Below are 72,089 nucleotides of genomic sequence, written 5' to 3'. Positions count from 1 at the left end.
AGCATACACAATTTCAAGGTCATTTTAATTTTGGAAGTTAATATGAAATATCAGGAAGCATTCAAGCATTGTAATTTTTTTGTTGTTGAATGTACTTAGTTATTGAGTAATATTCAAATTTTAATCTGCAATGAAATTAAAAATTATAAATGTTTTAATTTGTTGATTTTTAACACTCCGTGTTTATTCATTTTGAGTTTTTTGCCATGACAATATGTCTGTCAAGAAAATTGCTCTGATATTCCTTTTTGTTCAGTTTGACCCTTGACCTTTGACATTGTGACCTCAAAATCTAAAGGGGTCCTCTACTTTTCAAGAAACCAGTGTACTTAATTTCATGTCTGTCTAACAATAGGTCCTCACGTTTTTGAATGATTAAAATCTACATACTGGTATATCGAGAATTATAACCCTTGACCTTTGACCTTGTGAACTCCAAATTAAAAGGGGCCATCTACTTATTAGTAGGTACCAGTGTACTAGGTTTATTATCTATCAAGCAAATGTTGTTTTTTTTTTAAGATAAGAGAGAACACACTTGGTCTACTGATTGACAAACAGGTACTAAGCAGTATGTGAATATCACCCTGCTCAAAGAAAATGTAAAATAATACAATTCTGGTACCCCCCCCCTTAAAACCCCATTAAACCCCCTAAGAAATTATTATTGGTTGAAAACAAAAATGTACAATATACTGGTATTTTTCAACAGCAAAATTTAAATTTTTGAAAATATTTAAATCAGCAAAATAACTCCTTGTTGAAGTTCAGGGATGAGAAAATTTGAAAATTCACAAAAAAATGTCCAACTTTAAGTAAAAAGTACAGCAAAATATTTGAGAGTCCAAAGACAGATTTTTTATATAATGTAGACAGACATGTTGTCTAATAATTGGTATGAGATCGAGTTGATTCTAGGCGTCACTTTCTGAGTTATAGGTTTTTGAAAAGTGAATATTTTCACCAGTTTTCAAAAATCTGGAAATATGCCAGATTTGTGACCTTTTTGCACTTAAACGGGGGCACAGTTTGTGATTATGAAAAAAATTCCGAAACAAGTGTATCTTGTTACTTTCAACCACACATAAATATTGTATATAATTATCAAGTAAAATGCTGAATTTTTAATTATAAAATCTTATAAAATTCCTGTTTTCACCCTGCGTAAGGACCAATAATTCTATTTTTAGTAACAGTGTCGATTTAACCCCTTAAGTGAGACCACACTGAAAAAAAATTTGTGGCAAAATATTTCATATTATGGAAGAAATTTACACACAAAACATGAAGTTGATCTGAGAACCTTGCTCCCATAACCTCTTGCATGGTTTTCTCGTAGACATGCTCTTAAACTATGATAAGATATCTCTTTATGTACTAAGTATTTTTCTATTTCAATATACAGCAGCAATGACCTCTCATTTTTATATAAATTAAAAAACAGCACTTCCTATTCTGCAATGATTATATTTTGCATTAGGTCACTCTAACAGGTTTGATCCATTCATGTATTGTATGAGACTAGACTATTGCCACATAAAATGCAGTTTTTCTTTTGGCATCTGTGGCTACAAATTGAAGACTTTATTTTACAAAAGAAACTTATTTTGATATGGATATGAAAATGTATAAATTGAATGTGAACATACAAGTTATACTTATGTTCGATCGTAGTTGTCGCGTGTTCGAAATTGGGTCCACGTAATTTGTTGGTAAATAAAACAGTTCGCAGGGTTGGGCGTTTAATTATCTAAGCTCGCTCGGTTCTTTGAATATCAAGTTGCTAGGTAGTAAGGTACACCGTGTATAAAGAACATTTTGTGTAAAAAATGGACGATATACAAATTAAATCTTCTGTAGATGATTTAGAATTGGGATTATCTTGAGATTATTTGTATAATATTGAAAATAAAGAGCTAACGAGCAGCATCCTGTTTACGACACATGTGTATGTTGATTATTTAGTTCTTAATAAATTCATATTTGGATGAACGAAGTGAGGGAGAATATAATATATCAAAACTAGCTAGAAACCAAATCTGTCAGAGATGGTAGAATCTTTATGTTTGCAAAGATGAATTATAAACGTGTACCCTTGATGCTATACCAGTAGCTGCATTCAAAACCGTATGTGCATTACAGAATAATCAGAATAAAAAAACATGTAACTGATAACCCCACTAATTTTATTTCGTTTCCATGAATTTTTATTTCGTTCCCACGAATTTTATTTCGTGGCCACAAATTGAAATAAATCTCATACCATGTCCCATACGAGCTACCGTAATTATCTCAGTGGATAGGGGCATTTTAGGGGCTCACACATACATGTAGCAGAAAAAAGAAAGGGGCGTGGTTCTTTTCTCCTATGATTTAAAACTGTTGTATTAAAGATTTTAGATGAATGATAAGTGTCAAACATACGGTGAAAATGATAGCGTGTTTACAAAGGGGCAGCTAATTTTAAGCAGGGGTTTAAAAGGCATTTTAAGGTGTATGCAACCAAAATTCTAGAAAGTTATATGATCTTCCTACTAAGTTCCTAGACAAGTAATACTTAGGTAGTTACTTAGTAATACTATTCAACACACATCAGGGTATTATCATTGTCCCAGCAATACAGGTCCCTTAAACCCAAGGTTTAATCTTGTTAAAAACAAGAAAGTCCCCCAAATTCCGTCAAAGATCATTTAAGCGGAAAAAATGCAAACTTTATTTATAATTCAGCAAGAAAAACCCGCATACAAAAAATTACGCAGCTCAATATTTGCAAATGTTTAGAAAAAACGTGAAGAAAAACAAGTGGCACATGTGAACTGAAAGAGTACACCATCTAGACATAGCTGTAGATCTGTAGCATTACGGTTTTTTATATTTGTCTTTGACCATGGTTATGGTCAAAGACAAATATAAAAAACCATAACGCTACAGATCTGCAGCTAAGCTAGACAGACAGACGGACGGACACAGACAAAATCTACAGCTCCCTCCAGTGTCACCGGTAGGAAACAAATAAGCTGATATTGGATCTACCTGGTAACAAGTAAAAAAATAACCAAAAAAAAAAAAAATAACAAACTGTAAAATACACAATGCATTTTATGTCGCAGACTCCCCTATACATGTAGCTTAATCTATACGTGGAATATTGCAACAAATTTCTTCCCCTTTACTTCACTACATTTTCTTAACAGTGGAAAAACTTATAAGCATACTCGTATATACTTTTTAAAATAGTCTTACATTGTACAGTGTCATGTATGTATGCGGCAAATATTTGCATTTTCATACATCATTAAAGGGTGGGAAGGGGGGGGGGCAATTTATCTGTCCGAATTTACCCAAGCAGACAGCTACAGTCCTTCAGTAACACAAGATCAGCATTGTAATAATTTCGCGAAAACTGTACAAAAAATAATTTTTAAACTTTAACTTGAATCTCATTGTCCGATTTCGTTTCCTGTAGGATACTTTAAACATTATATAGTGACATCCTCCCTTTATTAGTTCATAATTTAACTAGGAAAAAAACTAGATCTACCACAATTTGATCAAAAAGATTTTAGAGTGATAATTCAATTTCACTCAAAGTACACATGTATTGTAGCCTCATGTTACATAATGACAATACCAAAACAAAAATGGATTTTCCATTGTATTTACATGTACGAATGAAAAAAAAAATGGATACAGAAAGTCATATCGGTGAATCAGAATCATTGATTTTCAGTAAGAATTTAAATCAAATATCATTTTATAATATTTCCTTACTATAAGACGACTGATTATTGAGATACTTACGAAATTGGTATTTTATGAGGAAAAATGATTAGGGCCTGTCAATCTACAAGTTCATGAAATATTTGTAACGTACGACAGATTCACCTTTTTTTCACTGTCAAATTATGATTTAAGGTTTTACAAGAGGCTTTAGACCCTTCAGTCCCAGGGTTTCAGTTTCCAATTCTGTAGCTATAAAATGACTTTGAGTTGCAAAAAGGATCTTGGAAGGAAAGTATAGCTTGCACCCCCGGCCATCCTCGATAGAACCTCATTTTTCATAATATTAATTTTGTGTGATCTTTTAAAGAAAAAAAAATTAGAGCAAGTTGTTAAGTGAGAACAGGTACATTGTTTCTGCAAGGATAAATCTAGGATGTGTTTGTACTCTCGTCATCCAGAACTTGTTGTTGTGTTGTTTTTTTTAAATCTCATATTCCCATCAATAAATATTTTTTTTTAATAGTAATAAAATGAAAAATACAAATCCACCTTGTTACGAGGGCTGTTCAATAAATAATGTCCTCGGTGCTCAGAGAGAAGCAAAAGACGCTTTTCAATTTTCAATGATTTAGTCTTCATGATTTTACTAATTAATATCTTTTAAGTAAAATACATGTACGTAACATTTTTTATCCAATTTCTGGTCATTTTTAGAACTCATTTTTGGGTATGACCCTTAGTATACTGGAAATTGGCAGATCCAATGATTTCCCGGACTTGTTTCTTCCTTCTGAAAGGTGTTTTTTCTAAGTTTGGAAATAGAAGCAAGTCAAAAGGTCACAGATCTGGCGAATATTGTTAATGTGAAAAAACATTAACTTTCTGTCTATCCCCATAACCCCTTAACTCTTCAGGGCATGCGGGTTTGGACGCTGTCTTGAAGAAATTTAATGTAGTGGATTCCTGATTCTGGGTCCTTCCTCTAATAAACCTTTTGATTTTTTTGACCAAAAAAGTGCTTTCTATACTTCTTCAGAAATTAAACTGTCTCTCCGAATACGATTTTGAACAACAGTACCACTAATGTTTAAAGAAAATTACATATAAATCTGTCTTTGAGCTTTTGCATACCTGTGCACTTGTCAGACATTTGCCGCTTTTATCAAGTACATCTTATGGTAAATTTTATTTTTAGGGTTTTAAGCAATAGATTCATGTTCCAATATCTGTTTGAAAATAAAACAAATGTGGATAACTACAATTACTGATATCTTAAAATAATTATTAAGAATTTTGTACACGGTGTCGTTTTCACACTTTTTTCAAAATATGGGGTGACCTTTGAGTATCAAGCTTTTTTACCCTCAAACGTTTCTTAAATTTAGTGTTAACTACCCCCGATGTGATGTCTATCAAATTTGCTATGTGTCTTAAAGTCAATCATACATCATTAAATATTCTTTGTTGAAATTTGGCGAACAGTACATAAGTTGTTATAATTTTTGGTGGCAAGGAGGGTACCCATTTTTGATGCCCATTATATAATTTTTTATCATTGAAATCCACCTGCTCTTTTGTCTATAAAACAGGCATTTGTTGCTTTAAATGTCACATATTTCAGTGAATATTTCTTTGGGATTTTTAACAAGTTTTACGGCAGCTTTAATGAACATTTTATTTTCACTCTAGTTTACTGATTCTTTACCATTCAATTATGATGCAGTGTCTCGAAAAGCCCTTGTTTTCCAGCTTCTCACGGTGAAACTGTGAGATGAAAAGTGGTCCAATAAACTGTTTTAAATTCATGAAAGATTCAATAATGAGAGAATGTCAAGTTTAATGTCATATGATATCTATAATGTATGTCATATAGTTCAGGACATTATTTATTGAACAGCCCTCGTATGTTAAGTTTAAAAAGTTGTCCTTATAATTTTGAAGCGATATGAGCAGAAACAAATCGATAAAAATAACCTATTGCAGATTTATTCAAAGCAGGTGCGTGTGGTGGATTTGATCCGCTCCCACTCAAAACAAAAATTGCGTCGTACAGCAGACGCTTCGTACTCATCGTAATTTCGTGAAATACCTCAAGTGGAAATAGTATCGTGGATAATTTAGCTTAGTATCATTGCATGCAGGAAAATATTTATTTGATTTTTTCCCCAAAACATGACTGATCCTATCAGGAAAGTGGAAATGCAGTCGAAATTTCTATGGCATGTCCTGTCAGCAGTGTAGCACGACTGAGCTGGGCCTATTTTGATTTGAAATATCACCGCCACCGGTGAGTTTATTAATTCTAAACAACTTTTTCCTTATCCGAGACGATTGATGGTTTGAAAAACTTGTGAATTATGTTTCTTGCGAAAAAATTACAAATAACTACCGTTTAACAAGGAGCAGCTTGTATAACATAACATACCCGTCACATTTTTAATCCGGAAAAAACAGGTTGATCATTATCAATCGAGTTTTATAAAATTTACACGATTTTTTTCTTGATTTTTTTAATATTTAAACATGAGCGACTAAGAGTACCACGAAGATTTTTTATACAAAGCAAGTACTTATGTATTGCTCTCAAATAACAAAATATCTTAGTGGTACTCTTAGTCGCTCATAGTTTTTAGAGCGTAAGAATGCTGAAAATACTGCATATTCTTACTATTTTTCGTGATCGTGCAGAAACAAAGTCCTTTAAAATTCATTTTATGGACGAATGAGAAGAAATCTAATATGTTTTATGAAAAGTAGGTGTTTCCATCTTTCAAAAGACTGGGGTGTCTTTTTATATACAAGTAATCTATTTTCTGAGAAATTTGGGGGCCATTCGACATTACTTGTCCTATCTTATTCTTTGGGACCAAATCAACGCACTTTGAAAAAAAAATGAAATTTCCTTTCAAAGTGCGTTGATATCGACCATATTAACGCACTTTGAAAACAAGTGCATGGCTTTTTCAATATTCTTGAAAATCTTAGGTATAATAAATGAACCTGTTGCATAACATTTCGGTGATAAGGTCACTTCAGAATGTGAAAGTGAGAGATTTCGATTTTTACATACTTTGAAAATTCTTTCTCAATTAAATGTTTTACTGTACTTAATATTTTCCAGTTTGCATGCATTTAATTTGAATTTATTGAAAGTTTTCAAAGTCATACAAATTATTTAAATGCATATATTTGGGTACCGGAAGGGGGTTGTCACACAAATGTTTGCCAAGATATACATAATGTAGGCATTAAAATTGGGTCTTACTTGGGGGCACTTTCAATTTGCTACCGACGGTTATGTATAAGGAAAAAATAGTTGGGCTGAGAGGCTTTCTATAGATATATACTCGTCTTCTCCTTTTTCTCAATGAGGGTAAACTATATCTATATCTACAAAACCACAATTCAGATTAGAATGAAATTCGGTACACACATAGCCATACACAAGGTCTATAAATAGCATATGCTGAATAAAGTTTTTCTCCTTGTTTGTGACGTCACAATGCGAAAATGACGTCACTATGTAGGTCACTTGTGATGAAAAAATGGTTGTCTCGTTCAACAAACGACTGTACAATTTATTGTATAACTTAAAAATCCCTCTGCAGTATCATATAATAATTTGTAAACAGTTTATTGAGATAAATGAGTTTCTATAAATTCAATTCATGGCTGGATTGATCGTTTTAGTGAAGCAAGGCAGATGGTTAAAAATCTTGCCCAGTGAAAGCAAGTTTGAAAAAATATGTATTTTAATTAAGCAATTTGCTATCAAAGACCTCCAATTAACACTTTGAAAAATAGTTGAATATTTGAACAATGATATAATTATTAAATACCTAAGATATGGTTTACTTTAGATTTTAAACATATTAGATACGATAAAAAGGAGGCACCCATTCTCTATCCACCTTGAATAAAGGTCTCTTCCGAGACAGAAGATTTGTGTTTTAATGGTCGCCTTGCTTATTTTTGGAAAGGATATTCTTATCCACCCATTCAGTTGCCGAGATATGACCATTTCTGACAAATGAACTGTTCTTGTCCTAAAAATTAACTCACATGGAAAGAAATATAAAACTCAGAAAAATCTTTGAACTTTTGTGACAGAACGCTACGGAGCGGCTCACGTGACCGACAATATCACGTGATTCACGCATGCGCAGAACGGTGGTTGATGTGCATTAAAATCGGGGAGGATTAATTTAAAATATAATCAACATTGAAACCAAATATTGTTTCGTTTATGGAAGTTATTCAATTAGTTCGCGAACTTTTTTATCACCCCACGTACATGTAAATTAAAACGTTTTTCGAACGATGTAAGTATTCGAAATTGATTCTTTCAATTACTAAAATATAAGTCTCGAATTTTTAATTTATACATATTTTTTTTCAAAGTGGTTAAATGTTTACATGGCAAAAATGTTAATGTACACTCTTAACGCTTTTTGGAAAAAATTTTCAAAGTACGTTGATTTTGTCATAATTTTAACGTATTTTGAAATTTTTTTTTCAAAGTGCGTTGCCACAGGGCAGATCAATCAATGTTTATACGGAGTAGAAGAAAGCAAAGTATTTTTAGTTGATACAAATACTAGTACTGAGAATAATAACACTGTATTATTCCAATTTTTTCCTGACACGCAAGATAGCCCATAACCTTTTGACGGGGGAGGGGAGGGTTACATGTACTCATTTATTGATAGAAAAAAAACATAAGGAGGGAGGATTTCCACATTAGTGAAAGCATAGCAGTATATATGGTTACAAGACATTTTTTTCTTGATGTTTATTTTCTTTTTATGCACAATTAAATATCCACTAGAAGACTAATTCTTCAAACTAACAAAAACGAAAGGTCTTTACTCGGAAGAGAGAAGGTGGTACTGGTGTGAAAGGGGGATATGGCTTGTCCATCAGTTACACATACACGGAGGACATTGATACGTATATCCAAATCATTACACATCACTCCAAGCACAGGAGTTTGAAGTTTTTATTGTTAAATAAAAATTCCCCATCCTCAACAAATAATACCAGTGTGTTTTTTTTTTTCAGTTAAGGATGGAAATTAATTTCTTTCCGGATTTTTGTTTCGATTAAAACTTCAGACTCCAGTGCTCAGAGACATCAGTGTAATACTAAATGTGAGACCACCCTCTCTCCACACAAACAAGTCTGTAAACACTTACATGACTTATGAATAACTAAATTTAGAAAACAAATTGTTTAAGATATTTCATGTAATTTATTGTTCATATAAATTATAAAGAAGTTAATAAAACGGTCATTAAATCACCGGGAACGTTCTTCTGTGGCAGTATGTTTTTTTTTCTCTTTTTTTTGGATAAATTTCAGATTCTGATATCAAGGACATCATGTGCCGACATCGCCAGGCGCAGTAACTCTACTTGGTCCTCCAGCTGCTTTATACGTTGACGATATTGTTCTACAAATAAAAAACATTATAAATGCAAAGATACAGAGAGAGAGAGAGAGAGAGCTAAAGGGGGGGGTTGAGAGATGTAGTACCTAAATTATTTCTGTTTATTCCATTGGAATTACCTTCGATATCATTCAAGAATCTTGCTAACTCAAAAGCTGTCGGACAACGATCTAAAAAAATAAAAATAAAAAAAGGGTCAGTTCTGCTCAAAGGATAAAGTATTTAAAAGACAATTAATTGTAAACATAATTTTTATACGGGGGTTATTAATGCTAATTGCACAAATACACATGCATCCCAAAACAACCTTATCAAAATAGCTTTATCGATATCCATCCTTCTTCGCTGATCCGTTCTTTCCCTCCGTACAAGATTTCATTGCAAATACTTGCCTCCTCAAATGATTATAGTGAATATGAAAATTCTGTAACTTTGAGTAAACAAAATGCTTTGAAATTTAAAACATCTACATCCAAAAAGGTATGCTAAACCAGCTTATTCAGAGAATATGTGTCCCCCGCTTAGATGAAAAAAAAAGAAAAGCGTGTATCTAAGGGGGATCGCAGGGACACTAAGAAGGGCGGGTAGGACCATAAGGAGTTATGGTAAAAAATTCCATATCAAAACGCGAAAGCTTTTTATGCGCCCGGATCGATAGATCCAGGCGTATATTGTTTTTGTCCTGTCTGTCTGTCTGTCTGTTTGTTTGTTTGTTTGTCTCCGAAATTTAACAACCTTCGCCATAACTTTCGAACCATGAAAGGTAGAAACTTCATATTTGGTGTGCATACTCCACTAATCAAGTTCTTTCAAATGACACCAAGGTCAATGACCTTGTGACCTTGACTGTTACCTAAGCTAGTATGCTAAAAATAGCTTTTTCGATTTTTGTTGCCGCCGGGCGCATAGTGTTTCACAAACACATCTTCTTGATATATATATCGCCCTGTTTTAATTTTATTACACAAGGACAGAATGTAATGAATTTTGATCCTAATTTTTGAACCTCAAAAGATAAAAAGGAGTCTTTCCATATGGGTTGTGGACTTGTGGTATACAAATTTCAATGCTAAAGCTCATTACAAGACCTCGAGATATCGCGCGGAAACAAACTTGGTAAATGCAAACGCTTAAATGTTTCTTAAGATATTTTGATGAAACAAAAGTGTTACAGACAGACAGACGGACAGACAGACTTTCAGTGAAAGCGGGGGGAAAATACTTACTTCCATGACGTGCTTGATACTCGGACAAAGCCCACACTCTGTCTGTCTCCGTTTGACGTTCAATGATGGAGCGTTCTCTTACTCCCAAGTCATCCCAGCCTTGTTAGAATGATAAACAAATGTTCAAAGGGTTTCAATCTTATATTTATGTATGAAATACAGTATGAATTCTAAAATTTAACTCTGTATATTATCATTTACCAGGCATGGCTTCGTGAATGTATGTGAAAGGCCTTGTGTTTCCAAGTGCTACTCTTCTAACCCTTCTTCTAACTGTGGTCGGCAATGAGGAATCTGTTATAAAGGAGGGGACATTGAGCTTAAAAGTAGATATATAAGAATTGAGAATTTTTGACATGTATATAGTAGTAACAAATAATTTACCGATTTGCATTAGACGGTAAGTATAGAATGGTGGTTGGTGGGGGTTAAAGAGGAATAAAGATAATAACATAAAACCACAAAATTCAATGCAATCTTTAAAAATCTTCTTCTTTTCTCGTGGAGATCGAGCTGTCAAACCAATGGCATGAATGTAATAAGCATTGAGTCCTTTACCAACATTGTGAAATTCATGGCAAAGGTTCAGGGGTTCTATTGCTACGGTGGGGCCATATAGGTTATATAGTGAAAATGCCTTATTTCTTTTCCAGAATGTCCCAGGGTCGGGGGTTCTGATGTTTGGGCGGAGCTCCATCAATTATATATTGAAAATACATTAAATATTTAAAAATCTTCCCTGCTTCTGGAAATTGAATAAACTAACTAAGCACAAAGTTATAACAAGAAGACCTCTTCCAAAACTGGGAATTTTATGGCCGCAGGGTCAGGGATTCTGATGTTTGGACGGGGCTCTATTGATTAAATAGTGAAAATGCATTAAGTATTTAAAATATTCTTCTCTGGCAAAAGGATAAAACGTATGCTTAACTAGGACATCGGGTCCCCCGCAAATAGTTCGTTATTTTGTGTAGTAATGAACTATTTTAGGAACTCTTTATGCATTAAAGGCAAAAAAGTAAAATTGATCGATATCAATACAGAGACCTCAGGTCACCTTATATATTAATTGAATTTTATATAATAGACAGTTTTCTTTGTCTTACTCCAAAATAATAATATTAATTTATAACTTTATACAGATCTACTTTCTGATATATATTAACAGAAAAGTGAAAGTAATTCTAATAGGCAGACCAGAAGTCACCTTATGTTATACATTAGTAGGGAGACCAGAGGTCAGATTATATTGTACATCATAAGGGAGACCAGAGGGCACTTTATATTGTATATCAGTAGGGGGACCTTAGTTCAACTTATATTGTACATCAGTAGGGGGACCAGTGGTCACTTTCTAATGTACATCATTATGGGGACCATAGGTCACCTTATATTGTACATCATTAGGGGGTCCAGAGGTTACCTTATATTGTATATCAGTAGAGGGTCCAAAGGTCACATTATATTGTACATCAGTAGGGGGTTCAGAGGTCACCTTAAATTGTACATCAGTAGGTGGTCCAGAGGTCACCTTATATGCTGTACATCATTAGAGGGATCATAGATCACCTCACATTTTAAATACATTTTAAGGGGGATGTACGGCCACTTTTAGTGCAGTGAGAGCAAAATGTAAACATTTCTTCAAATGGCTAAAATACATTATATTTTGATCAAATTTTAAGTCTTTTTGATAAAGATACAATAAATATACATAACCGAATGCATGTTGTGCATATATAATCTATACTTTTGCAGAAAAATGCTTTTGATATGCTCCTTAGAACTGCGCAGCTACAGAATTCAGTAGAGCCTTAAAAAATCCAAAAAAATATGCAAACTGTGCATTAATGTTCTCTCTACAACCATTTGTTGAGAAAATGTATAAATTTTGCACTTTTAAATGATAATTTCGAGTTCAAAACAAGGTACCATTGTCCTCAAAAAAGAGTGTAAAGAACCATGAAAGTAGTTCATGGATAGCAGCACGTGATCTATTTTTAGCACATAATCTTGTTTTCCAGACCTCTTCTTAATATGGAGGGGCATAACAATCTTTAAATGTAGAAGAAAATTACAGTTGCAAAATATTTCAAATGATATGAAAACACTTTTAAAAGAGGAAAGGTGTTAAAGTGTGGCTTGAAGTAATTTATTTAGTATAATAATCGAACAGTTGTTATATAGTTTACGTATTGATATAAAAAAAAATAAACTCTTTGATTCCAGGAAAGGAAAAATGAGCACCATCAAAGTTAAAAATTAAGAGTTTGTAAGTTTGCCACAGATAAATTATATTATCTATTAAAATTTAATTATTTACAATAAAACACAAAGAAATTAGACACATAAAATTGATACGAATGACCTTGTTTTAGTGCCTACTAGTACGAAGCGTTATCAAAAATTTCGCGAAATATCTCTATATCTACAAAACCACAGTTCAGATTAGATAGCCAAACACAAGTTCTATAAATAGCATATGCTGAAGTTTTGATACTTGTTTGTGATGTCACAATCTGAAAATGACGTCATTATTCAGGTACTTTTGACGAAAAATGGTTGTCTCAGTGGAACTCGTGGCACATGTATATCTTAGAAATGCCTTTGAAGTAGCGTATAAGAATTTGTTCATGTGAAGCAGATGATACTTGTTATGTTGCCCGGTGAAAGCAAGTTTGAAAAGGGATGTGTTTTTAATAAAGCAATATGCTATCAAAGACTTTCAATTAAAATTTTACACTTTGAAAAATACTTGAATATTTCAACAATAATATAAATATAAAATACCTAAGATATTGTTTACATTTTGATCACCCCTCGTATACTGTGTCAAATAAACATGCATTTATAATTTTCATTACAGAGGAGCAACAGTTGAAAAGGCATGAAATCATTCAGAGTGGGTTAGGAGATTTAATGAATAATTTTTTTTTCTATTTGCCCATATTTTTAAAATTACAATTGTACAAAGTAAAGAGAAAAAATCAACCTATAAACATCTTTAAAATGATGTTTAGTGGTCCTCCCAACTCAGGGAAAAATTATTGGGTCCATATTTATAGGTGAGAAAAAAATCCTTAAAATTTAAACAGAATTGTTGACGGCCGGATATCGTGTAATGGGATGTTAAAAAAAATGAGTCGGGCCATTTCTAGGCAGTAGATCGGGAGAGAGGGCAACCAAATATTTTTTTAACAAGTGGTATTATAAGGCTAGTACATGTTCCATCACATACTTAGTAATGCATTTTTTTAAATCTATGACACTATTTTGAAAAACAAACATAGGATTTTCGGGGGGGGGGGGGGGTTAGCACTCACTTTTTTGCGATGATAGACATAGCCTATATGCAATGGACCTTTCTTTGCAAACATTGTGCTCGCTTCTAAATTTCATAGAAACAACTCATTATATTTTATCAAGCTTCGTATGTTCAATGAGCAAGAGCTTACAACGTTGTCAACATAATGAGACATGATGCGTTTTTGTGTCCAAACATTACTCCATACAATGTGTGGGTCATTGCAAACATTCTAGCTATTTATGTGAGGTGCCTGAAGGATATCCTATAACTGCCTATTTTTTCTATCTAACTTCTAAACAAAATAGACATATGTACCAACTTTTCGAATGTAAGACATGTAATTACAATTTATTTTTCATGCACTGCATATTGTTTAACATTTTTCAAATTAAATGCTAAGCATCCTCCTTGCAGTGCCCCATTTGAAAATAACTTCTATCGCCACAGAAAAAAGACCCACCGTAAACACATATGTTTAGGACATATTTATCTTTTTTTCTTGAGTTTTAAAGAAACCAACAAATTATCAAGACTTGTTCCATAAAAATTAAATATAATCATGGTAATAAACGGATTTATCCACAGGAGATATCTGCACATGCCAACCATGTGCTTAGTGGAATAATATTAACGAGGAATTTCGAGTTGTTAACAGAACAGTTTTTCCCGATTTGCTGGAGTGAGGTTAAAATCGCGTTTTTTCATTAATCAGACGATGCGATGCAACAAATAAAAGTAGTAAGTAATATAACCTAATGATTATTACTTAGTAATTTCTTGTCTTGATGTTATTATGGTCGCATTTATTCTAAAATCATTGTTATTCGAACTCTGTGTGACAGAGGAATGGCGGACCAAAATAAACACATAGCCTCAGGAAGACACCCATATGAAAAATCAAATTTTCAAGAATTATGGATAATGACAAGAAAAAAACGAAACAAATGGTTGTAGCCATATTATCAATGAATCAAACTAACTCCATTTTCAATGCATTTTTCATCTCATGAATGCTGTAGCTGCGCAGTTCTAACATGATTAATTTTCTTCTAATTAAGACAAAATAAACTTAATTGTTTACTAATTTTGGTCTCTAACAGTAGGTAATTAGTGCATTAGCACGTTGAGTAACTTTGGGCTAGTTTAGTAGAGTATTAAGCACATTCTTGGTATTTCTTAGTTTACACCAGACTAGATCCAATATGGCTTGTACATCCCCCTTAAATTAATAGGGGCATAAGTTATTACCTTTTATGGCGTACCATTAGAGGGGTCTGAGGTCACCATATATTGTACATCAAAAGGGAGACCAGAGGACATCTTATTTTGTACATACATTTAGTAGGGGGACCAGTGGTTACCATAAATTGTACTGTACATCAGCTGGGGGAACAGAGGTAACCTAATATTTAACATCAGTAGGGGGACTAGAGGTAACCTTATATTGTACATCATTAGGGTGACCAGAGGGCACTTTATATTGTACATCTATAGGGGGATCAGACGACACCGTATATTGTAAATCAGTAGGGGTACCAGAGGTCACCTTATATTGTACATCATTAAAACTAATGATCACACTATTTTGAATAAAAATGAAGAAACCGGAAGACATGTTATATTTTACATCAATAAGAAGACCAGAGGTCACCTTATATTGTAAGTCAACTGGGAGACCATAAGACACCTAATATTTTACATAAATATGGAAACCAAAGGACTCCTTATTTGGTCATCTGAATCAACTCATCTGACTTATTGTAATCTGTTTTTTTTTTTTCTGGCGTCGTGCGCTGTGCATTGTGTGTTAATATTTTCAGCTTCTCCGTGCAATCCCTCCTTGTGGCCAGTGGGTTGGGGCGAAACCACTACAATTGATGCAATCTTCAAAAAGCTTCTTTACTCATTGAAATCAAGCCGTAAAACTGTTGGCATAATTATTATAAGCATTGCCTCTACACACATTCTGAAATTCATTGTCCCAGGGTCAGGGGATCAGGAGTTAGGACGTGGCTATAAAATATATACAGTGAAATGCATTGATTCTTTGAAAATCTTCTCCTCTGCTACGAGATATTAAACAAACTAACTACATGCATAGTTATGATGAGGAAGGATGTCTTCTCCAAAGTTCTGAAATTCATGACCCAAGGTATAGTAAATTGTATACTTAAAATACATTAATTTTTTTTAAAAAACTTCTTCTCTACTCCTGGCTATCAATTAAACTACATGTAACTACATTATGTACATATAGTTATTGTTAGCATGGAGTCCCTTCCAGTATTATGAATTTCAAGGCCCCTCTCCTGGCTCTTGGGTACCATTGAGGGGTGACGCTCTAATTAAACCATACTAAGCATGCTAAGTACATAGTTATGATGAGCAACGATTCAAAATATTATTGCGAATGTTGTAAAGAACATGAGGTTCAGATAACTTATAAGACCCATGGGTCTCTTGTCATGTTCTTATAATAGAACCTCTGGTATCTCGTTAATATGCATTTTATATCTGTAACCTCTGGTCCGCCCTTATTTTCGTTTGCGATGTCTCTTAGTTAAGACGAGTCTAAAATCGTTGATGCCTTATCTCTGCATTCGTATAAATTTTATTTTATGTCTGGTTTCCTTAAAAATGGACAACAATGGGGACCGCTGGTCTCCCTATTTATGTACAATACAAAGTGACCTTTGGTTCCCTAATGATGTACCATATAAGTTGACCTTTGGTACCCCTCATAATGTACATATCAGGTGACCTCCGGTACCTTAATGATGTACGATATAGGGTTACCCTGGTCTCTCTATTGATGTATAAATAAGGTGACCTTTACATCTGGTCCCCCTATTGGAGAAAGTGAGATGACCTCTGATCCCCCTATCGATGTTCATAAAAGGTGACTACTGTTACCCCTACTGATGTAAGATGACCTGTGGCAGGCAAGTAGCATCATTTTTGGAAGGGGGGGCTACTAGACATTTTTTTAATTACCTGAAAAGGTTGACAAGCAAAAAAAGATAGGTAATTCAAGGCCAACTTCCTCCTTTCACTTCAATTTTTTTTTGCATACAATACTGTATTTTCCATCATATCATTATACTGTGGGAAGAAGTGGGGGGAACCAACCTTTCTTTCAATGGACATTTTCAATAGTAAAGGTACTGTTGGGAAAAAAGTGGGGGCTGGGCAGCCCCCCCCCCTCCACCTGTTGCGACGTGCCTGTCTGGTCCCCATGATGATGTACAATATAAAGTGACCCCTGGTCAAATAAACTTTTTGTTACCTCTGGTATTCGCATAAAGATTATGGATTATAAAAATTAACACGCAGGGTCTTATATGTACATCAATAGGGATTTCATAGCTTAAATTGTAGTATATGAATCTTATGTTGTACGTTATTACGATGTCACTGAAAGTTTTAAGTAGGCAATAATTTAAAATCATGGTATGCGTAGAACTGTTTTTCAAATCCACTCCAAAAAAAACGTTGCTACCCTAATTTTTTGACGAGGAAAAAAGTGTACAATTTCTCCGGATTTTCTAAATGTATGTAATTGGAATTTTATAGGATGTCAACTTGCTTGTCTTCAAATGCAGTATATGTATCGATCCAAAAGTAAATCACACTAGATGCACTTTTAAAAGTTTTATTTCTTTTTTTAATGTAGTTTAGATTGGTTTATGAATTTGATATGGGTGTACATCTTTTTTGTAAGATAAATAAAATCAGAGGTTTGCTAAATAGTGTTAAAATGATGAGGTCGCCTCTTTAGACATGACCTCATAAGGAAGACAAAGGACACATAGAATGATTTATTAACAAATGATTTTTCCATTATATTAAAGGATCGGTGAAAAGTCCGAGCGAAATGAGGAGGTAGGGGTGGTAGAGGGCAAGATCTTCCTTCTCCCCCTGCTTGTTTGAGATCTGCGAATGCAGAGACTGGATGTCATTTACTCTGAGTCGCTACTAGTAAGGAGATAAGAGGTTAGGCACTGTATCAAATAGAAACTATAACTTTACACGGATTAGTAAAATCATAGAGGAGACCACATGTCACACAACGTAATCCATATATGTTAAACTAATATGCTAGTATATCATATAAATATTATAATATTGCATTTATGTTGCTCAACTCCAACCCCCTATCTTTTCTAATACCCAACAGATGGTAATTCATTTGACAAAAACAAAATTTCTGGGTGTTTTTTTTTTTACACTTTAAAGGCTTCACAGTAGTACGATTTACAGTGGACCCTCATTTATCCGGACGCTTTGGATCCCAGTCAATTTATCCGGATATGTGAAGCATCCGGATATCTGAATCACCAGTTAAACAAGACAAAATAACATTTAAAAATTTCGTTCCGATGAAAAATCGTCCGGATACTGAAGCATCCGGATATATGAGGGTTCACTGAGGGTGTACTTCTATCTTTTTTCACTTTACGTATGCAATACCCTACTTTTTGTTGGAGTAATTACACCCGAAAGTCTAGAGCAGGGGACCAATTTGAGCGTACGTCTTTTCCTTTTCGCAGAGCGGCTCTTGAGTATTAAGCAAACTAACTAAGTAAATAATTATAATGAGCAAAAATGCCTCTTCCAAAATTGTGAATTTAATGGCCCCTGGGTAAAGGGTTCTAGTGTAAGGGTCGGACTTTTGATTTTATAATGAAAATGCAGATATTGTTTGAAAAACTTTTTTCTCTGCTCTTGTTTATTAAACAAACTAAGTGCATATATTTATGATGAGCAATTGAATGCCTCTTCAAAAATTGTGAATGTTATGGCCCCAGGGTCAGGGGTTTGGTGTTAGGCTGGGCTCTATTGATTACATTGTGAAAATACATAAATTCTTAGAAAATTTTCGTCCCTACTCCTGGGTTTTAAATAAATTTATATAAAAATAAAAATACGTGTAGTTATGATGCGCAAGAATGCCTCTACCAAAATTGTGAATTTTTATGGCCTCTGTTGATTATATAGAGAAAATATATACATGTTCATTAATTCTATATATATTAAACAAATGAACTACCTATATAGCTATGATGAGCAAGGGTCCTTCTTCTAAAATTTTTAAATATTAACTTCAAATCTGTGTCCATGCACCTTTATAATTCCCATCACCAATAAATAAGATTTTCGAGTTTTTCATATTTCATTTTCTCCTTTTTGTGCTTTTTTATTTATCCCCCCCCCTCTTTTCATATAAACGATGCTACATGTATGTCCTTTCAGATATCCATACTTTGCGCCGTTTTCATTGTTTATAGAATCTACGAGATTATTGTCATATTTATCCTTAAGCTTTTCATACATATTAAATATATTGTACATGCTCGAATACTATCTAGCGGTATATTTTATTTAAAAATAATACTCAATTCAACACTTTATGAAATTTATAAATTAAAATTGATCGATTTTATTCACCCGTCGTTCTGAAACTTTTTATCTTTGAAAAAAATAAAGAAAAAATGGAAATTAAGATAGAAAAAATCTCCAAAAAATGATTGCTTACCCATTGTGTGATTTCAGTGTAAAATAACGCTTTTCTTTTAACGTATTTTTTGGCTTCAGTCTTTTAAGGAACGCAGTTTGTGACAAAAAAATATGCATGAATCGTCATCCTTATTGTTTAAGTCAAACCAAATTTAAAATGGAGCCTATGTTCTTCTAACACAGAAAAAAGCAATGTAATACATGCAGATCACAAGTGTATTATTAATTTCCGATTCAATATAATGTACTTTTGGCGAAACAAAGAAGTTATCATTAAAGTATCTTAATTAAAACGAAAATGTGAAGATAGAAAATTAGGGGTGAAAACGAAAATCTCAAAGTAATCTTGGGTATCCTGGAGATGTACAATAGGCGCGGATCTAGATATTTTCAAAGGGGGGGGGGGGTGAAGAGAAAAAGCTTTATTTTTGCGTACGTTTTACATATATACATATAGTTAAATAACTCAATAGGATACAGGGTGGAGTGGGGTTTTTATAGCTGGGAGGTTGATGAACCTGGGGAAAAATACTTGTGTGAATTACCTAAAAGTTTTTGAAAAAGAAAGAAAAATAAATTTCTGAACTCGGCCGAAAATTCTCTTTTTGTGTAGAGGGGGTGGGGTTTATTTGTGTATTCAAAAAGAAATTTCTTTATGTATTAAAACATCAGCTTTTCATTGAACATTTTCTATAGTAAAAATACAACAACAATTTGGGACTTTCACTTTCTCTCTAAATATATTATGCAAATCCAAAGGGGAGTTGCAACCCCCGTAAACCCCCCCCTTCCCCTCTGGATCCGCTAGTGTACATGTACATGCTTATAGACATAAATTTACAGTAGATATAATAGTAAATGTATTTTGTATCTTATTCTACCACCTTCATTACATAATTTAGAAAACGATGGCGTCAGAGTATCTTGATATTCAATTCAGATCTATTTGAATACAGGTTTCTTCCATTCATATTTATTTGTCAATAGAAACAATCACATAATTATATACAATTTTGCTAATCCATTAAATTATAAGTGTTAGAATAATTTAATTTGTCTTTTCTGAAAATTCAACATAATATTGTACTAGGTGAATTAAACATCTAACAAACCGACTTGTCTAAAAATTGTGTCTACTTTTCAGATATTATGATGACAATTTTACTGTCCATTTGGGTCTAAACATGCTGGAAATGTAATCTCTAAGGTGATGCTTTTTGTCAAATAATCTTAAACCATCTTCGTTATTAAACTCATTATGACATGACCATGCCACCGTATATTTGTAACAGAGAATGCTACAGTTCCAGTTTGATCAATTGATAACTCGAGAACTTCGTCACAATCCAGGTTGACATTAACAGGTGTTTTCTGATTAATGTGGTTCTTAAAATATACATTGAGAGACATAGGATTATATAAATTATAAAAATCAAATGATAAAAACTTTTTTTTATTTAATTTTATCAATTTTTCACTACATTAAAATCTAAATTAAATGAATAATTTTATTTTACATAAAATTACATATATTTTACTTACTTGCATTAATAAATTAGGAAACAAAGATTATTTTATCAATATAAATAATATTTATGATTAGCAATATGTAAGTTTATGGGAGGTAACTTTAGTTTCGGTTTTGCTTTACCATTACATTCGAGAAAAAAATTGTTTCAAATATTTTTTATGCTAACCCTAATGTTATAAAATTTCATGACTAACTGAATTGTAAGAATACTAAAGTTATTTTTTAACTTGCCAAACTTTGTAAAATTTTACTGTCCATTTGTTGATAGTACTAAAACTACTGTGTAACAAATGTTATAATACATATACTAGTAGTTTTAGTTTGTAAAAGCAGAGACCTTCTATACTTTAATATTTGGACTATACATGTGTATTTTGAATAACATGAGTGTCACTCTTTCTTTCATGCATGCTTGTTTATATGTTAAAATCTTTTATTATTTGTATTCATATACCCCAGATGGGGTCTTTATCTTAAATAAAAACTTGAAACTTGAAGTCGACTCCGCCACCTCCCATGATATGTACAATTTAATTTAACATAGAATGTGATTGGTGAGGGGGAAATGGCATTTCTCCACCAGAACATTTCATATTTCAATCTCTGCAAAAAGTTCACCATAAAAGCTAATTCCTATTACGTCTATTTCTACCCATCCATTGCGAAGATGATTTTATATACCTTGTATAGCGATTACAATTTTCCATTTGTAGTCTTTGAAAGGAAAAATATGGTGTTTGGCGTGACACAAGGTAACTCAAATTTCAAAGGAAAATAATATTTGGAAGAAATTTCGGATTCAGTCCCATAATTGAAAGCAAAAGGGTAGAATACTTTTCAAATGTGCTCTACCCCTTGGTCAGTGTGCGAGCACAAGCCACCCAAGGAGTCCAAGTGTTGCCATTACAGTTAAAATATAGGAATGTACTTGAAATATAATGATATATCAAATTAATTTGAATTTTTCCAGAGAGACTTAAATGTTTGTTGTAGTTTTGATGATTTTTTCCATTTATTTTCACTTTTCAAAAATCAGTTTGGAAAACTTGAGCTATATTTAATGTGGTAATTGGCGGAATACCCGTACAATCAAATAATTATCCGCTTCAATATTACATGTATAGATCAGTGCCCATGTTAAGCAGTCAAATCTTTATATCCATATTAGCAATTTTTTTTATTCAATATACAATTTAGTAATTCTTAAATCCGGGGAAAGGGGAGGAGGGTCGACCCTCACAATCTGAGCATGTTCCTCTTCTTTCCTTCAGCGAGGGACACATATTCCCTGAATTACTTCTTTTAGGGGGTTGTGTTTTTATTCATTTTGGTTGTTGTAAAAACGTTGTTTCGAGAATATTTCATTTTGAGCATCTGCTGTGATGTTTTGAGTTCCCAGGTACAGAGAATGTGTTAAGTTTAATATGAAATATTTTTAAGGATTAAAATTTCAAACACACGACAAGTATATATAGAAACTTATTATTGTGCTTTTCTTATTCTTCACGATTTTTTTTTGTATTACTTCTGGAATATTTTGTGCTCAGATCTATAATAAATAATTAGTTAAAGTCACTAAGAAAACCAGTAAATTTACTGCCCATAAGATCACTATCTTAAAAGTAGTTTTACTAGGTATTGGATATATTTACTATCGTAGATAAGATTAAGAAATCTAAGATTAATAAGTAACTTTCATCTGATATCAAAGTATCTATACGATCACCGCTCGCTCTTCTTTCAGCGACTCCACGAAAAGTTGCAACCCTTTGGTTGTTTTAATTTCATACACAACTTTTTTAAAATATAATTTCCGATAATCAAAATTAAGATTTCTATTTTTAGGTTTTATTACTACATGTAAAGATAGGGCTTTCTTGTAAATTACACTATTCAAATCAACTAAATTTCAAATATATTTGAATTTTAAAACAATTACCGATATAAATAATTCTATATTTACCAACGCCGCAATTAGATAACAATTAAGTTTAAACTTAATTTAACAATAGAACGCGGGGTTATCCAGTTCAAAATCGGTGAAAATATTTATTGTAGCATAAATAGCGTATATCATGTATATGTACACTCAATAAATATTGTATTTTTATTATCTATTGTTTTAGCTAATATACGCTATATGTAGCTTTAAATACGCGAGAGTTATTTGTAAATGGAAACGCGTTTGATCTCCTACTTTTTAAGCTTTTTTTCTTCGTCACAGATATACCTATCACCCCTCCCCCAAGAACCAAGCCTTTTGACCCCCACCCTCATCCCTGGGGAGGCACACATTCAATGTACTTTTTACTTACTTCCTGTTAGATCGAGCACTGGCAAATTTCAGGATTTGGGGAATTATCTTTTGGCAACTGGTCAGATCATTTTTTAAGTTATCACCACTCATTTTTCCCTCGTTGGGAGGGGGTCCCTCCTCCCCACTTTTGAAATTAAAATTCCTTTTTTTAACTTTAATCTTATTTTTCCTAAAATAATTCAATTTCATGTGGAGTAATACTCTTTTGAAGAATATATACTGGTATATACATGTATCTATAAATCTGCTATGTCTCTTTTTTATGTTGCAGCTCTATCCCATGTAAACTCCTAAATGTTTTTTAAAAAGATTTTTCTTGAGATGGTCATTTTTAGATTTAGATTTCCGTATACGGCAGCAGATTATTAGTATTAGTAATTTAGTACATGTACTTACATATACTGCTGGATTCTTCCAACTACATACTGCCAATCGTTCGCTGCCACTACTTTAATTTGGTATTAAGGATTTGCTCAGAAGTGGAAGCATATATACTCAATTCTCATTATATCGCGGGTTCCATTGTATCGCGGTATATTCCAAAAAGTTAAATACATAGCCCATGTGATTTTTGTGGATAAAGCTATCTGTCTGTCACCTGAATGTAAATTTTGTGATGATTAAAATGAATTGAACATGCGTCGGAAAAGTTTGTATTTATATAAAACGTAATTTTTACCGATTTTCATTCGTTTTTATGTTATTTAGACCACATAATTTATAATCTAGTAAAAATCCATGATAAAGTTCATATTTTGAAAGTCTTTAGTTTGTATAATTGTTATATTTTTATGCAGAATTACATCGTAAATTTAAAAATTAAGATTGAAGTCCATGTCAACCACAAGTTTCCATGTTTTCCCATACCGCGATACTATGAGACTCTCCAATTTAGGAGGCAAATAAGACTTCATGTTTTAAAAATAGACTACAAATTAAACGATGCATGCTTGGGAAATAATTTGACACTGAAAAGTTAGGCCAAAGTCTGGTTTATGAATATCATTTGATGAGAGTTCAGGTAAAAAATTGGAATTACACTTTTTAAGCAAAAGCTTTTAAGTACCGCGATATAATGAGACACCAGTATATAGGATGCTTTGTGATATTCTACTCTATTGGGAACCTTAAACGATACATGTACCTGCCAACATGTAGGACGCCTTCTTTTATGATATACATGTACACAAAACTCGCGAGAAGTTTTCATATATTTAATACTTTCATGTTTAAAATATTATACCAGGTTTGTTTGCAATATTGTGCCGACAATTCAATATTTCATAGGTTTACAAAAAATTTTCTTTCTTCTATTTTATTTTTCATATAAAGCACATTAAATAGCCACTAGAAGACTAATTCTTTAAACTAACAGAACGAAAACTCTTTTCTTGGAAGGAGGAAAGTGAGGGTAGTGAGAAGGAGGGGGTGCAGCCGGTACATCAGCACATACTACAAGTACATGACGTTGACACCTGTATCCCAATCATTATACAACATCACTCAAAGAGACATCGATGTCAGTGGAAATACTACATATGAGACAACCCTTTCCTTATACTATCAAGTCTGAAAACTTTTATAAATTACTAAATTCATAATTTCAGATTTTATATCTTCCCATCTATTATAGAACAAAAATATATTTCTATTACTGTTGTACAAATATGCATAAATGTACCTTCTTAATACCTACTTACTATAAGTATAAAAATAAATGAAAATGTTTTTTTAAATGACTGACAGCAACCATTGTAATATACAGGGAACATTTTTATGTAATACATAATATTACATGTAATTTTATAATTAATTGTCTATTTGAATTGTAAAGAAGTTAATTAAACGGTCTTTAAGTCACCGGGACATTCTTCTGTGGAAGTAAGTTTTTTTAAAATGAATCTTAGATTCTGAGATCAAGGACATCACCTGCCGACATCGCCAGGCGCAGTAACTCTACCTGGTCCTCCAACTGCTGGATACGTTGACGAAATCGTTCTACAAATAAAAAACATTATAAATGCAAAGATACAGAGAGAGAGAGAGAGAGAGAGAGAGAGAGAGAGCGAAGGGGGCGGGGGGGGGGTGTAGAGAGACGTAGTACCTAAATTATTTCTGTTTATTCCATTGGAAATACCTTCGATATCTTGCAAAGTCATTAGCTGTCGGACATCGAACTATATAAAAATGGAAAAGGGAAAAAAAGGGTGTCAATTCTGCTCAAAGTATAGAATTAAAAAAAATAATTGTAAGCAAAATTTTTATACAGGTTTTATTACCGCTAATTGCAAAAATACATATGCATCCCAAAATATCCCTATCAGAATAGCCCTATGGCTCCTTCCCCGATTCTTTGAATGAATTAATTTACGACCTTGACTTTTGAACTTCAAAATGTAAATAGGAGTCTAGTTTTCCATTGAGGGCTGTGGTATAAAACTTTCACTACAAAAGTTCAAAGACCTTGAGATATCGCGCTGAAACGAACGTGTTATATCAGACAGAATTAATGACCTTGATCTTTGACCTTTTGGTCCCAAGCGATTTGTTGTGTAAAAATTCAATGCAAACGCTTTAAAAAGGCTTCTGGAGGAATGTGGCAGAAACGAATTGTTAGACAGACAAAAAGACAGACCTAATATTCACCACTTTCAGTGAAAACGGGGGACCGAAAAAAATACTTACTGCCATGACGTGCTCGATACTCGGACAACGCCCACACTCTGTCTGTCTCCGTTTGACGTTCAATGACGGAGCGTTCTCTTACTCCCAAGTCACCCCCAGCATTGTTAGAATGATATACCAATGTTCAAATGATTTCAATCTTATGTTTATATATGAAACACAGTATGAAATTGCTCAATCAATTTATCATTTACCGGGCATGGCCTCATGGATGTATGTAAATGGCCTTGTGTTTCCAAGTGCTACTCATCTGACTGTGGTCAATGAGGAATGATCTGTTACAAAGGAGGAAAATGGATTTAAAAGTTGATAAGAATTTTTGACATGTTTAATATACGAACGAATAATTTAGAGACTTTCATCAAAGACGGAAAGTTTGACGGTTAGTGGGGGTTAAGGCAGAAGGAAAATAATAACTCTGCATCGAGGCTTTTGTGACTTCTCCAGTGTTAGAGCTCCTATGGCAGACTTTTTACTTTGAATGTACCCCCCCCCCCCTTTAATTTTTCCCAATTATAAGGTTTTATTAAAAAATGTTCATAAAAAGGCAGTTCGCCACCCCTCACTTTTTGTTGCAGTAAAAAAGTCAAATCAGGGATATTTTGAAACCAACACCCTTCCCAACCCCATCACCAAATGAATAAGATTTTCGAGATTGTAATATTTCCTTTCCCCTTATTTGTGCTTGCCAATTTTTTTTTCCAGATAAGATGATTTTCTTTCCCTGGCCACCCTCTCTCCCTTTTCCATAAAAACGATGCGATGCTACGTCCTTTCAGAATTTCATGCTTTGCAACGTTAACGTTTTTCTTTGCTTACAGAATCTATGAGATCGATTATTGTTATATTCACTCTACCTTTTTATACATATAAACATTAAATACAGTACATACTTGAATACTACTTCGCGGTATTATTTCTTTTAAAATAAAATATACTAGTATGGATTTCAATTACAATTTTCCATTTGTAGTCTTCGAAAGGAGAAATACTGGGTTTAGCGTGACACAAAGTAACCCAAATTTCAAATGAATAATGATATTTGGAAGAATTTGTGGATTTGGTCCCATGATTGCTGTTCAAAGGTACTCAACACTTTTGCCAAACCTATAAACCTACATCGCTAGCCAAACTTTCCAGAGAGACTGATATTGTTTTGTAATGAGTTTTGATGGTTTGTTCCATCTATCTCCACTTTTCAAAAATCATTTAGGAAGAGGTATATTTAATGTGGTAATTGGCGGAATACTAGATGCAGAACTGTAGCGTTATGGTTTGATACATTAGTTTTTGACCATGATATATGATCAAGGACTAATATATCAAATCATAACGGTACAGTTCTGCAACTAGCGGAATACCTGTATAAACAAATAATTAACCCTTTAATATCCATGTCAATATCCATGTTAAGCAGTCAAATCTTTACATACACATTGACATACATGTATTTATTTGTTTCAGTACATAATTTAATAATTCTGCAAATCCGGGGAAGGGGGGTCGACCCTCTCAGTCTGAGCATCCTCCCCTTCTTTCCTTCAGCGAGGGACACAAATTCTCTGAATTAGCTTGTACTATGTTTGTTTTATTTTATTTTTTTTCTGTTTGGTTGTTATAAAAACGTTCAACATCTCGACTTTTTCATGTGCATGCTCTTTCATTCTTTATTGCTTTTTTTGTGACCTCCGCTCAACAACCACTATCTTAGATAGTAAACTGAAAGATTACTAAACATGACAAATTCTTTCAAGGCACACTGGTTACATTCACTAGGTTTTTTTTGTTGTTGTTGTTTTTCAATGACTCCACGAAGAATTGCAACCCTTTGATTGTTTAAATTTCATACACTTTTTTTTTTAATAATTTCTGATAATCACTTTTATTCAGTTTGTGAGTAAAAAGGCAGAGTTTACACATCGATAAATTCTGAAAAAAGAACGTTTAATCCTATATTGAAAATAAGAACATTGTTTTTCAATATTTTCTAATACGCAGAGTAACCCAAAACTTTCTTGAAGATGAATGGGGAGTGCCTGTACTCATTTAACGATAGAAAAACGATACAAAGGGAGGATTTTCACGGAAGTGAAAGCATATATATGGGTGTTTTGTGATAATATTCTATTCTATTGGGAACCTTAAACTACATGCAAACATGCAGGTTGCCTTCTTTTATGATATACCAGTACATCTAACCCGCAAGAAGTTCCCTTTCCCTTTTTCGTATATTTATTGCTTTCATTTTACGTAATAAGACATTGTTTGAAATATTACACCAGGTATATTTGCAGTATTATTTTGTACCGACAATTCAATATTTCACAGGGTTGCAAAACATTTTCTTTCCTCAATTTTATTTTTCATATTAAGCACATTAAAATATCCACAAGAAGGCTTATTATATTACTTTTGCACAAGTATGCAAAAGTGTGCTTTCTGAATCCCAAATTAATGAAAATGTTTTTTGAAAACAAAAAAAACGACTGACAGTAACCATTCAAATATACAGGAAAATTTTATTTATAATATTACGTGTATTTAATTGTCTGTCTAAAATATTTTTAAGTTAATAAAACGTTCGTTATATCACCGGGACATTCTTCTGTGGAAGTAAGTTGTTTTTTTTTTTTGAATAAATCTCAGATTCTGAGATCAAGGACATCACGTGCCGACATCGCCAGGCGCAGTAACTCTACTTGGTTCTCCAGCTGCTTGATACGTTGACGATATTGTTCTACAAATAAAATACATTATAAATGCAAAAGGTACAGACAGAGAGAGGGGAGAAAGAAGGACAGCCAGAGAAATGTCGGAGTACCTAAATTATATCTGTTTGTTCCACTGGAATTACCGTCGATATCATCCAAGAATCTTGCAAACTCAAAAGCTGTCGGACATCGAACTAAAATAAGGAAAATAAAAATAGGTGTCAGTTCTGCTCAAAGGATATAGGATTTTAAAAAAAATTATTAATTGTAAACATAATTTTTATACAGGTTTTATTGATGTTATAATTGCAAAAATACCTATGCATTTCAATATATCCCTATCTGAATAGCCCTATTTCTCCTTCTTCCCTGATACTGTTTTATCTATCCTTACTTGATTTCATTGCATACCCCCCCCCAAAAAAACAAAAAACAAATGATCATACTAAATATAAAAATACTGTAACTCTCCGTTAACAAAATGCTTTGAATTTAGAAACACCTATACCTTAAACACACTGGTATGATAAACAAGCTAAATCTGAGAATCTGTGTCCCCCGCTTAAAGAAAAAAAGAAAAACATGCACGGTTCTAAGGGGGAAAGAAACACTATAAGATGGGCGTGTTGATGATAGGGAGTGATGGTTAAATAGTTCAATAGCAAAAGCTCGAAAGCTTTTTGAGACATTGCCCGAGATTTTTTAGATAATTTTGAGATAATTTTTTAACACAAAGACAAAATGTGAGGAATTTACCACCTAATTTTTGAGCCTAAATACAAATAGGAGTCTTTCCATAAGAAGTTGTAGTATAAACAATTTCACTTCAAAAGCTCAGAGAGTTGACGAGATGACGCGCGGAAACGAAAAAGTTAATTAAGACAGAATTTATTACCTAAGCCTTTGACCTTTTGACCTCAAAATAAAAAGGGATCTTCCATAGGGAGTGTATAATTTCATCGAAATCGCTTGAGGGCTTCTTGAGATTTGTTGCGGAAACGAAAGTGTTACAGACAGACAGACGGACAAACAGACTGACATTAATATCCCAAACTTTCAGTGAAAGCGGGGGACAAGAAATACTTACTTCCATGACGTGGACGCCCACACTCTGTCTGTCTCCGTTTGACGTTCAATGATGGAGCGTTCTCTTACTCCTAAGTCACCCCAGCCTTGTTAGAATGATAAACAAATGTTCAAATGATTTCAATCTTATCTTTATATATGAAATACAGTATGAATTATTCTAAAACTTAGCTTTATCAATTATCATTTACCAGGCATGGCTTCGTGGATATTTGTGAATGGTCTTGTGTTTCCAAGTGCTATTCTTCTATCTATGGCCAATGAGGAATCTGTTATAAATGTGGGGAAAAAGAACTTAAAAGTAAATATATAAGAAATGATAATTTTTGACATGTATATGTGTATATACAAACCAATAATTGTCCCCGCTTTCGCGAAAGTCAGTCTGTCCGTCGTAACAAAAACTTTAACCGTGGTCATATCTTTTGAATGAAAAGATATGGGATTTACTTGTTACACATGTATATTACCTGTGTCAAGACCTTTCGCTGTTATTTTTTTTTTTAACCCATGACCTTGACCTAGTAGTTTGACCAACTTTTTAAAAAAAATTTAACACTTACATTGTCCATCAGTTTTGAATAAGAAGAGAAAGGGCTTTCTTTTTAAACATGCCTATTAGCTGTGAAATAGGGTTTTCATACTTGACATGCACATTTTCTGTGACAAGATGTTTCAGTGCATGCTATGATTTCTGACCCTTGTCCTTCACGATTCACCTAACGTTAATTTTCAATAAAATAAACTCTGGTGATACTTTCTGAATGATATATGAAAAGGCGTTCATATTTGACACAATATGCCATAAAAAATGACATCTCACCCACAAAGACACCGAAATAAGGGAACAACAATTCTTCGATATTTTGCTTGTTTACCGACCTGCATCAGAGATCGACGGTAGGTATGGTGGTTGGTGGGGGTTAAGGAGGAATGAAATAATAACTCTGTCCCGAGGCGTTCTGTGATACAGTCCAGTGTTAGAATGACTTTTTACTTTGAATATACCACCCCCACCCCCACCCCAGTTTTTTTCCCAAATATTAGAGGTTTTTTTTTTAAATGTTGCCTCCCGCCCCTCGACTTTTTGTTGCAGATGAGTGCATCATGAATATGTTGAAACCTACACCATTCCCATCCTCATCACCAATGAATAGGATTTTCAAGTTTGTAATATTTCATTTCCCCTATTTTGTGCTTGCCAAGTGTTTTAAAAATTATTTTCAGGTAAGTTGATTCTTTTCTCTGTCTGTCACACCCCCCCCCCCCCCTCTTCATAAACGACCTGTCGGTCTGATAATTTTTTTACTCTTAAAACAATGAAGAAAAAAATTAAACTAAGATAGAATTTATCTAAAATAAAATAATAATAATAATTGCTTACCCATTAAATGATTTGAGTGTATATACTACCGCTTTTTATTCAACCTTTTTATTCAGCGTAGATTTTCAACCTTGTATGGAACGCAGTTTTTCACAAAAAATGTGCATCCTCTATTGTTGACGTCAACCAAATTTAAAATGGAGCGTAGGTTCTTCTGACACAGAAATAAGCAATAAAAAAGGTTACATGTGTATAATGTATAATATTAATTGTATTAATAATAATACTCTGGACATTGTATTTCAAAGAATGTATGACGGTTATAAACAAGATATTATGTCAAGAATTTCTGAATTTGTAATTCTCCTAAATAATTTAGTGGATAATGTTAACGTTGTACCATTTTATTCAAAGTACAAAAAACCTATCAGTCGTTTAAAGCTATCAGCGCCTGATTTAAGGATATAGAGAGGGACATTGCCACATGTATATTGTTTAGCCTGTACAAATGTTATATGTATGAATGTTTTATATCTATGAGATGCAATGTCTCTGGTTCAAAATAAAACTTACAAATTAATGTACTTTGTACCCGGCATTTAATATCTGTAAACACAGTACCCTTCATTACATAAATTAGAAAACAATATGGCTTCAGAGTAGTCTTGATAAGCAATTCAAATCTACTGGAAATACAGGGGTTTTTTTATCCGTTCCTACTTATTTTTTAATATCGAGAAGCAATCACATAATTATACAAATTGGCTGATTCACTATACATTACAAGGGTAAAAACAAATTTGTCTTTTCGGACAAATCAAGTTGACATAACATCTAACAAACGGACTTTTCTGAAAATTTTGTCTCTACTTGTGATGACAAGTAACTGCAGTCAGTTTTAGCGCGCTTCATGAAATATGCCTACGTGACAAGTCTTGATTCACACACCAATAACTTACACATAATTTAAAAACATTCCTTAAGAACCCTCTCTACACTGCACACTAAAGAGTTCTGATTCTATAGTATTTTTTTGCAGTTAGAGTGATCTGCCCTAAGATCTGAATTCTTAAAATTAGAAATTCACAGTTTATTACACAGTTTTAAATCAATTCAGGTATTCTTAATATTTTAAAAGTCCAAGATAAATTAATTGAATATGTTATTTACGTGTATTTACTCTATCGAAGTAAACAACAGTGATTTCTATTCACTGTTACTGTGTTGTGTTTGATTATTTTTCCTGGGGGTAAATGCCACGCATCATATGTTGAAAATCATATAAATAAGCTCAATAATAACACTTCTATAGAATGTATTTTTCTCAATATCCAAAAGAAATTGTACTGGTGTAGAGAGGGTCCTTAAATACTGTATGACTTGTACAGACCACCATACTCAACTGATCAGGAATTTCCTTTTTCATTCTCTTCAACTTGAAACACTTGTAAATTCAGAATAAGGGCACATGAATTAAGAATTGAACGTGGTAGATATGAATATACAAAAGATATTAATGGGAAAAAGATCCCTCTAGAAAGAAGTCAACGGACATGTACTCTTTGTAATTCAAATTGTATTGAAGATGAAATCCATTTCCTTACAAATTGTTCTTTATATAATGAAGAAAGGAAAGTTTTATTTAACTTTTTAAGTGACAATTATAAAAATTTCAACACTCTGTCCAACAATCAAAAATTTTTATGGATTATGGCAAATGAAGATCACAATATATTATTTAAACTATGTGACTTTTTATCCAAATCTTTTATTAAGAGAAAAAATCTCATTAAAAAATGATAAAAGTAAAAATGTTAGGATATACATAATTATTCAATTCATATGTACTTCAGTCTCTACTACTAATGTACTTTGCATTTTTTTTTTCTCTATCTGTCTTATAAACATTATAAGTTCAAAAATGCATGTACATTAATTAATTGCCATTAGCCTAAATACTGATGCCCCATACCACAATATGATACATATGTATATATACATTGAAGAGTCATATGTCTATTTTATGTACATGTTTGTATAGGTTCATGTATGTCTAAATCTTTTGTTTTGTTTTTCCTTTTTCTGTCAACTATATATTAGGCCTTTCTCTTGTAAGTTTGTACTCTTTATGCTCATTTGGGCACTGAATTAGTAATAAAACATATCTTATCTTCTCTTATCTTATCTTAGTTTGTTCCGATTGCCATTGTTCGATCATTCGCATGTGATATAGGATAATTTCTTTCTTACTGCTTAATAATCAAAACCTTTTATTTCATTTTATTAATTTTTTATTCAATTAAAATTCTAAATTCATTTATAAATAAATATTAATATAATATTACCAATATTTTACTTACTTGCATAAAAAAGACTAGAAAATAAAGATTACTTTATTAATTAAAAATTATTAATAAATAGCAAAATCTGAGTTTATGGGAGATAACTCTAGTTTCGGTTTTGCTTTACCATGAAAATTAATAGTCTCGTTCAACCAGACAATGGCTGTCTCCGTAAATCTCCGACCAGCAGAGAAAAAAACTTTACCAGACGTATTTTTGCCAGAATCTCTGCTGGTCGGAGATTTACGGAGACAGCAGAGTCAGTGTCTTGTTGAAAATTCTTGAAAATAGCTACGTAGGTATTTAAACCTACCCAAAGTAGCTATTTTTACCTACTTTTTGTATTATCTACATTTTGTGGCCAAAGGACTGAACGGCGCAACATGGTGAATACCATATTTTTTGATACAGTCACACTGTTGATGATTACTTCCTGAAGTGGCGATTTTACATTAGTTTCTATGCAAAATTGATTTTATACGAAGTAATCATTTTTTTTTGCCACATTTTTATCGGATCCATCATCAGTGTGACTCTATCAAGAAATTCAGTGCTCACCATGTTGCGCCGTACCTGCGTTTGGCCACAAAATGAGAGTAAAGCAGAAAGTAGCTATAGGTAAAAATAGTTACTTTGGGTAGGTTTAAATATACCTACGTAGCTATTAATAGCTACGTAGGTAGAAATAGTCTTTGGACTGGACCTGTTAACTAGACAGATCTAAGATAAATATATAGGTAAATTTAGAATTGATAAGTAACTTTCACTAGGTATCTAAGTACATGTATCTATACGACCCCCGCTCCACAACTCACTATCTTAGCCAGTAAACTCAAAGATTACTAATCATGACAACGCTTTACGAGTCACATTGCTTAAATTCATTGTAGGTTTTTCTTTCCTTATGTCCACTAAGAGTTGCAACCCTTCAGTTGTTTTAATTTCATACACGGCTTTTTAATTCAAAATTAAAAAGATCTCTAGTTTTAGGTTTTATTTATTCAAATCACAGGAGTCTGAAGTTTTTATAGTCAAAAAAAAAAAAAAAAAAAAAAAAAAAAAAAAAAAAATCCGGAATTTTTTTTTTTACGATAAAAACTTCAGACTCCTGTGATTCAAATCAAGTGAGACAACTACATTTCAAATATATTTTAAATTCAAAACAATATATTTATTGGCCTCCGTCGACTCGCTATTGAAAAAAAATCAAGATCAAACTACAGAACGTGGGGTAGCCAAGTTCAAAATCATTGCTGCTATCAATTTTGAATTTTTTCTTGTATGTATTTCTCTTTACTTGTATGCCCTGATGGGGCACAAATTGGTATTAATAAATCTTATTTTATCTTATTGTATTTTTATTTATTGTTTTAGCTCATATACGCCATATGTAGCTTTAAATGCATGAGAGTTGTTGGAAACGCATTTGATTTCCTACTTTTTAAGTTTTTCTTCTTCGTCACAGATACATGTACTCCTTACAGCCCCCATGAACCCAGCCCCCCCCCCCCCCCCGGAGAGACACACATACAGTGTACCTTTTACTTACTTCCTGTGAGATCGAGCACCGGCAAATTCCATGATTTGGGGAATTATCTTTTGGCAACTGGTCAGATCATTTTTAGAAAATATCAACACCCATTTTTTCCTCATTGGGAGGGGGTCCCTCCTCCCTATATTTTATATCAATTTTTCTCTAACATTAATCTTATTTTATTTTTCCTGAAATATTTCAATTTCATGGGGAGCTAACACTTTTTTGAAAAATATCTATAAATCTATAAATTTTCTTTGTATCTTTTTTCATGTTTTATCCCCCCCACCCCCATGTAGATCCGCGCCAGAGTTTCTGTTTTAATTACCGCATGAGGGCGCTTTCGGGAACACATATCCTGCACTTCCGGTTAATGACGATATGCAGACTGGTGGAGCATGTCAAGTGATTTAAAATAGGTAATGTTAAATGATGTTAACGTAAACAATCGTTTTGTTCCTTTAATGAACTCCCAATCCACAAATATGCACCTAAATCAGTTATAAGTCACGTATTTTCGATCGATTTCGCTTGACATATTTTTGGTTATTGACATTTGCACGACCCTCAGACCGTTAGAGAAAATATATTTCTGTGAGCTGCAGCAATTAAAGAACATGTATGTGTGATTTTGGAAATCTGTTGTTCGTGATGCTGTAAATGGATTGATTTTGGCGTCTGTAATGATTAAATTGTGAGTATTTCTTTCAATCAATTAATAATAACATGAACAGATCCATAAGTCCATGTTGATGTTGACTCAATGAATGTTGAATTTGTAAATAAGTTGCATGGATATTTTGAAAAGATTGTAGTGATGATCAGTTTGAACATAATATCGTGTTTTTATATGCTGCTATAGTAATCAAAGTTACATGTAAATAAAATCACAAGTGAGCAGAGCTTTTGGTATAAAATCAAGTTTGTGAATCTATGACTTCCTGTCACTGATAAGATGTATTACATTGCTTTTTAATCACAAGTGACAAGTTTGTAATTGGATTAAAGATTCCAATGTTGATGTCAATTTCTTCCCTGACAAAGCATGCTAGGTCTTTGACAATCTCTTGATCTTGTTATATTCTTGCCTGCAGTCTATGCACAAAATGTAATTACCATAGCCTTTGAAAAAAATATATTAAGAGCAGTCTTAAGTCTGGTATCTTAAGGCAAAAGCAAAATTTATCCTGGTGAATAATTATTGCAGAGTCTGCTTTGTTTGAAAGCTTGGAATTTCATTTAGGTGAAAATATTGAAATGTAGAGTACTGAGTAGTCGCATGCAGTTATGCAACAAATAAAAAGTGGAAGTGTGTATGGTACGTTATATACTTTATTACTTGATGGAGTTAAAAACACAAAATATGCATGGCAATCTGACAGTCTTATTACATTATAACAAATTTTATCTACATGCAAATTGAAAAATAGACTTATACTGCATACGTTTCATAATGTTACATATAATGAACATGTTGCATGTCATTTTAAAATGTTTACATGACCTTGTATTCAAGGAACTAAAGGCATTAGTTGTTTGTGATATGTAAAATTCAGTACAATACCATAAAAGTACATGATATTTCCAGGATCTGATTTAGAACATTGTAATTCCATATAGCTAGCTATATCCTACTTTTGATAATAATCTATCGTAATACATTCATTTGGTGTGATTGCAAACTTGAGATATTTGTGAAGGGCTTTCATTGGGAATATTACAACATACTGTGACCAAAGCCTATGCATGCAATACATGTGTAAAGATTGTACAGTATGCATATTATACCTGTTAAATAAGAGTATTCTTCATGCAGGCAAAGATATGTGTACTAGTCTGATACATATAAGCTAGATTGAGTTTTTAAATTACAAGCATATTAAAAAGAGGTACCTAGTATAAAGACATTTTATCGTAACCTGGAGGCATGAACAATCCATAATCTATTAACATGGAAAGAAAGTTGTTTTGCTTGAAGAAAAAACTTTCATTAAGTACTTATAGTGTTGTACCAGGTAGGACTGATCAGTGATGTCATATAAAGAAAAAAATTCTAAAACACGACCTGATGTCACTATGTACTGAGCATGGCCTACAGATATTAGAGAAAGACTGAGTCAGATTTTAAGTGGGTAATGAGCTATATAAAAATCTCAGGCGGATACTTTGTTTACATAAATTGATACACAGTGTTTATTTTAACTGGTCAAAATGTTCTTTATGTATCTGGTGAAAGTCCTAAGCTGCTTTAGAGTGTGTTTACCTTTGGCCTGACTGAATTATCTTATGTTCAGAGTGTACATATTTTTTTTTCTTTGTGTGTCAAGTGTGTTAAAGATTGGGGGTTTCTGTGTCATGTCATGTATAATGTATGACATGATTGTGTTGATTTACATTTCAGGTTTTGTGATGCTGCCAGTCCCATTTATTTTGATACAGTATTTCAGTGTAACAATAATGTTCATGAATAAAATTATGTTAACTCAACTGGAGAAGACTTTACAAAAAAGAATCTAATAGCAATGGCGATCAAGGGAGGGACGGCGTGTGCCGGGTGTGCGCCCTGAGCCGCCCTCCCGTTTAAATTTTTTATGGTTGAAATTTTGTGTGGACATGTGTACTACCCTAAATTCGAAGTAAAAACACCTATTTTTTGTTAGAATTTCCTCATTTTTATGAGGGCTTTGCTCTCCCACCAGGGCTTTGCCATTGACCCACTAGGGGCTTCTATGTAGCCATCAGACACCTGAGCTTCTACTGTGCCCTCCCTTTATGAAATTCCTGGATCCGCCACTGAATACATCTGGTACACTGGTACATCTCTCAGGCTCCCTCTCTTCTGATTTGATACACCTGTCACAGTAAACATGGTAGATGCAATCAAATCCAGCAGCTTTTTTATAAGAAATTTGAAGCATTTAATATATTTTTTATAGTGACAGTCATTGTAAAAGGGGACATCTTTTCTCAGTTGTGTGAAGTTATGATCTCTTTAGCACATCCCGAAGTCCTCCATTTTCCTTTATGATTGAATTCATCCCAGGCTTTAATGTATAATGATATGATTTACTTGTAAAAATAATTATCAGCCCTTTCCAACCACCACATTAGAATCATCCACTACAAATTCTGCTACTTTTGTCATGTGTGCAATAATGTATGAATTCTTCAAAAAGATGATTTCAATGGTACTGCAGTTACTGGTATTTATAAGTATTGAACTGTCACCGGTATTAAAAAAAGAACGTACACCAATGATTTTGGCACATTTTGACCCCCTTTTTCCTGTGTGTATTCTAGATTGACACTGTATATATTTTAATGTGTGGTGCTTACCATAAAAGGATTACACTTTGATCTTGGAGGTCCAGTACCACCATCAATAAACTATTAGGTAGTAATTTACACGAGAATAAAGCAATAAAGAAATGATAAATTATCCATCTTTTATTGGTGTTCGCATTATTGACTAGCATCATTTATGCATGTTCCATTAGGCCAGCATTTACATGTAACAGCCAAGCTATAGTTTATGTTAGACAGAATTTGATGAGGTACTGAGGGTTAGTGATCATGGTGATAGTGTACTATTGGTGAGAATTAACTGTAATTGTTATAGTTCTTTGGCCTGTTTTGAGATGTGGATCAAGGATCTTTTGTGAGAGGGAACTGGGAGAGGGGTGGTGGTGGTTATATTAGATGGGAAAGGGCCTGGGTATCTTGAGGTCCTAAGTAGATCAAGGATGTTGTCCTATGGGTTTTTAGTAGGAGCCAAGCCCTGTAAGCCTCTAAGAATTGGCTGTATAAGTATAACTTATTTTGACACCTAAATGAGTGACAGTGTCATCAGACCCAGAAGAAAAACTAAACTGTAGTCTATATAAATATTTGTCTTTATCAGTGGGGTATGTGCCAGAAAAGCCCCATCTGTGTCTTGGCTGGTTTCTGAGTGAATTTTGTATCGATTTGGAGATATCTAATTATTCACTAAAAACAATTTATAGATACATGATTACATGTCCATAAGTTGATTATTTCCTCTGTATTCCATTAATTTATTATTGAACCTGTGTAGGACATATTGCCATAACATTATATAGGAAATGACGAATAAGCCACAGGTTGTCTTGTGGTCAATGTCAAATGGTCATGTTTTAGATGTGATAGATATGTTTAAATTAATATATTGATTACACATGTGAAGCATGATAGAAAGTTGGTCATAAATGTATACCCTAGCTAGCTCTTTCTCTGATTTCACTGCATGCGAATATAAATCTAAAATTTGAAAAATGGGGGAAACATTATTAATAACATCATTTATGTCCATGCTGGGTTTGATGTAAGAAAGTAGGTGGCAAGGGGGAAAACAAGTGCATGTTCTGTGAACAGGTTGAGAGTAAATGCATGAAGATGTGGTTGGAACTTTATTATGTAATTCCTATTCATGTGCTTTACCTGAAGAGGTTTGTACTTGAATGAGATGCAGTATATGACATGATGAAAAAAAACACAAGAATAAATTGGTTTATGGATTTTTTTGTTTTCTTATCTGAAGACATATATTTGAAGACTGACAGCTAATATTAAAGGCAAAGACACCATTAATAAAATGATGAATTTTAAAACATAACAGTACTGGTTTGTGAAAGTTAAATTACTAGGTGACTCAGGTGAGCATTGTGGCCAAGGAGCCTATTGTTTGTTTAGAATACACACTCTCATAGGTTGCACCTGCATACACATGGAAGAATTTAATATTGAAAGAAACATGTTCCTTAGTCTACCAGCATGATCATAAACACACAATTTTTCTTCCTCCTTTTCATTTCCTTATGATTTACTATGAAGTTTAGTTAGCTCTACTGCCGTAGGAATATGTTGGTAGGTATCCAGGAATTTTTTTTTTCTTATTGATTTCTTAGCAAAACGTCCTTGAGGTTGATTAGATGGAGTATTAATTAATTAGGGGCTGATGTGCCTTTATATAAGATTGTTGTGTTTGGATTTTGTGATTTCTTGAACCCTTTTGCCAGTAATGAGTGAAGAGAATGATCGATATTGAGATCATGTTAAGAATCCAATAGCTCATTGATTCCCCGAACTGTACGAGGAAAAAAGTCCGATCATAAGGCGATGATTTTGTCCACCCAATCATGGCTAGTTTATTACCATTCCATTAGAAAAACACCACTCAGAGTAGGGGATTTTTGCATTGCTAAGCTTTAGGAAGCTTTTCATACAATATATAGACAAATCCATAAAGAGGTCTGGAAGGTGTACATGCACTGATGAAATTATTTGTGTTTCTGGGTGTGTATGAGAGGTCTTAAACTTTGACCCATTTCCACCTGGTTTGTTAGGAACCTTGCTTTGCTACAAGTATTGCCTAGACTGAAATATTTCAAATCTAAAACGTGTAAAATGAATGTTTTGTACGCTGGAGTGTTTGATTATTGTATATTGTTGCCTGCAGACTAAGGAATTTTGATCAAGGCTTCACATGTAAACAGTCAGGGTAAATAAGTTGATTAGTAAAGAAAAAAAGAGCAAATATAATGGTATATTGAATCCCGTTAATGTGCATATATACTGTGGTATTTTGGCAAACCTTTACTATTTTAATTATAAATGTCAGTGTTTTAATTACAGTTCCCACAAAATCTTATGCATGCAGAAAACCTTTGCCTTAATAGATATAATTATGTACATGACCATGACCTGGCTCTCTGAAAATGGTCAGGAAAGTTGTGTATACTGAGAAAATGGGCGAAAGTGTCTTCCCCTATCCCCCAAACCCACTTTCAAAATTCGTAATCATTAACGCATCCAAAGTTTAACTGTATAGAGATGCTTCTATGTAGCGTGATGTAGTGATTCTTTCTATTTAATTAGCTTTCAAGATCCAATTAGCAATTGAATTATTGTGATGCTTTATATATTTAATACCAGTAGATCTAACTTTATTCAGTTCATCGACCCAAGAATCCAAAGATAGATCTGGAAAATTTGTCTTCCTGGTTATTCACTGAGTTATGCAATTGTACAGAACCCTGTCAGAGAACTAGTCAACTGACGTTATTAAACTAGCTAAAGGGAAATCTGAAATCAATGGTAATATATAGATGGTTTAGATTGACTGGAAAACCTGAAAGATGTGGTCATGTTAACATGGGATTAAGGGGGAACATGGTTCTTGTCCAAATGGCCATTTTCTGGACATGTTGATAACAGATGTACCTATACATGTACCAATGGTAAAGCCAGCTGTCCAGAGCTCAAGGTAGTCAATGGCAATCAGTTGGAAGTCTCATCTTTTTGCATCAGAAAATTGATGTACACATTATAATACAGTATGAACAATAATCTCACTTTGTGGGTTCGGCAGTAATCAATTTCTGTTTATATACAGTATTAAGCGCACATATGAAGTTAATGTTTGGAATTATAACAAAAGAATGTGTTTTTGTTCATATAGTCTTTGTGTATAAGAGAAAAGGAGATAGGTATTTCAGTTATGATGAACAAAGAATTAAACTTAGCAAAGAAGGTTCTTAGCTTGTACATGATATAATGTGCTTTATTAGAAAGGAATGTTGTTCAAACTGAGAAAAAAAGGAATGTTCATCAAACTGAAATGAAGGAGAAAATGGGATCTCGTAAAAAATGACAGAAAACTCATTTCTGCAGAAATTGAAAGTTGTCACAAGTTATTGAGGATGGAATTCGTGTGTGTTTAATCAGATATTTTATTGATCTAATAACATGAATAACTTCACCTGTACCCCATGGCAAAGAGTGCACAGGTTTTAAACTTTGGGAGATAAATTTTGAAGGTGCAAGTTTAATGCAGGTACCCTATGACGTATGTGAGGGCTCAGAAATAAAGGTATATATTCAGCTATATTGTGTCGTGATAGGTGATTGAATCTCAAACTGGGTTTTTCGTAAGCATATTGATTGCCTGTGTGTTATTTTTAGGAAAAGGAGTATCAGTTTCAATGTAATAATGTGCACCTAATTCTCTGTTATGATTTTAATTTATTGAGATGTAAAGGAATCTTTTGTCAGGATTTTAAATAACTTGAGTGTGTTGGGTACTCCAAACTTTATGAATTTAATATCGTTCTGTCAGCTAAACTCACTGTGACAAAGGCTTGAACTTCGAAAGTTCACAAAATACAAGAGTCATATTGAAACTTGGTGGATATAAATGTGAAAATGCTATTTCATTGGACCCCAGTGCTTATATGGCTTTTCTCATTGAGTGGACAGGTAACCAATTTGCGATGTTTAACTTTGGACAATTATCTTGATGACATTAAATACATTGTAGAAATTTATCACTTTACTATTTGTTAACGATTGATTTTATTTTGTTTATTCAATTTATGACATTAGGGCTGTCCCTCAAAAGGCTGTTAATGCACTTAACTGGGGGGAAATATTAATAGCTTAGAATAGGTATATCGATAATGAATACACAGGAGGCTGTTTATATGCTTGCACTTGATTATTTCCTCAGTTACATTATTGAACTCTATTAAGTGTATTCTTTAAATCATCTTATATCTCAACAGCTGATGCACTATTAACATGATTAAGACTCCCAGACTTTTGTCTGTCCTCTTTAGATCACATTCATAAACAATTCTCGGATTTGTCTGTGATTTATTGTGTGGCGAACTCCTTTTGGTCACTTCTGAACCTCAGTTGTTTGTGTGGGAAGTGTCGGTTCTGCTGTGCCTTTTGAGTTGTGACAGCTTGTGATTTGAGTAAGTTTAGCTCACCTGATCTGGGTTTCACGTGTATGTGTCTGTGTAACAAGGGTCGGGAGGAGAAAAATTATCATTGGACCTGGAATAGAACTGTTAATCTCTGTATTACAAGACATGTGCTCTATTATCAATGAGGTACCCATTTTCTGCAATGCCCACAGTCGCAGTCCAATGCATGACTCCATATTGTAATGCCAACAACTACATTGCTTCTTCTATGTACTATGTTTGCATGCCCTCCAAGACACACAACTAAGATTGTGCTCCTGTCAGGAATCTGCATGTAAATCAAGAGATGGTCAATGGCATCAAATAAAAAAAGAAAGGAGAAAACATTATGACTGGACTGGAATCTAACCCAAAATTCCTGCATTACTGGTACTAGTCAGTGCTCAAACCTGAGTGACTAAGATATCTAGGCTAATATCAAGGGTCTACCAGGGGTCTAGAATTACGCTTGCTCGTGGTGAGTAAAAATTCGTACGGGAAAGTACGATCGTGGGTCTTGCTCACCCGCTCGGGAAAGTAAAAATAAATGAAAGTACTCTTATGTAAAAAAGACTACATAGCCCAAACCAGTATATGTAAAATGGATGTATGTTATTTTAATTAACAGTGGTCTTGAATTGAAAATGAAGTCTGGGACCCCCCCCCTTTCTCTCTCAGTGTTTCATCATTATCCAGACTATAAACAGCATCAAAAGGAAGAAACCACATTTGAGAGTTAAATGAAGATTTTGTAAGGATCTAAGTTGTTTTGATCATTTAACACTAATTTAAGGATAAAAGTCATTACTGGGTTTAAATTGACTCAGGTTTTCATTGGAAGTGCTTAGAGGTCAAATGTCTGAACAAGGCAAGAAAGTTGTCAGTGTTCTTCAAAAGAGTTTGTTCACCTGGTCTGACTGAAATTGGTTTAACATAAACAAGAAATGAAAAACAATTTGTCCAATCAATAGAGAAGGGTAAACTAAAATTACTTCTTATATACACAGAAAGGATAAAGTGTAAGCAAAGAGAATATAATTTGGCTTTTTATGCATCTTTGTTTATTTTGTTTGAAGTTATGTGGTGGAAATTTTCATACTATAGCTATAATCAAAAGTCAGATGACTGTTTTGTTCCAAAAACCGTAAACACTCATAAACCTTACTCAATTTCAACTTAAGTGTGATTGAACCATTTCCAATTACATGATTTACTGTTACAGTGAAATCTTGAACAAAATTCAGTTTGTAATACTGAAAAAGTATGCATACATTTGTGATTGAAAGCATTTGTATAAATTGAAATCATTCTAATCATTTTCCTTTTTCATTATGATTTTTACTGTACATGTACTATTCCACAGTAATTATGGAAATTTGGCTAATTTGAGAAATAAATTTTCAGGATACTACAATGTAGAGGTGGGTAAAAGAGGAATGTTGCAAGGGAGACTACTCTCTTGTGTGCGGCTGACACCAGGGGTCCTTCTACTTCATCTCTAGGTTTCTGAAGATAATGTAAGTAGATGTCCTTAAACACCAAATGTTATCCCCTACCCATGAGTGACTGCTGTACTTTAGCCAGAAAATTCATATACTATGTTATGTACCGGTACATATATATCATAGATTTTTTTTCTCTAATCATTATATTTTATTCCCTTGAGAATTCTGTAGTTATGAATGTTCCAAGTTTGATTAACAGAGCATGAGTTTTTTTATATGGAAGCAAACATATTTATTTACTAACAGTTTTGGTTTTAAAGTTCAATGTAGATCTGATTTTGAATCTCTATCCATATATACAATGTATATATTAAATACTTATATTGTTGTTGTCTAAGTAGATGATGTAAATTCCAAGTGGATTCTAGTAAGTGTTGTAAAAATGTTTCATTCGATCATATAATCTCCTTGATTCTGAGTAAGAATTCTTTTATCAAAATGTAAGTTGCCAGTAGAATTAAAAAAAGCTTCAAATTTGAATTATTTTATAAAAATAATTCTTCTGAAGCTTTGTTCAAACAGTATACTATAGCATTCATATTCCATGAATATTAAAACTACACTGCAACGCTTACAGCTATATAAGGGTCTACTTGTACAATCTGCCAAGCAAAAGATGCAAGATTGCACAGAAATGAAATATTCGCTAGCTGTTATATTTTTCACAGTCTTTAATCTAGACAGAATTCAATTGGGCTGCATTGCCATGTCTGGATTTATAGACTTGTACTCAGGTAAATCATGATAAATCATAGATTTATTTCATTCACCACAATAAAAGACAAAAAACATTGCAGACATCAGCAGAAATTTTGAAATCATAGATTTATTTCATTCTACACAAAAAAATGACAAACACTCGAATTGATCAACATGATTAAAATGTATATATGTTTATACATGTATGTATACAGTAAATACTATATTTTATGAGTATTTGACCAATGTTTGTTTTGTTACTGAAAATGAAATATTTTGTCGCAGTGGTTAAGGCTACTAACAACTAAGTCACTTGGATTGATATGCAAGGGCATTGGGGTCTGAATCCATTGATTATAATTAAGCTTTAAGCTTGGCAAGCTCAAGAGTCTAAAACATACCCATACTTGGGGTTGGGTTGGGTAAAGCTTTTCCCACAATTAACTTTGCAGCTGGCACAATCGACTTTAATATCAAACGGGAAGATGAGTAAACTAACATAAATAACGCTTAAGTCACATGCACTAAAAATAATGCTTGATTCACCAAAGAAGGATATATATACCGATGACAGGTAAGGTCACAGTTGATTAGCCCTGACCTAATTACCTATTGACACTGATCGTAAGATAAAAAACTCTGCCCTGGACAGTATGGGATTATTAAAAATATATATTAAATACAGGCCATTTTAACAATACAAGTCTTAAATTCGGCACAAGTTCAATGACTGTAAGTAATGTTAGTGGTATGATCAGAGGGATTATAGAGTTATTTAAATCGGACGATATCAGCTGATCACCTTGTAAAACTAATTGTACGGCCGCACTCTTCGTGATGTTACCTTTAATTAGGTACCTGAATGACGCAAATTGACCATATGAACATCAAGCTAAATAATAGACATTTTGACCACACTTTGATTAGCTAGATTTTTAGAAGTCAGCAGATAATAGGATACGATTATACCTATGTTGTGTCACATTTCTAAACTTTGGGACTATTTTCCACGTACTGATGATTTTGGGGAGGAAGGACCACTTGCTGGTTGTATAGATGTCATTCTTTATGAAGTGATCGTCCATAATCTTGTATAGATGTTTGATCAAATCATTCAAAGAAAATATAAATCATTTTCAAATGAATTCCCATAGCATATAAGGGAAAACAAAGAATATGACATATATAGGACACAATAGAGTGCACATTTTATAGTGTATTGGTTAATGAATTCTAAACATTTTAGAGTCAGGGGTGAACAACCATCTCAGAACAGTAAAGTTTAGACCAAGCTAGGTGTAAGCTGGATGTCAGCCATACGGGAAGTTAAGTGCAGGGGGGCTTTTGTACTTCTAGGATTAATAATTCACTAAATATGACTCTGCTTCTTTTCTTCATGAAAATTGGCTTCCACAGAGTAGCAAAACATTGCATAATTTGCGCAAAAAAAAAAAATCCCCCTTCAATGAAAAACAATATTGAAAGGGTAGAGCTTTTGAATAATCTTTGAATTTGTACACCTTACAAAATAAAACCTGATTGATTACCCCGAGTGCCTTCCAAGCATGTGAACATTTGATCTTTTATATCTCTGTCCTTCAAAGAGCATCAATGAATTCCAAGGAATGATACCAGGATACTGCTGTATATATATCTAAACCGTTTATTTTTAGTTGTGGTTAATTTTCATGAATTCTGGAAACCTGCCTGGCCGTCGCTTCAGTTTTCCAGTGAGGTATGAGTTCTCTGCCCTTGACTGCTCCCATCTCTCTCTCCTATCCTCTCTCTCTCTCTCTTGCTGCATTGTAGGAATCCTTCATGTCTGCTACTATTTATAAGCACACAAAGGTCAAGGGCTTTTACTGTCACTGTTCATTTAATGTTACGTGTTATGTACTGTTATAATAACTGTTTGTGTTCGTTGCCAATCGCTGGCCTATTGAAACTTAAACTGCTTACTAATGCTGCTAATGCCCGCCCGTATTTAAAGTTCATACTTCCTTTGTATATAGTGAATCCTTAAAGTATATACCCACTACTTGATCATTTTAAATTTGAACTCTGTGTGAAAGGAGCTCCTTATTAATCTGTTCAAGACAGGTAATTTTTTTTGACAGTTAAGTAGAATTTCAAATAGTGATTATAAAACTTTCATAATCACTTACCTATATTGTTTAGACTCTAGTTTAATCATTTGAAAATTTCTTGTTTACTATTGATGTGTGTAGAATTTTCATATACAACCTATTTTGTGTGTCTATACATGTACTTTGAAAAAATTATTTAGCCATATATATATATATATATACTAAGAATGGATGCATATATAAATGCATGTATTAAAAAAATTAATTGAGTGAAACTTCTTTGGCAAATTATAACTTTCAAATGAGTCATAGGACTAAATGATTGCATGGAATCGTGATTGGGTCTGGAATGAATTAGATTAAAGCCTCTTATTTTCATTATCTAATATGATTAAACTTAATATATCCTCTTTTTATCTCCACAAGTTGTCATTTTTTTGTTTTAATAACTATTTTGTTTAATCTCCCTTACAACTAATATTCCTTAAAATTTATTGTTTCAATCATAATTGACTCTTTACACTTGTTTGTATTCTTAATTTTAAAGTGATTAAAAAAAAGACTGTACATACAACTGGATGAAGTAAAAGTTCATTATTACAAACCATGTGTAGATATAAATAAAAGTGAAATTAATGTCAACCTTGTAGATTTATTTCATTACACACAGATGATGTATTACATCAACATTAATAATCACTAAAAATATACATTAATTAAAATGAAGTCACAGTACAAATGAAGAAAGAGCATATACATGTATATATTTTTGTCGACATATTGTATACGTTACATATTTCAATAAACAAATCAAATTTAGTACAAGCTAAAGCAAGTTGTGATGATGCATCATTTTAAGTAAGTTTTTTTTTTTAATATAATTAACACTTTGATAGTATTTTATGATTAATCCACATTTCATTAATTTTTATGACATTAATTAATGATTGTGTTATCAGTTTTGGAACCCATGTACATGCAAGCTTAATGAGTGTTACAGTAAATTAAAGATTTAAGTAACTGTGAATAATAGACCATTGTACTTTAAATACCGGAGGTGCAGCTTTAAGATGAAAGGTGCACCTTAAGAATGGATTGCACCTTAAGTGTTAATCTTTCTATTTAAATGCTTAAACTGATCATTTAGCATTTAGTAGTAGGCAGTTGTGGTTATCCGGTTTGTATATATTAATGTACATGTTGCAAATGTTCTGTTTCTGATGGTATTTTATAGAAAATACATGTACATGTGTACTAGCATGTAGATCATATAGATTTGCTAGACTTATACAAACTGGCTTACATATAGTTTTGTATTTGTTAAAATGCATCATCTTTAGGTCACCTGAGTAACTCAGGTGACCTATTGCTATCCGTTTTCGTCCGTCGTCCATCGTCCGTCGTCCATCGTGTGTCGTGTGTTAACATTTGAACATTTTCAGCTTCTTCTCTGAAACCACTGAACCAATTTCAACCAAATTTGGTATACAGCATCTATGGGTGAAGGGGAACAAAAATTATGAATTTCATGGTCCCTGCCCCCCTGGGGCCTGAGGGGTGGGGCCAAAACCACTAAAATTATTGCAATCTTTAAAATTCTTCTTCTTTACTCCTGGACATCAAGCAAGCAAACTGTTGGCATGAATGTAATGAGCATTGAGTCCTCTACCAAAATTGTGAAATTCATGGCCCTGGGGTCAGGGGTTCTAGTGCTAGGGCGGGGCTACATAGATTATATAGTGAAAATGCATTATTTCTTTGAAAATCTTCTTCTCTGCTCCTGGGTATTAAATAAACTAACTAAGTACATTGTTATGATGAAAGAGAAGGCCTCTTTTAAAATTGTGAATTTTATGGCCCCAGGGTCAGGGGTTCTGGTGTTGGGGCGGGGCTTTATTGATTATATAGTGAAAATGCATTATTTCTTTTAAAATCTTCTTCTCTGCTTCTGGGTATTAAGTAAACTAACTAAGCACATTGTTATGATGAGCAAGAGTGCCTTTTCTAAAATTGTTAATTTTATGGCCCTAGGGTCAGGGGTTCTGGTGTTAGGGCGGGGCTCTATTGATTATATAGTGAAAATGCATTAATTCTTTGAAAATCTTCTTCTCTGCTTCTGGGTATTAAATATACCAACTAAGTACATGATACCCCCCGCATTTAGGTTTGTCACCATGTCCGTCTGTCCGTCTGTCTGTAAGATTTTGTTTACTCAGAAACTATTGATTTGTCTGAAAATTTGTACACATATATTCACCATATGATACCTGATATTTTTAATTTTGATTGGGTTATTATTCTGATTTTACAGGTGTTTTTTCATTTTTATTTTGTGGTTTTGTCTGGACCGTTTCTCAAAAACTATTGCAAGGATTAATCTGAAAATTTGTACACTTATCATTCACCATATGAAGTTGTGCACCTGGAATTTTCAACTCTTTTTGTTCATTTTTCTGCATTTTACAGGTTTTAAAAAAATTCTATTTGACTTGTTCATTTTGGGCTCATGTAGAAGGTTTGAGACATAGAATCTAGAATATCTGTACAAAAACGTGAACTACAGCTTAAAACTACTCATAAAAACTTAAAAAAAGAAACATCATCAAGTGTTAAAAACAGTTTTTACATTGCACAGAAGAATGTAATTTCATTTGTCTCTTGGGATAACACAGTTTTAATGAGTTTGAAGTCTCTTATCAAGCGTGTGTGTGTTATCAAATCTCCAGGGAATAAGGCACAAGAATTAAAGATCTCTCTTCTTTAAATTGTAATTTATTGTCTGTCAAAACACTTCATTACTGGATGACCAAAATGCATTTCAAATTGATATATCAAGATTAATTTGATTTTGTATAATGGTTTTTTTTTTTCAACAATCTGTTTGCAGAGTGACATAACACATAATTGCAATAATTTTTTTTAATGCAGTAATAAAAAAATTAAATGAAAAGATTAAAAAAAAATGTTACAATGGAATTACTGATGTTTCATTTGGTTGCACCTCCGTTTCATTCATTAAGAAACATGATGAGCAATTATATTTCACTGCAAATTTTTGTATTAAAAATTGTGAACATGTCTAGTGTATTTTTGAAACCTTCTCTGCCACATGTCATTACAGTTCTAGTTATGATGAGCAAGAGTACCTCCTATAAAATTGTTAATTTTATAGCCCCAGGGTCAGGGGTTCAGGTGTTAGGGCAGGGCTGTGTTGGTTATTTAGTAAAAATGCATTAATTCTTTGAAAGTGTTTTCCTTTGCTTCTGGGTTTTTTGCCAATGATCCAGATATATATATTTATGATGAAGGAAGGTGTATCTAGCAAAGTGGGTTTTTTTTTATGTTTCAAGATCTTACATAGTCTGAAAATAAATTAATGCTTTGAAATCTGCTCTTTGGTATTGATCAACTATTTTATGATAAAATTTGCAAAATTTTGAAATATATAGCCCCTGGGTCAGTGGTACCTTTGGTGTGAACAACTGGTTATAAAGTGGAAGTGCATTTTCTCTTTGTTACTCTGATCTACCTCTTGGTATTAAGTAAATAGAGTAAGCATGCTAAGTTAATAATTATGATAAGCAATGGTGCCTCTTTCTTAATTGTGAATTTTATTGCCTCTGGTTTAAAACACGAACCAAATTTAATTTTTTGCAAGTTGTTACACAATACTCAGGTGACCTATAAGGCCCGTGGGCCTCTTGTTTACGTAGAATATTCAGATTGATACAATTGTATCTAAGCATGAATGAAATGTTCAATATTTGTTCCTGTATGCATGTGGATTAGGCATGCATCCTTTTGTACTTATAGTTTATATATATTTTCATATGTTGAATACATGTAGACAAAAATATAAAGCTTTAATATAGATATAGGCATAGTACATGTACTAGATATGAAACAGAATGTTCTGTGCATGACCTCATGGTTTGTCATGTAATATTTGATGGATAATTATATATTATATACATATGTTTTTATATAATTATTTTCTATTATGATTAATAAGTAATTACCAGTCATCAAAATAAAATTATCACATTACTTGACCATCAAATTTTTAACATTTTTAAAAGAACTTTCTTTTTTCAGCCTTTTTAGTCAATATTTTCAAATGTTAATACTTTTAAGAACTGCCTTAATTATTAAATTTACTGGTGGCAAAGCCACATTTTCTCTTATTAACTGAATAATTTATATCCTTGCATTGTTTAAGATCTAGGCAAATGACAAAATTGTAACATTTGTTTCTATTCCATGACCTCATTTAGTGCACAGTGATACATTATAGATAAGTTTTTGTTTGTTTTTTTTTAATTTCTGAATGGCATAAGGTTGGTCTATATTTGATTGTGTCTCTGCATAATTAAAATTCCTTGGCCACATTAATTCAACAAAAGTAGTATCATGAGAAAATAAAAAAGGTTTTGTAATGTAGCGTAAAAATTTTTGTAGCATCAAAATAAAATTATCACATTACTTGACCTAAATATTTGCCTTCATTCTTCAGTTTACTAGCATAAAATTTACTTTGTTTTCTATTATGTATTCAGAAGGATGTATCTTAAAGGTGTGGCTTAATATGATCTATATGTTTACCTTACATTCCTTTTACATTGTATGTCTTAAGCCTTTTTTTCCATAATTGTGGGGTTTTTTTTCTTAGCTGCCATTTACTCTTGGAAAAAAAACTGTATCGGCAGGTTTCTGTCAAGTGCCCATGTGAATCATGAGAAACAATAAGTGGATCCTTTAATATGACAGTGTCAAATTGGATTATTTGCAGGAAAAAGTCTGAAGCAAGTAAAACAGTGAAGAGCATCAAGAAAATCGCTGCTGGAAAGAGCCCCAATCTGCCCAAGAAAGAAGCGTCCCCTCCGGAGAATGCGGGAACCAAGCCTCGGTCCGGGTCTTACAATCTGATGCCAGCATCCGACGACCAGATGGTGCGCAGCAACGAGGATTTAGAGAGTGTATGTACACGTGTAAAATAAGTCCGAAATATCTGACATTTTCTGGGATTTTTGTAAGAATTTAAATTTTTTTTTGACGGGAAAACTTCTGACTAGTGTGAAATACTTGTTTGTGTTTGTAAAGTCTTGGTACTGTTTGCACAGTTTTATATTTTTATCAGGTAATAATGATATATTGTCAGATTTCATTATCTCAACATTGATGAGACCAAGAAAAATATACACTGTATTGGGCTAATCTAGCTATGGAGGATAAAATAATATTGAAAAGCAATTACATTCATTGCTAATTCATGAACAGTACCAATTACGACTTTAAATTTTTGACTTGATTATTAATCATTATTTGACTCATTATAAATTGACTAAAGTATTCAAGATAAAAGTGTTGGAGATCTATTTGAAAAGCAATTACATAATAATCACTAGTTCATTACTAATTCTTGAACAGTACCAGATATACAATATATAGCTTAAAAGTAGAATGACATTTTTGCCACTTTTTGCTACTCAGTTCTTAAGGACATCCTTAAGGACAATCCTGATAAGTGACCTTACCATGATTTATTAATGATTCTTTGATTTGTGGACCCCCAGGTTGAGGTGAGCAGTAGGGAGAATGGCAGTAGTGGGGACGGGGCCCTGGATGACATCGACGGAGATGTCGCCACGGGGACAGACGTCTCTGACCCCCAGAGGACGAAGGCGGCCATCGAACACTATCAGAGCAAGGTGAACAAGACCATGGAGCAAATCAAGGCCGAACAGGCAGCCAAGGAAGGTAACTCTTACAGGAAGCTAGAGATTTTAATCAAAAAATGTTTAGACCGAATGAGGTTAAATGTACCAGCATTAAATTTCTTGTAAGGCAATGAGCTTACATACATGATTAAAGTATCTTCTTTTGCCATTATTATTTATTGTTAGATTTAATATTGGAAAGATGTTTTTTCAATCTGAAGAAGAATTGGAAAATGAGACATATTGAATATGAAGAAATGTATTTCATATATAGTGTATTATAAATAAAATAAAGTTTTCAAAGTAAAGTTAATGTATTGTAGAAAATGTCAATGAATACTTGAGGTTGGCTAGCAGTGCCAGTGCAGACAAGCAACAGCTAGCCAGAATCAAGGCAGTATTTGAGAAGAAAAATCAGAAATCCACACAAAGCATCAGTACCTTACAGAAAAAGCTAGAGGGTTACACCAAACGAATCGAGGACATTCAAACCTCGGGGGTCACAGGTCACAAAAAGGCCAAGGAAGTGCTCAGCGACATGGGTCATGGCCTCAAGTAAGTAATAAAAACGCTGGAATGACTGGTGTGCATATAGTGATTGAATCGTGAAAGCACATTTAACATTTTGGGAAGATTGAACTTAGAATTTAATATACAGCCTATCTGCTTTAATATTTAACATTTATAGTGGTACCCCATAGGTGATCTTAAATAGAAAACTGCAGATTTTTTGTTAATTTTGATCAGCATCTTCAAGATTAATTGTTACTTGAAGATATACAGTTTGCAACATTAATTGCATGTACTTGAAAATTTATCTGGATTTTTTTCCAAGATATTAATATGAGTGAAAGAAATTTTCAGATGTTAGTCATTTTAATAAAAGTGTAATATTTTGATTCTAAAAATGGCAGATCTCGTCTCGCAGTTGGTAAAGATAAAAGCAAGACAAAGGGGTAAACATGCATGCTAGCTTCTGTGGTTGGATGCATCAGCTGTTGGATTTTTCGTCTTTTTTTTTTTTTTTTTAAAGATTTAAAAAAAAAATTTTCCTGATCCTGACAAGGAGCACAAAATTGTAAGGGTTCTGACCGGTCATGCTTAAAGATTTGTTTTTTGACTCCTTTATGGCACCTGATCCCACCTCTGATGTTTGTAATCAATCGTCCATGTTTGCTTTGCTCTTATTTTGTATTGTTTTATGGACTTTGAGAAAATGAATTTTGTTCATGAAACAGCAAAAAAATATCAGTCCTTTTGATTTAAATATACTAGGTTTCCAAATTTTCCTTAAATGGCAAGATATTTATAAGCAAAAAAAAATGTGCAAAAATTGGAGTTTTGTGTGATGATGTTATTTTTGCAAGCTGGTGGTCTCACACAAATAGGCTGAAATAAATATCTAACAAGGAGAAAAATGCTATGTTTATTTGCATGTATGTTGTTGTTCTTGAATAATGATTGTAAAAGGATTTGGGAAGTATGTACTGTTACCAGGGTTGATACAAGTGGGATGCTCTCAGCACCCCCCCCCCCCCCCCCAACACCAAAACAGAAAAAAAGAATAATGTATCAAAGATTGTTTTCACTGTCATTCATGAATGTAATAATTAAAATGTAAACTACAGTGCCAAAATTTATATGTCAAAAGCTACTGATTTCCTACTTTTAAAAGCAGATGGGATCTTTAATTGTTCCCAGGCCTACAAAAGACATTGCCCTTGATCTGCTTATGGAAGTCAAGGATATATATTGCCATGTAACAAAGCACCTGACCTATTAAGACAAGATCCTGGATCCACGTCTGGTAACAGCACAATGGTTAGGGAATATATAGCTTCAAAATCATTTGTATAAAGTTGTGCAATAACATTTACTAGATCTTAAACAACTTTTTTTTAACCATTTAATTAACCATCCATCAAAATGATACTAGTATTACAATTGAGATTGAGATTTTCTAAAGATGATCAAATTTAAATGTTTTAACTTGGTGAAGTTTGTCACTGCTTTGCATAATATATGTAGATAAGTAGATAAAATAATATTTTTTTAAAATAATTTTTAAAAAAGTACCATTAAACTTACGAGCATCCCCACAGAAGCTTGTCAGTAGTTTCTACCTCTCTCAAAAACTTTAAATTTACACACAAACTCTACAAATCACACTGTAGAAATTAAATGTATGTGTATTTTATGACACCACATATCTATGGAAGTTTCTGTGCTGCATGGATTTTGAATTTACATTTGAATTTGTTTTGTTTTGTTTATTCAGATTGTATGTTATTTATTAGGTAGTGAGAGAACCTTAGATTAAATACTTGTTTGATTTTTGGTCATACAAATGTTTTGTTTTCTTATTAATGTTCATTCAAGTTCAGGTGTTTACTTAGATTATCTTGCTTGAACAAATGTCTACACTTCTCATACTTTGAACAGAAAAAGGGGGATGGGGAGCATGGGAATCTACTTTCCTTTTGAAACATTTCTCAAGTTGGAAGAAAGAAATTTTAACCAACACTCATCAAAAAATTGTGATATTAACAAAAAGATTGAGCCGCATTGTGCTTCTTTGTTTACTATAGCCAGTAAAAGTTGTATACGCTAGGATGATATTAGATGCAATGAAAAAGGAAAATAGAAATTTACTTTGTTACTCTTTTAATACAAGATTTAAGTATATGTAATGTAAAATGAAATACATAAGATATCAAATAAGCTTGAAAAAAAGGAAAAAGAAGAAGGAAGGATAAAAACTAGCTGATACATCGTAGGATGTTGAAAGAGATAAATTAGATGTTAGTTGTTGATAAAGATAAGTTAGATGTTGTGTTGTTGATAGTGACTGTCGTTGAATAGCCGTTTGTTTTCTACAGAGGTGTTGGTGCCAACATCGTGGATGGTATCACAGGATTCTCGGGGTAGGTCTTAGTGTCCGTAGCATGATATTGTTCAGCCTTGACCTTAAAACCTTTCGGGTCCCTTTTTTGTTGTGGGTATTTTGTAGCTATATTGATGAGTTGACTGTTTTCTAATCCTAGATTTTTGCCTTGTGTTTTGCTTTCCGAAATTAGATCTAGGAAATTGGGTAATTTGATAACATAGTAGTTACATAGATAAAAAAAGAGAGAGAACATAATTTGCAGGTTGCATCATCCTTCATCTATCTTGTAGATACACAGAGACTGAGCATATTCACATTATTGTACTTCTGCATCAAAAAGAGTCTGGCTTGAACAATTTGCCTTTTTTTTCATCCGAACTATAGAAAAATTGGCTTATTATAGATCTATCTTTTTTTTAGCAAGAGATATGGATATGGATATAGTCAATGTCTGTTTATAGAAACATGACATGTAGTTAATAACATTTGTGTGTTGCATAAATCTGTTTCTTTCGTTGCCTTTGTTTGCCTATGCCACTGTTTTACTTTTTATACCCCCCGCAAACGAAGTTTGGGGGGGGTATATAGGAATCACCTTGTCCGTCTGTCCGTCTGTCCAGCTGTCCGTCTGTCCGTCCGTCCGTCTGTCCGTCTGTCTGTGCAATCGTGTCCGGTTCATATCTTTCTTACAGAGGGACATTTTACTACTCCACACTAAGATTGCTCATGACCTAAGGGTGTGTCATGACCTTGACCAAAGGTCATTAAGTTCAAGGTCACTGGAAGAAAAATTTCATAATTCGTGTCCGGTCCATATCTTTCTTATGGATAAACTTGGTAGGTTCTCATTTCACACAAAGATTGCCCATGACCCAAGGGTATGTCATGACCTTGACCCAAGGTCATTTGGGGAAGTTCAAGGTCACTGGTAGAAAAATTTCAGAATTCGTGTCCGGTCCACATCTTTCTTATGCATGAACTTGGTAGGTTCTCATTTCACACAAAGATTGCCCATGACCCAAGGGTGTGTCATGACCTTGACCCAAGGTCATTTGGGGAAGTTCAAGGTGACTGGTAGAAAAATTTCATAATTCGTGTCTGGTCCATATCTGTTTGGATAAACTTGGTATTTTTTCACTGAAAGATTATGACCCAAGGGTGTGTCATGACCTTGACCCAAGGTTTTTGGGGAAGTTCAAGGTCACTGGAATAAGAATTTCATAATTTGTTTTTGATACATATCTTTATTATGGAAAAACTGACTTCTGAAAAACCCAGCGGGGGGTATTTTGTCCCGTTTGGACAGTTCTAGTTATTTTTAACATTAATAACTTTTAAATTTAACTCTAACCAGTTTTAATTAGAATTAGAACTAGCTGATTTAACACATTAAAAAAAAATAATATGGAATACCACATGAACATGTTTATAAAGAAGTGTTACTTGTTTTTATCTTTTATTCTCAAAATCTTTTCTTTTTTATTTTTAGGGGTGTTGTTGGCAACATAAAAGGAGCCAAAGAGTAAGTTGTTTTTAATATTTTTTCAGATTCTAATTTATTTGAAAAATATGTTTATATTTTATGTTTAATTTGATGTTTAATTTTTGTTCATGGGAAACCCTTATTCAAATTGTAATTTAAATCTGTATGAAAAGAAATATATTTTACACACCCTATTCTAGGTACTTTTTGAGAAAGTTAAATCTTTCTTTTCTTTTACAGCACAGTGATGGCAAAGCCTAAAGAATTTGCTCACTTAATCAAGAATAAGTTTGGGAGTGCTGACAACATAAATCAAATGAGTAAGTAATTTGGTTAACTATAAAGAATATTTCATTAACACTGCATGGTTATGGTTACTTTATGAACTTTCCTAAATGATGGATTTATCAGACAGGAAGCTTCTGCTAAGTTGAAGTCCTCTTTTTTATCAGCTACGAAATAGATAATTGATATCACGTAAAAACTGTCATGTTTTTAATGTCCTTGAAGATAAGAAATTTTTTTCTCTGTTTTCATTTATCAGCATTGTTTTAAAAAAATTTCTGAGAGAAAAGGCACATTAATATTCGTAGAATGTGGTACTTTCTGCCCATGTAAAAAGAAAGCATAGCTATTGGTTTTCATTAATGGAACATGCAGATATGAAATCCAAGCCATTAATTTAATCAATACACATTTCTGGCTATAAATACCAATGATTAATTCTGATGAAGCAAATGTAATTGAATTCCAACCACCAGCTGGAAATCAGAGCTAATGAAAATTATGTTTTTCTCTTCTGTTCTGCTAATCAGATAGATATCTCATTACCTGGCATGTTTCTGTGACAGAGTTATAGAAGTGCAATTTTGATAACATATTTGATTTATATATGCATTTTTAGATGTGTGTAGGTGTAATTGTACATGAAAAAAAATTATGGTCTTTATAAAAAATTTGAATCTCAGAATTGAAATTGATTTCAAAACTGTACCATTTTACCAGGAGTAGTAATATTTTGTATGTTTTTTTTTCCAGAATCCCTGGATGATGCTGGGGGAATGGAGGGGGAAAAGCCACAGGGGGGCACCCTGCCCGCGAGGTATCTTAGTGGGTACATGTCTCTTCCTGCTTCTTCACAAACAAAAGAAGACACAATCAATGACAAAAAGTGATTAACCTAATTAAATAATTATACGCATTTATCCCTGCGTGGCATTACATAATCATGTGTGCAGTATGATTTTCTTTTTATGATTTTGTCTTCTTTTTGATTTTATAATAATGACATTTTTGAATCATTTTGTTTAATGCATGATTGAGTGGTCTTGGACCAACTAGTAGTGCAAGTTGTATGTAATATGCAGACTTCTTCAAGCTTTCTACAAATTATAACATCTGTAATCTCATAGATGTGCCTGAGAATTGCATGCAAAAAGCTTTTTTTTCTAATAGTGACTGATTCTTTGATGTGCTTCTTCAATATACATGTATATAGGTTTTTATACAATTATTCTCCTTTGTGCCTGTAAAAAAATATCCAGCTAGGAAAATATGCATGTATTAACTGCATGTTTACTATGGTGAAAGGGATACTGGTAATAAAAGTGCATGTGTTTGGGGGTAGGTTTCTGCAATAATTGGGGATGGTATCTGCCAACAGAGTTATTGCATGTCCTAATCACAGATCACCCACATTTCTCTGTCCAAAGAAGCAGGAATATGTTTGTGTTGAGTCTATGTAAATTTTGTTGTCATTGTCTAAATACACAGTAGTATGCACTGATTTTAGTTGACTCCTGAGTTTGATTTTAGTTGCAAAGTACATGCACTTGTTAGGTGCAAATATTCACCTATGAATGGCTTATCATAAAGTGTAACTTGATTCTTAACACATTAGATTGCACTAGTAGAATCACAGGTGGGGCCAATGCATTATGAAAGATAGGCAATACATAAGAATTCCTTGATATGTGTTACATGTATTTACAATTTTTCCACTTTTACAATTAATAACAGGTATAGAAAGATAACCTTTAATAACCCACCTCCACAAAATCTGGCAATATTATACAACAAAATAGATTATCAATCTCTGATGCATTATGAAGTGGTCAGTTATTGGTATAATATCTTGATGTAATTTTAGCTCTAAAGGGTTTTTGATTCACTCCTTTTTCCCCTCCAAAAAGTGTGGGAAAATATATACCATAATACTGGGTACCTGGCTTATAAAGGCTACTAATATTAAGGATGTACTTTCAAATTTATGCATCCACATTTTCGAAGATATACATTCTTTTAAAAAATATCCTCACTTAAAACAAGCACTAGAACATCACAATGTACACATTTAGTACAATTTATTAAATATCCATAATCAAATTAGGAATGCACTTACAAATATAATAATCCTAAAATAAGGATGCACATATAGTTGTAAATACTCATACCTGAAGGAAATTCTTTCGTTAATTCTTACTATGTATTGATTTTTTTTCCCCCAGTTTTAAGTATCCGTCAGAGGACGACAACTCCAGTATCCTGTCAGGCTCTAACCTGGAGTACCAGAGCAGCCCCATGTCTAACTCCCAGAACACCTCACAACAGTTTGTGGGGCTTACCCAGGCTGCACTGGAACCCATCTTACAGGAAGTGGAGGTCCTCCGAGAAACGAACAAAAGTCTGGCGGAGACTGTGTCCAGATTGACAGAGGAACTGGATCACTGCAAGGTAGAGTACTGAAAGGGCAAGAGAGAAAAGCAGAGTGACTGCTAATGAAGCCAATGTTGTTCATATCTTTGACAAAAAGTTTTGTTGGTGTAGTGGAGATGCATCGTCTCAAGCCACGGTCTGGAGTCCGCATATATAAGCTCTCTCCTACCCGTGGCTGCTTCAAAACAAAAAGTGTTATATGATATTTACGCCTCTCTATTGTGACGTCATTCAATCAGTGGCAAGTTTTTTTCCATCGCAATCGATAAAGGTCTATACACAATTGTATTTCCTATACTGCGATTGGATATTGAAAGGTCAGAAAAAGTTCATCATCCAACTATGCTTTATTTGCATTTGTATAACAATATTTTAATGAGCAATAGTTTTATTAAATGACGGCCATATAAGATATATACATTTTGGCAGTGGTTTGCGATGATGGTAGAGATGATACTAAACAACATACATGTAGTTGTTCAAGACATTTTGTTCATTCAATGGACAATTTTTTTTCATATATATAAAGGTTTATACAAATTGTTTTTAGTAATGAATATTTGGAATAGAAACACTTTGTTTGGTTTAAAGACAGGGTATATCTTACATTATCTATTTAGATGTGTAATAAGAACTTGCATGTTATGTTAAGAACAGTGGTTGTTGAATCGGCATCTAAACCTGCTACATTTTGTCCAATTTACAGAGATGGCATAATACTGAGGTGAGTGCACTCAGACAGACTCTGGATGAGGAACGATTTAAGTACGAGCGACTGGAGGAGCAGATGAATGACATGACTGAGCTAAATCAGAACGAGTTCTCCAACCTCAGACAGGTCAGTTATACCCAGTGTCTCTCTTGTAATGTTCGTTTCAGTGAAATATCTCTGAATCATTTTATAAACTTGAAAAATTCTGACATGTTGGAAAGAAATATTTGCGCTAAATATCAAAAGTTGATGCTTGTATCCATTAAGTAGCAGACATACAGAAGAGATTTCTAAAAATGTTGTTTTGGGAATAAATGATGGTGGATGTGCTTTGTGCTGTAATATCTGTTTATATTGTTGTAGGACATATCAAGTATGGAGGAGAAGATAGAGTATCGTCTGGACGAGAGAACCACAGATCTACAGGATAATGTGGAAAATTGTCAGACCAGGGTACGTACACTAGATGTCTAACAAAAACTGAGGATGGCACATCTTCGTCAAAAATATGTTCAGGGTAAAAAATGTTGTGGATAGATAAATCCACTTGTCATATCTTCTCTAAGAATTGTCAAATGAATCATGATTATTTTTTTAACGAAGGGCAAATTCACAAGTACATTAAATTTTGCAATTTTTAAAAAAAGTGACCTTGACATTTGTGATTTCAGATCTCCAAGATGGAGCTGCAGCAGCAACAGCAGCAGATAATCTCCATGGAGATGGTGGAGAACGTCACATTTCGTACACTCCTTACCAAGCTGATCAACGTCGTGTTGGCCATCGTGGCCGTCGTCCTAGTTATTGTCTCTACAGCCGCCAATCTCATCGCTCCATTTCTTACCACAAGGTCAAATGTCAACCCATTTATTAGCCAATTTGATTGCATCATAAACTGTAAAAGAATATTACAATTTTATTTCAAGTTGACAAAAGAGAATAAATAATTTTTAAATTGGTTCAATCAAGTGTGTGCAAAAAATGATTTCCCCAGATGGTGAAAGTTTCTCTTCAGTTACAATCATTTAGATGTAAAATTTGAATTTTAAAAAAGGTATGCTGAAAAATTTTGAATTTGCTTTTTTAAGTGATTTTTATTTTTTTTATATTTTCCAGGGCTCGTATCCTGTCTAGTGCAATCCTAGTTATGGCCATTATATTGGTGGGTCGTGACTGGGAGAGACTTGTGCATTGTTTGAACAGTATATGGCAGTATGTGTATGAGTCTCGGCCTTTCCGATGATAGTGGTTGGACTTAATTTGTCATGGCTACACACTTCGTACAGCACCACTGCTTGTGACCTTGTCACTGTTTCTGAAGATTGCAGAGGGTGATGGTGTTTTAAAGGGAGAGAAAAAAAAAATTGCTCGAGTGATTTAAATATTGTGTATGTTTATGGACGTGATATACTTTTAAGCACAGCTGATGAATAGAAATATCTGATATAGGTTTGAGATGATTTTTTTTCTGATGTGTGTGTCGGTACATTTTTATGTTTTATTTCTGACATGTACTTTTCGGGAGGAAAACCCAATGCCAAATTATTGAAATCCTCCCATGTACGTGTTTGTTGCCATAATCTTAGTGCATATGTGTATATATACATAGACTAGTGAGTGTCTTTCAAAACCTTTTAGTCAAAATGAGAGTGCAACATGGTATAAAAGTGCTTTGAAATGTCATACCTTTTTTTCAAAGTGAGTGTATACAAATTGAGGTTTTTGGATAAAAAGGAACAATTGACCAGTTGCCATGACATAGAAGCAATGCAGTGTTGCAGTATTATCCATGTATCATTGTTGTGTGTAACATGTCATGCTTGCTTCTCTCATAGAGAGCTGAAGAAAGATGTGTTGAAAGATTTGATTGGCCAGTGATAGAAGTGCTTCATTAATTGATTGGTCATTTGTGGCTTTTGCTCTTTGTGATTAAAGATATAAGTTGTCATTTTATTGGCCAGTTAATTAGAAGTTTATCAAATGAATAGTTGATTTTTTTTTTTTATAGTTTTATTGAGATTACTTTGGTTAATTAGAGAAATATGAAAATGTGAAAATTATTTTGTTTATTTCTTACATGAGAGAAATGAAGGGTAAAATTTTCTAAGTTGTTCTAAAGTGCTCTGACCAAAAGTACTGTTTCTAAGCATATTTGTTTTTGCAATATAAAAACTAATTTTCTTATAGAATTTGCTATGAAAATTAAAAATAGTTCATTTATTGGATGAATATTTGTACATTAGTTTATTTTGAAATGCAAAAAGGAAAATTTCTTTGTCAAGAAAACTTTTTAATTTTGACTACATCACATACACACACACAAAAAAACACACACACACACACACAAATTCAGTTTCTTATATTGTATTTTTATACCATCTTCCTTTTGATGAAAAGAACATAAATTGTTTATCAGTATATTTTTATAAAACAAAAAAATTACGCTTAGAAAGCCTTTGAATTAAAAAAAAATTGCAAAAGACTTTTATGGCTAGAAATGTAAAATTGAAAATGTTCCACCACATGCATGTACCTGTAATTTGATCTGTGTCCATCCCCTACCCACCCCCAAATCTCAAGGATCTGATTATATAAATGCAAGTAGAAATGCAAGTTTAGATTTGAATTTAATTAATAATTTATAAAATATTATGATTTGTTAGGCTTGAAAGACATAATTGTCTCTTGTTAACAGAATTTTTTTTAAAAAGCTGTACAGTATATTCTTTGCTTGACAAAAAACCTTGGTGTTAAAACACATGGTTTTATTATTTTTTTTTATCATATTTATATTGTATGCTTTGGGTATTGTCATTTACATGTATATGCTTTTTTTTTATTTTTACCTGCAAGGTTTCTGAAATTGTTTGTGTCCTTAATTTTTGTTTTCTTAAAGGCTCTGTGTTGATTCCTATTAATGGGGTGTAATTTGTTATATGTGAATGTGTGCTGGTAAAAGTGTTTGTGAATGTAGTGCAATTATATAACGTGGATGAGCACTATTGTTCGGTTCATGATGTTAATTTATTGACAGTTAGACAATTTGACCCATGATTCCTGACGACATGTGCAATAAGTAAAAATAAAGTCGGGGAAAATTTAAAAGTGTTTTATTATTTTTCTTGTGTCTCGAATTGCTACAAATCAATTCACCTTTAAATATTCAACTTTTATTGTGTCCTTAATATAAATTACAAGAGAATGCAAATAATGATTTAACTCTTTTCTCTTTAAAAATATTATTTAGTCAAATTGACAGAAGAAAGCTGCAGGTAATTGACTAACTAATTTTCGATTTTTTCGGCGTACAAGTGTTTGATTTGCAAATTATGTTTTCATGACAACAGTAGATATAAAAAATGATATCCTCTTTGGTAGATTCACTTTCTGAAGGAGTAAACATGTGATAAATATATGTACATGTATCTCTGCTGAGATCTTTGTAACTTATATATTTTTTTTTTCAAGGAAAAAAATTTCAAGGGTACTTTTAATTTCAGAGTTGACAAGATGTGTTTGTGAAACAATGATGCCCCCGCATGGCAGCTTATGGCTAGGGCTGAAATTTCTATTATGAACAATTTCTAAAACAATATAAGTTATTGACAAACAAGTTGATAAAGCAACAATTTTGAGCAATTTTTTAAATTGACATTGGAGTTTAACTTGCATTATCTCCAAATATTTCAACCCTTGCTAAATGGACATTATTCTCATGGTATACATGTTACCTATTCTGGATGCCTTTTTTGCTACTTTTAAATTATACTTTTAAACACTAAACTTCAGTCAAAAGGGAAGTTAACAAGAGGACATAAAAAAACTGAAACAAGAGGGATATGAATTTTGCAATATCCAGTTACTGGTTGATTACACATTTATATAGGAAAAGACTTCAATGTTGATTGTTCGTTTTCTTGCCAAATTGTTAGGGAAACAACTTGCACATGGTTTGGGAGCAATGTTATCTAATTTCATAATATGTCTGAAAATTAAGTTACATAAATGTGTGCAAAATATCTAATGAGTTGATCTATATTTAATTTCCTCCCTCTAACATCAGTGCTATTTTATAAAGCATATAAAATTATCCAAGAAAATAATTCCTTGAAAGAATTTTTATTTTGTATGAAGAAATTAGGTGTTGTCCTGTATTAAGTAAAAAGAAATTAATTGTGTTGTCCTAAAATTATATGTGATAATTGTGCTTTAACTTTTCAAGTAAAACATGGGGCGGCATGTATAAATAAATAAATATTAAATAAATAAATATATAGGTATTGAAAGAAATATTTCATATAGAATGTTAGCCCTTTCATACTTATTTTTATGCCCTGAAATTGGAAATTTAGTCAATTTGTTTTTGTTTTATCTCTTTGTAAGAAGCCTAAATCTTGTTCACAGGTCTTCAAATGTTAAACAGTGTTAATCAGAATGTGGACTTTATAAAAACATTCCCAATCCTATTTTCAAATGAAATGCCACTACATCTGGGATGTACATTTTTTTCATGGCTATTTAAGCTATGATTGTTTAGTTATTTTGCGGTTGTTCTGCTTTTTTAAATTCTTTATTTTAATTCTTTATACACACACACCGTACCCACACACACACATGTCCACTACAACTGTCTACACAAGTGCACTATTTGTAAATGACTGTTGAGCAGATAATCTTTCTTGTATTTGTTTTTATGCTTGAGTATATAGTTAACACCATAAAAGCTTTTATATGCTAAAATAGAGAAAACGATATATAATGCATCGATACAATTTGATGACATCGCGAATCATTTCAAGTACGCATTATCATATGCAATTGTGGTACAACCTATTTAGGTGTGTCGGTTTTGATATTTGGCGGAAAATGTCTGATACAGAAGATGAAAATATACCGAGTGCTGCTGACTGTGAGAGGCGATGTCAGAGCTTTGCAGACATTACAGGAACGGATACGGCTCTGGCCATGTTTTATCTCCAAGACAGGAACTGGAATGTGGAGGTAGATTATAATTACTTGTCGAGTTGTCGGCTGCAGCTCAAATGTTTGCATCTTGGTTTACAACACTGTATGCCTATTGAATATTAGAAATGTTAAAAAGAAGCGTTTCGAAGTATGTACTTTTACAGATCAGTAAGCATACATATTTATAAGTGAGATCCAAGTACCTGCGTTCAGACGAGAATGCTTTTGTTAGAAAAGAAGAATCGGTACTTTCACTTTGTTTTATCCCGTTGGTATGGAACTTGATAGTGATTTTTAAAAAAGTATTTGATAGATACAAGAACATATACAGTCTGTATGTAGACTGATTGTATTTTAATTTTATATACTTTCTCAACTCAGGGACACAATTATTTGTTTGTTGGAGGTTTGTATTGATGCAAATCAATCTGATGTCATTGAATAAACATTAAACAGTTGTTTGTATTGATATCTGCAGGTTTCAGTCAATGCATTTTTTGAGGACCAAGATGTGACAGACCATGACAAAGGAACTAAGAGAGGGGGATCAGATGTCACAGAATCTGGAGGATCCTCCAAGCAAATGAAAATGTACTTACAATCTACAGTGTATTACACAATAAATTTTCTTTTTAGATTGTTTAAAAAATGGTAATCAGAAAATAAAGTTTGTAGCCCTGTTTACTCTTTTAAAAAATGTATATACTAAAAAAGAAAAAAGTTGTATGGACCATCTTGAAACATACTCCCCCTGGTAAATGCCAATATGTGTGAAATGGGTATGAAAAGTGAAAGATTTGAGGCAATAGAATCTCTGTATATAAGTGTAATAGGTTTTATATGTTTGGACTAGTTTAGTTTTGTTTTTTTTTTTTTTTTGCTTGTCGAGAAATTTCTTTGGATTTTTTTGTCATGAAAAAATTCATTTATATTGTTTAAAAATGGCTATGAAAACCCAGACTGACTTTTGGCAATATAGAAAACAAAGTTTGTATTCCTTCATGTTTACTCTTTTAAAATAAATCTTTACTTGCAAATAAAAATGTTCATAATATGTTGTATGGATCATCTTGAAACATATTTCTGTTTTAACATATTTATGATTGTCTGGTATGAAAATAATGATTATATCCCTGATTGTTCATTTCAAGTGTTATATCCTCATTTTATGATCAATTCATAAAATTTGATTATATTGGGTTAACCCCAAAAAGTCCCTGGATTATTTATTAGAAAGAAAGGATCTGAGACATTAATATTGCCAAATATTTTGAGCTTACAAGTTCATAATATAAATCAGAATCTTGAAAGCTTTAGTGTAAAGTACATGAGATGCATTATTTTCATTGAAGAAAAATCCTCTTTATGTCTCTTTCAGTGAGAAACATATTGAAGATCCAGAACCTCAAAGAATTCGTTTGCTAAGTTGGAACATTGATGGCTTGGACAAACCAAGTGCAGAAAAAAGAACTACAGAAATTTGTAACATAATCAAGAAGTAATTTACTGTGTTGATTATTATATAAAGAAAACTATTTTAATTAGTTCATCTAATTGAACCAAAGGCTCTGTTATATCTTTTTTTTCATAGTGTTTCAGCATACATGTATTTGCTTTTGATTAGCACATGTATGTATTTTTTTTAATTTCCAGAGAAAATCCCCATGCCATTTTACTCCAAGAGGTGACAAACGATACTTTACCAATTCTTCAACAGAACTGTCCTAGCTATAAAATCATTCCAGGAGGATCCATTGAGTATTTCACTGCCATCATGTTAAAGAATGACTTTGTCAAGTTCTTCGCAAAGGAGATACAGCCATTCAAGAATACTGTTATGATGAGAAACCTGCTGGCAGTTCAGGTGGAGATTTGTTCTTGTAGATATTGAAATCAAGTGAATGGTCATTGTCCATGTGGTCAACAGAGCTGTGTATATTTCTCATGTTTTTATAGCAAAATACATATGCAGGATAACAGAAGAGTTGTTTACGATTCTCTTACAGAATACAGAAAAATAGGGCTGCAAAAAGTCAATATATTATTATACAATCAATTGCATTGCTGATTTTAATTTTGACAGAAAAAAATAATAGCATCCAGTTTAGACGAGAAGTTGGGGGAACATCCATTATTTTCACAGAATGTTGATTATTTCATCAGCCAATAGAAAGATTATTGCAAATTGACCAAATTTATTTAATAAACCACTAAGTCCTCATGTACATTTCAGTGTCAGATTAAGGGCATACCGTTTACCTTGATGACCTCCCACCTGGAGAGCACTAAGGAGTACGGAGAGGAGAGGAAGCAGCAACTGAAGCAGTGTTTTGAGGCCGTTAAGGCGGCTCCACCCACTCAGAATGTCATCTTTGGAGGAGACCTTAATATGAGAGACAAAGAGGTAAAATGCATAAATGAATGCTTTAAATCTACTCTTTAGCTCACCTGTACTAAAAGCAAAAAATTCTCATGTTTTCTTGGTCAAGGGAATGTTGTATGTTCAAGTAAACAAAAGATTCCATTGTTTTAGAGACTATGTCAAAATTAAATTTTGTTATTTGGATGATGGTGATCAGTTATTCAGGTCACCACCTGATACTGTAAATTACCTATATTTATGCATGGGGTCAAATATTCCTTATTGAAGAAAAATTAATGGTTCAAGGGAATAGAACTAAATTCAACCATGTCTCAAATACTTTTACTTCATTAATAGTAAAATGTTACGTGTAACATGATGCATCATTTGGATCTGTTTGTCCAGGTTTGCAAAAGATCAGTATTGTGACATTGTTGTGCAAATAATTTTATCGACATAAGTTTTCCTACATTTATTCCAGCTAAAAGAAGTAGGAGGGATTCCTTCAGGAGTCTGTGATGTTTGGGAGGCCACAGGATCCAGGAAGGAGTGCCTCTACACCTGGGACATGATGAGAAATACAAACTTGGTGTTCGACAAATTCAAGCCTCGCTGTCGATTTGACCGCCTCTATCTCAGACATTCCAATCCTACCACCATCAAACCTGTGTACTTTGAACTGATTGGTTTAGAGAAAGTGAAATCTTGTGGAAAGTTTCCTAGTGACCACTGGGGACTGTTATCTCATTATGATATATTGAATAAAACTTGAATAATTACAGTTAATTAGTCTTCTTCTGGAGAACAACAAAGTCATGATTGGTAATATTTATGTGGAAGCATCCTCGGGTAGTTTAGAATCAAGTTTGTTCAAATCATGACCCTGGAGGTGGAGGGGGGGGGCAGGGAGGGGCCAAAATAAACAAACAAAGCTTTTTATAGAAATATAAAGGAAAAATCCTCTTCTATAGAACAGAAAAACCATGTTTAGTTATATTGATATGGAAGCATCTTTAGGTAGTGTAGATGATCATGATTTTAGGGGGTAGGGAGGGGGATGAAAGTTTTACAATGGAATATATAGGAAAAAATCTTCAAGAACAGCAGAGCCATTGTTATTGATACGGAGGCATTCTCAGGTAGTACTTTTCAATACTTAACTCGTTTGTTTGTTGTTGTTTTTCTAGCTAATGTGCTCAGGTGAGTGACGTGGCCCACGAGCCTCTTGTTTTTGTATTGCAAATACAAACTATTTCAAACTTGGGCCCATTGGCTGAATTGGGAAGATTGGCTTCTGTTTTACATAAAAGAAACAAATTGAATGTGTGTTTGTGAAACACCAATGCCCTCATATGACAGCGTTTGGCAAAGATTAAAGTTTTCATTCAAATGCAAGTCAAACTCCAAGGTCAAGAGATAAAAAATGTTACTTATAACCCAAAGAAAGGGCTCACTTCATGCAGTGAAAAATATCTATGGATAATGGAAACCCAAACACCAACCATTCAACACTTATAACCATTGATGGTGAAAGAATTTTAAAAGTGGGTGAAATTCCATTGCAAAATGGTAAAATTAAAAGGTACCCAGAAGATCCTTGTCATAGAAATACACATGTGAATATAAAAACACTGACAACAAGTGCTCAAATCTTTTGGTCAAAGTTCGTTTTTATGTCAAACTCAAAGGTCAAAATGTCAAGGGTGTTGGTAAAGAAAGAAACCTTTTTTTTTAGGTTTTGTCATAAGTAATATACCTGTGAAATATTAAAAGCTTTCCTAACAGTTCAAAGGATATAGTCAAGGTTACAAGTTTTTTTAAGCAGGTCAAAAGGTGAAGCATATATAATTCATACCAATACATGTATGTCAGCAGCAACAGGTGTTCAGTTAAAAGCCTGTGTTCTGTCCTCAAAATAGCATTTGTTGTGATTTGACTGATTGGAGTTAGTATATATGAAAAATTTTAAGCTATATATAGCGTATCTGAGCTTTAAAAAATGAGATTCATAGGTGTAGATTTAAACGATGTGTGCTATTATTTTCACATTCATTTTTTAAACCGATTTTTAACTTAAAATATCCCCATGTTTTTATTCTTGAATTAAATTACTTTAAACTAGTACTGTGTCTGCTAATAAACAAAGATACATTGTGGGCTCCAGTAAATGTTCAACCAAGTCTCTTTCTTTACTCCTCACTAAGATTATCTGACAGTAGTGAAGGAAAAACTTCAAGAGTACTGTGCAACAATATATCCAAGAAGTGTATACACAACCATTCACCACGATGAATTAAAGTCCAGGCTTTTTGATATCATTGACAACAACTTTTTTCAATAAAAATGGAACTCGTAACTTTACTTAATTGGTCATTGGTCATTTGCAAAATTATTTTAGTCAAAACACATTCTGATTGCACAAAAAGATACTTGAGTTTCTGATTGACAGTATCGAAGTGGTTTTTGGAGACCAGGTCTTCCAACAATCTGTAGGAATTCCCAATGGTACCAATTGTGCTCCGTTATTAGCAGACCTATTTTTGTATTAATATAAAGCAGAATTTGTGCAAAATCATAAACGATAAAAAAAAACTTGTGGCCTTCAACTCGACATTTTGATAAGATATATCGACAATGTATTGTCAAATAATAATGGTAATTTCCATTCCTACATTCCTATGTCGATATCCTGGTGAGCTTGAGATAAAAGATACCACAGAGTCTGACACATCCGTTTCATACTTGGATATTTGACTTGAAAAGACATTAATGGTAATCTAACAACCAAGATCTATGATAAACGTGATGACTTAACTTTTCAATCGTCAACTTCCCTTACTTATGCAGCAATATATCTTCATCACCTGCAAACGGAGTTTATATATCTCAGTTGATGTGATACACAAGATTATGTTCTACTTATGAACAATTTTTAAAACAAGGTAAATTATTGACAAACAAGTTGATGAAACAAGAAGATCAGCAATTTCGTTTAAATTTTCATTTCGTAAGTTCTGTGGTCGATACAATGACCTTGTCAGCAAATGCAATTTATCATTGAGTCAAAACAATACTACATTTTCCTTCGTATCACTATACTGTGGTAAGAAGTGGGGGGGGGGGCAACCAACCTTTCAATAAACATTTTCAATAGTAAATGTTATGTTTTTGAAAAGTAGGTCAAACTCCAAGGTCAAGGTAAAAGGGTCAAAGTTCTTGGTATCCAATTCAAGGTCTTCTCACAAAAATTACACATATGAAGTATGAAAGCCCTAGCCCTTACCGTTCAAAAGTTATGGTCAAGGTTAAAGTTTTTTCATAAGTACGGAAATCTCTAAGGTCAAGGTCAAAAGGTCAAAGTTGTTGGTATTCAATGAAATGTCTTGTCACAAAGAATACATACGTGGAATGTGAAAGTCCTAATATCTACCATTCAAAAGTTATTACCAAAGTAAAAGTTTGGAATTTTTGTGTAAAAGTGGGCCAAACTCCAAGGTCAAGGTCAAAAGGTCAAATTTGGTGGTACCCTAAGAAAGGTCTTATCATAAGGAATACACATGTGAAATATGAAAGTCATATAGCTCCACTAAATCAAAAGTTATAGGCAAGGTTAAAGTTTTTGTGACGGACAGACGGACAGATTGACAAACTGACCGACTGACGGACAGACGAATGAGATTTAATGTCCCCTCGCTTTCGCAAAAGCGGGGGACAAAAAATATAAAAAAATCCTAGGGGCGAGTTTTGACTTAACACTGCCGTTAATCAGTACGTATTGATTTCATTGAAATCCGACATCCAATCGCTGAATAACATGGTATTCATTTTGTGAAAGTATGTGCATTTGATTCACAGTGCTCTTCTGTCTGGTTCTGCTGCTGTAATGCCTCCAGGAGCATGTCATCAAAACCTTCTACATCTTCTTTTAGGACCTCCAGAAGTGTTAAAACCTCCGAGTTATCAGTTATTTCCGGTGGCATAGATAATTGAAAGTTTACAAGAGGCCTTTCAAATGTTTCTTCACTATCTGAAGATTCCATACTGCCAGTGCCAAAGCCTAACGACCGTTTGCCCCCTTGATGAGTATTCCAAGCAGACGTTGTATTTACATATATACATGTACTAGATTTAATATTTAATTTAACCATGATCAGAAAAGTTAAAACTTTTGTATCTAAAGTTTTTTTTAATCAAAATACTTCAAATAAAATCCTTTTATCAACAATGCATTTCCACCAAGAAATTACGACAACATATTGTCGGCCATATTGTTTACATTAGATATATGTCAAAAAAGTAGTTCCGGCTTTCGATTTTTTATCGAAGTGTAAAAATTTGTGCCTGTGGCTTATAAACCAATCAGAAGGCTTGATTATCGAATATGCTAATGAGATTGGAATTATTAACATGTAAAATTTAGCAATTTTACATAATTGTCA

General features: G+C 33.1%; 2 protein-coding genes across 12 annotated transcripts; both read left to right on the top strand.

Moving 5' to 3' along the window:
• The first annotated feature begins 35,081 nt into the window (after positions 1 to 35,081).
• On the top strand, positions 35,082 to 62,692 carry LOC134257795 (transmembrane and coiled-coil domains protein 2-like). 11 transcript variants are annotated; one of them, XM_062740395.1, is made up of 16 exons: positions 35,082 to 35,171; positions 43,923 to 44,035; positions 46,396 to 46,457; positions 51,599 to 51,785; positions 52,383 to 52,566; positions 52,850 to 53,081; positions 53,441 to 53,482; positions 55,406 to 55,450; positions 56,903 to 56,935; positions 57,137 to 57,216; positions 57,935 to 57,998; positions 59,404 to 59,629; positions 60,318 to 60,449; positions 60,687 to 60,776; positions 60,995 to 61,173; positions 61,440 to 62,692. In XM_062740395.1, exons 3-16 carry the CDS (start codon positions 46,411 to 46,413, stop codon positions 61,564 to 61,566), a joined length of 1,668 nt encoding a protein of 555 aa, XP_062596379.1. In that variant the 5' UTR covers positions 35,082 to 35,171; positions 43,923 to 44,035; positions 46,396 to 46,410; the 3' UTR covers positions 61,567 to 62,692. The 11 variants fall into 11 exon arrangements, with proteins under 11 accessions (XP_062596379.1, XP_062596378.1, XP_062596371.1 ...); XM_062740394.1 differs by having other exon boundaries at positions 57,935 to 58,010; XM_062740387.1 differs by having other exon boundaries at positions 57,935 to 58,067.
• A 2,464-nt stretch (positions 62,693 to 65,156) lies between these two features.
• LOC134257800 (tyrosyl-DNA phosphodiesterase 2-like) lies at positions 65,157 to 68,431 on the top strand. The gene is made up of 6 exons (XM_062740402.1): positions 65,157 to 65,324; positions 65,767 to 65,879; positions 66,667 to 66,786; positions 66,942 to 67,152; positions 67,522 to 67,692; positions 68,132 to 68,431. The coding sequence occupies exons 1-6, from the start codon at positions 65,190 to 65,192 to the stop codon at positions 68,420 to 68,422; spliced, it is 1,041 nt and encodes a 346-aa protein (XP_062596386.1). The 5' UTR covers positions 65,157 to 65,189; the 3' UTR covers positions 68,423 to 68,431.
• The last annotated feature ends 3,658 nt before the right edge of the window (positions 68,432 to 72,089 follow it).

This window comes from Saccostrea cucullata, unplaced genomic scaffold, assembly GCF_032062105.1.
Source record: "Saccostrea cucullata isolate Sc308-1 unplaced genomic scaffold, CSIRO_AGI_Scuc_v1 ctg2743, whole genome shotgun sequence".
Taxonomy (NCBI): Eukaryota; Metazoa; Mollusca; class Bivalvia; order Ostreida; family Ostreidae; genus Saccostrea; species Saccostrea cuccullata.
This window is presented reverse-complemented; position numbering and strand designations above follow the sequence as displayed.

What these genes read in the sequence shown, in the direction of transcription:
- LOC134257795 (XM_062740387.1), top strand. Translation starts at nt 46,411, where the DNA reads ATGAATTCTGGAAACCTGCCTGGCCGTCGCTTCAGTTTTCCAGTGAG. An exon ending in CGAACAGGCAGCCAAGGAAG is followed by an intron (nt 52,567 to 52,849) that starts GTAACTCTTACA and finishes AATGTATTGTAG; the next exon opens with AAAATGTCAATGAATACTTG. An exon ending in TGGAAAATTGTCAGACCAGG is followed by an intron (nt 60,777 to 60,994) that starts GTACGTACACTA and finishes TTGTGATTTCAG; the next exon opens with ATCTCCAAGATGGAGCTGCA.
- LOC134257800 (XM_062740402.1), top strand. Translation starts at nt 65,190, where the DNA reads ATGTCTGATACAGAAGATGAAAATATACCGAGTGCTGCTGACTGTGAG. An exon ending in ACAGGAACTGGAATGTGGAG is followed by an intron (nt 65,325 to 65,766) that starts GTAGATTATAAT and finishes TGATATCTGCAG; the next exon opens with GTTTCAGTCAATGCATTTTT. An exon ending in ATTTGTAACATAATCAAGAA is followed by an intron (nt 66,787 to 66,941) that starts GTAATTTACTGT and finishes TTTAATTTCCAG; the next exon opens with AGAAAATCCCCATGCCATTT.